At 48.5% G+C, this 72,089-nt stretch overlaps 1 protein-coding gene across 3 annotated transcripts; it reads right to left on the bottom strand.

Moving 5' to 3' along the window:
- Window positions 1-26,802: 26,802 nt before the first annotated feature.
- Window positions 26,803-59,404, bottom strand: LOC142472889 (uncharacterized). 3 transcript variants are annotated; one of them, XM_075580095.1, is made up of 4 exons: window positions 59,267-59,404; window positions 37,574-37,619; window positions 35,331-35,537; window positions 26,803-27,919 (listed from the first exon to the last, which is right to left on the bottom strand). In XM_075580095.1, exons 1-4 carry the CDS (start codon window positions 59,321-59,323, stop codon window positions 27,552-27,554), a joined length of 678 nt encoding a protein of 225 aa, XP_075436210.1. In that variant the 5' UTR covers window positions 59,324-59,404; the 3' UTR covers window positions 26,803-27,551. The 3 variants fall into 3 exon arrangements, with proteins under 3 accessions (XP_075436210.1, XP_075436209.1, XP_075436208.1); XM_075580094.1 differs by lacking the exon at window positions 59,267-59,404 and adding an exon at window positions 46,879-47,722; XM_075580093.1 differs by lacking the exons at window positions 37,574-37,619; window positions 59,267-59,404 and adding an exon at window positions 46,879-47,730.
- Between the last annotated feature and the right edge of the window lie 12,685 nt (window positions 59,405-72,089).

Here is a 72,089-nt window from a genome sequence, read left to right as displayed (position 1 = left end):
AGGCTTTATTGTGCCTTTTCCTTTTCATCAGGAAATCCATCCAAACACAAGGGGGGGGGGGACAAAGCTTCTATTCACTTGGGAGTATTTCTAGTGAAACACTATGCAATTAATTCACATCTCCCTTAGTCAAGCATTTCTCCCAGCCCCAAACACATAGCATGAAATAAGCAGATATAAGAAGTCTCTTAAGAATGAAAGTCTTATCTGTTTCTTGGAGGGAAAATCTTCTCAGTTCCTGGTTCAGCTCCCTTCCCTCAGGGTGTGTCAGCTTCAGGTTTAGTAGTTTTCCCTGTGTCTTGAAATCAGCTCTGCTGTGTCTTCTGGCAGAGCTCAAGACATGGTCAGCTCAGAGATCTGTGTTCTCTTGGTCAGTCTCTCCTGGGAGACTCAAGAACCCCTGCACTGTCTCCAAAGGTCAGCTCACAAGTGAGCTAAGGAGTCACTTCCTGTCTCAACAGACAGGCTTTTGTAAGCAATCTAAATCAGGCAGGTGGTGTTTATTAATTGACTACCAGCAGTTAACCACCACACTGCTAGATTAAAGGCACATTACTTGAACAGGGATTACTCCCCTGTTACAGATGTGTTTTTTTTATTTTTTTGGGGGAGGCACATTGACTGATAATATATTAATCTGTACCACTTTAGGGTACAGATTAATACATTATTATGACAATATTTGGTGGGGCATTTGTGGCTTGGTATTGTTGTTAGTTTTTTAATTTCAATTTCTTATGTGGATGTGATTGTTTGTTTTTTCCCTGCTTAATGGTAATAAAATGTTTGCGATTGGTGTTCGTTTATAGTTAATGTTGTATTATGTTACCTAATGCGTTTTACGGTTATTTCAGATATTGTTTGAATTTTTTTCTTTGTCTTTTAATGTTTACATTCATTAATGTTGTAGTAATTCATTGGTTTGATTGGTTAGTGTTACTATTCATTTTGAGTTGGTTTAGGAATTAATTGGTTTCATTGGTTAATGGTTTAATTAATTAATTGTTGATGTTGTTACTGCTTGTATTCATTGGATTAGCTGGCTACTGTTTTTATTTAGGTATGCTAATGCAGTGTTTAATAATGGGCAAATAATCTATTATCCATATCTGGATAATAGTTATATTGCACATTATTGTACTGTATGTGTTAGGGGGGTGTATTTAGTTAGAAATAATGTTTAGTATTTTTGTAGGCACAACATTGGTACCGCAGGCCCGCGGATACCCCGGGACTCCCGCGGGCACCCCGGGACGGCCGTGGGGTCAGCCGGGGACACCCGCGTGACCCCCGGCCACCCTCGGGGTCAGCCGGGGACACCCGCAGGCCTGTTGTATGGGTGTTGCGTATGCAAAAATGTAAAGCAAGAAATTTTTCAAAGTCCAGCTTTTTTGGCGTCTACCTTGAGCTGACGTGTTCTGTTGAACGCAAAAGTGGCTGTTTGCGTGGCTTAGTGCATCGTGTTCAGCGCAACATCACGTTCTAAGAGCACTTTGCGCTCTAAAAACGACTTAACGGAGCTTAGTGCATGACCCCCATAGCTCTCCTTTCTGTCAGCCATAGACACTCACCTGCTCTTCAGTGGAGGGTGCTGTGTAGACTGACAACGGGGTGTATTATACCGTTATGCTAATTAGAGAATGGGTAGGGGCTCTGTCCTGCAGGGAGGCGCCACACACCTCCAAGGAACTGCTCTGTAAAGCAGAAACCAGGTGAGCCAAAACTTTATAATTGCTGTAATTGTTTCCACAATGAATCCGTTTTTTTTGTTTGTTAGTCTAATCAGCAAGATGAGAAATATTATAGACATATCTACCAATGATGGCTTGATGCTGAGCGGAACAGGTACTGATGCAGCGGCCGTTATTAGAACACATCACGGCGCCGATTTTGAGTTCTCTGCCGTTCCCCACGCAGCATGAACGCGGCCATCCGCCCCGGGCACCCGCGCTTCTCGCGGATGTTTTGTTTGAATTTCATGGATTCTGTTTCTTCGTTTGCAATAAAATGGATGAATTGCAATGTGTACAGTACTGTGCTACTGTGTCACTGTGTCACTGTGTCACTGTGCTACTGTGTCACTGTGCTACTGTGTCACTGTGTCACTGTGCTACTGTGTCACTGTGCTACTGTGTCACTGTGTCACTGTGCTACTGTGTCACTGTGCTGCTGTGTCACTGTGTCACTGTGCTACTGTGTCACTGTGTCACTGTGTCACTGTGCTACTGTGTCACTGTGTCACTGTGCTACTGTGTCACTGTGCTGCTGTGTCACTGTGTCACTGTGCTACTGTGTCACTGTGTCACTGTGCTACTGTGTCACTGTGTGACTGTGCTACTCTGCTACTGTGCTGCTGTGTGACTGTGCTGCTGTGTCACTGTGCTACTGTGCTACTGTGCTACTGTGTCAATTTCATGTTTTTAAAAGCCAGAACGCTAAAATTTGTTTTTTTCTCCACTTGCCGCGCTCGCATCTTAGTGCGGGGAGGCCGGAATTCATCCCGCGGTTTCAAATCGGGATTCCGATGTACATGACAAATAACGGCTTCTGCATCAGTACCATGTTCCATTTCGATGTATACTTTGAGCAGCATACGAACGTTGGATTGGGGGGTGTAACCAAGCCACTCCCCGTTCTGAAAGCCGGCGGCTTCGTATCTACTATATATTTCTGAAAGTGTTCTATGTGTCCGTGTCTGTATGTGTCTCCCTGTGTCCCTCCCTGTGTCCCTCCCTGTGTCCCTAGCGGCAATCTCATTGGACCTTGGGCCTTGGGCCAGGCCAATGAGATTGCTGCCTTGGTCCGCCCGCCCGCCCCCCTCTCATTGGCCTGAGGCGGAGTGAAGGGGACACCACACACACCACACACACCACACACCCCACACACACCACACACACCACACACACCACACACACCACACACACCACCTCCTCCTCTCCCCGGGTCTCCCGCTTTCCCGCGCTTTTTCCTCCCCCCATTTCCCCCCCCCGGCGCCGCTACAGTCAGCGGGGGAGTGGAGCGAGCGCCCGGGACACAGCGGGGGACTCTCCCCCCCCCCACACACACACAGAGAGCACGCGGCTCTCCCCTCACACAGGCCGCTCTCTCACCCGGCGAGGCCGCTCTCTCACCCGGCATTCAGCCCCCCTCCCCCACCCCCTCCCCCACACACACAGAGAGCACGCGGCTCTCCCCTCACACAGGCCGCTCTCTCACCCGGCGCTCACACCCCCCCTACCCCCCCCCCCCACACACAGAGAGCACGCGGCTCTCCCCTCACACAGGCCGCTCTCTCACCCGGCGAGGCCGCTCTCTCACCCGGCGCTCATCCCCCCTCCCCCACACACACAGAGAGCTTGCGGCTCTCCCCTCACACAGGCCGCTCTCTCACCCGGCGCTCACCCCCCCTCCCCCACCCCCCCCTCCCCCACCCCACACACACACAGAGAGCACGCGGTTCTCCCCTCACACAGGCCGCTCTCTCACCCGGCGCTCCCCCCCCTCCACACACACAGAGAGCACACGGCTCTCCCCTCACACAGGCCGCTCCTCCGGCTGTCTCCGCCTCTCCGCGGAAGAGCCCGAGGTGGAGGAGGAGGGCGGTCGGGACCCGCATGCCGTGTGCAAGGTGAGTACATGCAGGGAAATGCCTTATTTACCGCGTCCCTGACTCCCCCTGCCCTCCCTCCCCCTGCCCCCCCTGCCCTCCGCCCCCCCTGCCCTCCCTCCCCCTGCCCTTTGCCCCCCCTGCCCTCCCTCCCCCTGCCCTTTGCCCCCCTGCCGTCCCTCCCCCTGCCCTTTGCCCCCCCTGCCCTCCCTCCCCCTGCCTCCTCACTCACTCCTCACCCACTCACCCACCCACCCAGTCACTAACGCACTCACCCACCCAGTCACTAACTCCCACCCAGTCACTAACTCCCACCCAGTCACTAACTCACCCACCCACCCACCCATTCACTAACGCACTCACCCACTCACCCATTCACTAACGCACTCACCCACCCACCCATTCACTAACGCACTCACCCACCCACCCAGTCATTAACGCACTCACCCACCCACCCAGTCACTAACGCACTCACCCACCCAGTCACTAACGCACTCACCCACCCAGTCACTAACTCCCACCCAGTCACTAACTCCCACCCAGTCACTAACTCACCCACCCAGTCACTAACTCACCCACCCACTCAATCACTACTCACCCAGTCACCAACCCAGTCACTAACTCACCCACCCACCCACCCAGTCACTAACTCACTCACTCACCCAGTCACTAACTCACTCATTCACCCAGTCAATAACTCACCCAGTCACTAACTCAGCCACCCAGTCACTAACTCACCCACCCAGTCACTAACTCACCCACCCAGTCACTAACACACCCACCCAGTAACTAACTCACCCACCCAGTCACTAACTCACCCACCCAGTCACTAACTCACCCACCCAGTCACTAACTCACCCACCCACCCAGTCAATAACTCACCAACCCAGTCAGTAACTGACCCACCCAGTCACTAACTCACCCACCCACCCAGTCACTAACTCATGTCACTAACTCACACACCCACCCAGTCACTAACTCAATCATCCCACCCAGTCACTAACTCACCCACCCAGTCACTAACTCACCCACCCATCCACCCAGTCACTAACTCACTCACTCGCCCACCCACCCAGTCACTAACTCACCCACCCCGCCACTAACTCACACACCCAGTCACTAACTCACTCACCCACCCACCCAGTCACTAACTCACCCACCCACTCACTAACTCACCCACCCACTCACTAACTCACCCACCCACTCACTAACTCACCCACCCAGTCACTAACTCACCCACCCAGTCACTAACTCACCCACCCAGTCACTAACTCAACCACCCAGTCACTAACTCACTCACCCACCCAGTCACTAACTCACTCACCCACCCAGTCACTAACTCACCCACCCACCGTCAATAACTCACCCCACTAACTCACCCACCCAGTCACTAACTCACCCACCCAGTCACTAACTCACCTACCCAGTAACTAACTCAACCACCCAGTCACTAACTCACTCACCCACCCAGTCACTAACTCACCCACCCACCGTCAATAACTCACCCACACACCCAGTCACTAACTCACCCACCCACCCAGTCCCTAACTCAATCATCCCACCCAGTCACTAACTCACCCACCCAGTCACTAACTCACCCACCCACCCAGTCACTAACTGAACCACCCAGTCAATAACTCACTTACCCACCCACCCAGTCACTAACTCACCCACCCACCCAGTCACTAACTCACCACCCACCCAGTCACTCGCCCACCCACCCAGACACTAACTCACTCACTCGCCCACCCACCCAGTCACTAACTCCTCCACCCAGCCACTAACTCACACACCCAGTCACTGACTCACCCACCCACCCACTCACTAACTCACCCACCGACTCACTATCTCACCCACCCAGTCACTAACTCATCCACCCACCCAGTCACTAACTCATGTCACTAACTCACCCACCCACCCAGTCACTAACTCACCCACCCACCCAGTCACTAACTCAACCACCCAGTCAATAACTCACTTACCCACCCACCCAGTCACTAACTCACCCACCCACTAACTCACCCGCCCACCCAGTCACTAACTCACCCACCCACCCAGTCACTAACTCACCCACCCACCCAGTCACTAACTCACCCACCCACCCAGTCACTAACTCACCACCCACCCAGTCACTAACTCACCCACCCAGACACTAACTCACTCACTCGCCCACCCACCCAGTCACTAACTCACATACCCAGTCACCAACTCACTCACCCACCCACCCAGTCACTAACTCACCCACCCACTCACTAACTCACCCACCCAGTCACTAACTCACCCACCGACTCACTAACTCACCCACCCAGTCACTAACTCACCCACCCAGTCACTAACTCATGTCACTAACTCACCCACCCACCCAGTCACTAACTCAAGTGTCACTAACTCAACCACCCAGTTTCTAACTCACTTACCCACCCACCCAGTCACTAACTCACTGACCCACCCAGTCACGAACTCACCCACCCACAGTCAATAACTCACCCACACACCCAGTCACTAACTCACCCACCCAGTCACTAACTCACCCACCCAGTCACTAACTCACCCACTCACTCACTAACTCACCCACTCACTCACTAACTCACCCACTCACTAACTAACCCACCCACCCACCCAGTCACTAACTCACCCACCCAGTCACTAACTCAATCACCCACCCACCCAGTCACTAACTCACTCACCCACCCAGTCACTAACTCACTCACCCACCCAGTCACTAACTCACTCACCCACCCAGTCACTAACTCACCCACTCACCCAGTCACTAACTCACTCACCCACCCAGTCACTAACTCACCAACTCACCCAGTCACTAACTCAAAGTCACTAACTCACCCACCCACCCAGTCACTAGCTGAGACCCCGCTCACTAACTCACTTAACCGCCCTCACTAACCCGCCCGCTCACAAACTCACCCACCCAATCACTAACTGACTAACTCACCCGCCCAGTCACTAACTCACCCAGTCACTAACTCACCCACCCACAGAGAGAGGGCAATGGGGAGCAGAGATAGGGGGTGAGTGGACAGAGAGGGGGAGCGGGACCATTCAATCCCGGGCAACGCCGGGTCTCTCAGCTAGTGTCTCTATATTCTCCTTGTGGACACTAGACACAAGACTCCGTATTATTTGCCACTATATTTCCAAACGTTAGCAGCTGGGTGGATTGAGAAATGTTTCTGAATCATTTTCTTGCATTTCTTTGACTCCATCTTCTACCCCGTGTCCAACCAAAGTGCCTGTGGCAGACAAGGTCAATACCACTATTACCTGGGTGGTTTCAGTGACATTGTCCTGGAACAGGATTGGCTAATTTCCTGTGTCATTTTGCAGCTCATAGGATTATGTCTCCCTAGTTTTGCTGGCTGTAATTTCCCCTGTCCCAGCAGCTAGCTGCATGTGTAAAAAGCAACATTATTGATACTTATGTTCTTACACCGCCCTAGTCAGTGTTGGTTGCCTTAGCAACCTCCTGTTCTCCTAAACTGAGAGTGGGCTATTCCACCCCCCCCCCCCCTTGTCTCTGTTCACAGTTAGGCCCGGGCCATAGAGGTGTGGGGAGAGCGGAGGCGCGCTAACGCTGAGGCTCGCCTGCTTCAGTCAGCTCGATTGCACGGACTTGCAGGCGAGCCAGCGTGCGCGAAGGGAGCCGGGGGGGGAGGTGGTTGGAGGCGGGGCAGTGACGTCGCTGGGCCAATCGCCCAAGACGCACTGACGTCAATGTCACAGCGCCGACGTCACGGCGCTGTGACGTTGACGCTGCTGTGCTGTGATTGGAGTTTTTCAGACGACAGCGCGCTGAAAAACAGCTTGGCGCTCGGCTGAAACCTCCAACTCGTCAGCACGCCTGCGGACGCTCGCGTGAGCCCCCTCTCAAGGCATCCTCATTGAGGATGCAGGGGCTCAGCGCGGAGCGTTCGCACGCCTCAGCACGGCCTGTCCGTCTATGGACTCGGCCTTAGTCTGATCCTGAGATTATTCCTGTTTCCCAGAAACCCTTACACTTCCTTTTCTACCTTAGCAGACTGAGTAAGTATATCTCATGCTATTACCGTTTTTTACCTTTCCCTACTATCAAGCACTCTCACTATAGAGAAGCTCTCTCTCACTACACCATCATCCCAAGTGCCTTTGTGTGTCTATGCTTTCCCCAATTAAGTGAAGAAAAGACAAATAACTTGTTGTGCTTGTAAAAGGAACGAGTTAAGCTATCTGGCCATACTTATACCCAGCGTACTGTACACCCTGTGGCTCCAGAATAGACATTATAAACTGGTGTATACCATTTTATATACATACCAAATATCCCCTCTCCTAACTCCGAGTTAAAGGATAAGTTTTTACACTTTGTGCACTTGCATGTTGTATCTGCCCCCTAATACACGTCTTAGAATGCAAGCTCTTCAGGGTAGGGGAATCTCTTCTTGTATTGTTTCATTTACATGCACTGCTGGTATTTTGAATGTGGAAATACTATTATAATCATGATTGATTTATAGGCATATTCTGCACCATAGCACAGTGGGTCTAAACAGCAATAACAACACAAGAAATACGACACTGTTAATAGCTTTCCAGGCATCCCTGGCAGTGAGGCGATTAAGGAAAACAGTCCTATCTGGATTTGTGTTTTCACAAGATGACAAAACATATGGTAGGAGTAGCTCCCAAGGTATAATTGTCTGAGGAATGCTGTTTTCCGCCCCAATCATGCTGACATCTCCACTTACTCCTCAAGGTGAACGTGACAAATGGAGAAAAACAATGGCATTTGTGCAGAATATCTGGAAAATCCAGCAATTTTGAGGCTGAGCCAAAGGAAGGAAGAAGATGCACGTCTTCCGGAAATTACCTGCTCCAGGTGAGCTCTGCTTATGGACAAGATGTTTAGCACAGGTTTGGGAGGAACGGGACAGTTAATGCCATGAGAATTAATCTAGTGTATGTACATGGTCAATCACTGAAAATGGTGATACGTACAATGCATATGTATTGACAATTATATCACATCAAGTCTATGCACAGCACTTTACAGAACACGTTAGAACATGGGGAGATATATTAATACAGGGTAGGTGTACCAAAGGTGAAAGAAAACATTAGGATAACTGTCATCTTACAGTCCGAGAAGTACTGTATGTTTGGAAACCTACGTTCATTAGAAGTAGGCTTGTAGTTTAGGGTCAAGAAGGTAAGGGCATTTTCAAAGGCAGTGACATCATCGTTTAAACAGCAATTCCACCCAAAAGGGGTATGGTTTTTCTACATATTAAGAACCGAGGGGTCACCAAAGATGGCGCCTGCGGCCATTCAGTAGGAAGCCTTAGGGCAGTGATTTCCAACCTTTTTTGTTTGGAGGAACCCTTGAAGTATTTTGAAAAATCTCGGGGAACCCCTATCTGGCTGACACATATTAGGTTCGACAGGGGTCAGTCACAACATTTCACACCTCACAAGCCACCTCTATTTCCCACCCTTTACCCATGTTTTTCTCTCCCATCCATCTCACTAACTCTCCCCCCTCCCGCCTCGCATGTATTTATCCCTTGCGTCTCCCTCTTACTCCCTCTTTTCCATACTCCCTCCCGCCCCCCTCTCTTCTCTCACTCGCCCCTACCTTCCGTCAATTACCCCACTCTCTCTCAATCCACCCTACAAAATACTGTACATACCAAAAAAACCTACCCCCGGGGGAGGGCTGTGGTCCATAGGAGCAACCCCTGAGACTGCTTCAAGGAGCCCCAGGGTTCCACGGAATCCTGGTTGGGAATCACTGTCTTAGCGTCATCCGTTGCTGCTTCCCATTGGCCCACAGTTTGTCTGACATACTCAATCGCCCAGGCTGGAGCACCTAAAATTGTAAGTATCTGGAGAACGCTTCATAAAGAGGGATGGAGCACTTGGTGGGTATCGGAGGCAAATGGATTGGAAAGGCAGGGGGCAGATATATGACCCACTGGTCCGGGACTGTTCTTTGCAGGTTCCTAGTAATATGTCTTACTTTTGTCACACAGGATGCTGGGCGTTGTAGTTTTGCTCTGGATAAGACTTTAGGATCACACACTATGTGTGTATGTTTGTGCTAATGTTTGTGTAGGACTTGGCACGAGGTCTTCAAGCCGTGGTTCAACCACACTCTGCTGGTGTTACCAAATGATCTCCGTCACAGGCAGTAAATGACCTCACAGGAGGTGACAGTTGGACAGCTAAGAGGCGCAGAACACTGAACATGGCGGCACACAGGGGAAAATCACAGAGTCCATTACGTAGGATGAGTTAGCTGAATGATGATATTGATATTTAGGGCCATGTTTACCAAGCAGTGCACTGACATAAGACAATTTCCAGCTGCAGAACACGTCACATGGCTGTAACAGGGAATTAACCCGGTCTCAATGATGCTTCACGAGAAAGCCTCAGTGGTCCGAGGAATTCAGCGAGGAGCTAGTTAATTGAAGCTAAAAACAATTAACCAGTCTCCACCTGGTTAATCAGACCAGTGTAAAAGCCTCCTGCTGTGAACTAACCGAGAGACTCTTGGGCACACAGGATTACTGTGTGCTGATTTCAAGACACCAAGGGAACAGACCTCTCTTCCAGGGTGCAGCAAACCCAGGAACCGACCAGAGGCTGGCCCCTCAATGAATACCCATCCAGACCCAGAGACTGACCTGAAGGGCCACCTGCTTTGAGGGTACCTCTTGAGACTTTGGGGTGATATGCTGGTAAGGGTCTTTTCCTCCCAGCCTTGCAGATAGGGACTGGGGAAGGGAATTAGCCCTTTGTAACAGGGGATGTGTCCCTGTTAAAAAAGGTACCTCTAATCCAGCAGTGTGGTGGTTAACTGCTGGTAGTCAATTAACCAACACCACCTGGCTGATTAGAGGTTGGTTAGAAAAGCCTGCCTTTGAGACAGGAAGAGAGATTCCTTAGTCCACAACTGGGCTGACCAAGGAAACAGACAGAGCAGAGGTTCCTGAGTCTCACAGATGAGACTGACAGATGAGACTGACAGAGGGATCACAGATGTCTGGAGCTCACAAGACTTCTACACTTGAATGCTGAGATAACCTGAGGAAAAGGCAGCAACCCAGGAAAGAGAGAAGCCTTCCCCCTACAACTACGAGACAGATAAGACTTTTCTTATAAGACTGATTATCTATGTCTGTCTATATATATATAAATGTCTCTATGATTTGGGCTGGTGAATCGCTGGACTACAAGTGTAAATATACTCCAACGTGGATTTTCACATGTTTGCTGTGTTTAAAGCAACAGGCGCAATAAAGCCTTATTTAATTTCACCTTAAAACCAGTCTCCATTGCGTACCTCTGCACACACCTCTTACACCCTTACACAGGGATTGGCCTTTTTGTTTATCGTTTTATTTTTTAATGCTGTGCATTGTTTAAAGGGACAGGCTAAATAAAGCCATGTTTTAAGTTCCCCAAAACTGTCTCCCTGTGTGTACCTCTACACACGTCTCTTACTGCACAACGGCCAGTTCCCATAAACCGTACAGAACATAACAACGTTCAGATTCACGTTTTCCTTAAAGGAGTGCAGCCTGCCTTCAAAGCTACAGTCTCTGTTTCTCAATATTTGACATACTCACTATCATCATATAGTGCAGGCTGCTTCATCTCCCCCCGTAAACACAGAACGGCAGCCTTGAGTTTTTTTACATTTGCAAATAAGTCAAGTCATCCAAGCCGTAAAACACATTTCAACCCAGACGTTCCTCTGACGCGGTACCGATGAGATCAGGGTTATGGAAAGTCGTGCAGTATTGTATTATTATTGTTTCTATTATTTATTTATTTTTAAAAATCCCTTTTTCTTTTTGTTGAACCAATAAAAAAAAAAAAACCCTCGGACAGGCGTCTCGCCAAGCAAACCACGCTAAGCGGTGGGTTCCATTTTAGGTGTTGACAGTTTCAAATAAATCCAGGGCCCTACCTAGCGTTTACAGGAAAGTTATAAAATCAGTGAAACAGCATGAGGGTGTTACCATGGGGGCCAGACACACACAATAAACAGTGAACTGTAACAAGCTCCACCATCCAGAAGACCTCAAATACATCACTTTACATAAGCATTATACTCTGCTGAAAGCTTCTTGTTAAAAAGCAGCTGGCTGTAAATAAGGTTATTCCTTCAGTGCCAAAGGGGGAATATCCCCTATGCAAGGCCCTGATTTTATATTTATGTTTCAAATCTGTATTCAAATTGAGCCTGGCTTTTGTGAAATATATCACGTTAAAAGAAATGGCGACTCTTTCTGTGACCCGGCAGCATTTAAACATGGCGTTCTACGCAGCCGACATATATTGCCGTGGGCTCCTGGGTGGCGCTGGCGACCATTTTCTTCTATCCCACGTTTTGGCTCCTTCGGGGAGTCCAAGCCATGCCGAAGGAATAGGATGAGTTAAGTAATATATACTTTATATGTGTGTGTATACTGTACAACTACATGTGTATGTGCCCGCCGCCCTTGGGGACTTGCCTGTGCCCGCCGCCCTGCTTCTCCTTCCCAATCCAGCGCCAAATGACGCCGCCGACGTCACCAACGTGACGGCGCATAGCGTCGCGTTACCATGGCAACAAGACACTGTGTGACGTCCGCGGCGTAATTTGACGCTCGATTTTGAAGCAGAATCAGGGCGTCAGAATGGAGGTCGGCCAGCACAGGTAAGTAAGTGCTTTCCCATTAAGTCCGATTGGCCCGGACATTTTTTGCCGCCCCCCAAATTTTGCCGGGAAATCTGGGTGTATGGTCGGAGTGTTCCAGATTAAATCCCAATGTCGGCTCTCCTTGTGGCCTTGGCAAGTCATCTCCCTGTGACTCAGGCACCAAATTATATTGTAAGCTCTATCAGCTCTAGTGCGCGTTGTCGCAGAGGAGGGTCACATGACACAACACACGTCCCCGTATGTTTTTTTTTTAAACATTCAAATCAATGCTTTATTGCTACGGACACATACACACACCTACACCATGTAGGAATTGAACATTAATATTAATACATTTTATATAATACACATGCAGGGAGCGAAATCAGGACCTTCCATATACTGGTACCAATACATTACCTCTACACCACAGGCTCGGTGTTTACAAGACTGACCCTATACTTCTGTGGCTAACTACATGCTTTTATTTGTGCCAGCTTCATGGTACAGTACAGATACCTCTACATATATATATACACAGTGGTTGAAAAATCACCAAAAAATCTACTCGCCACACAAAAAAATCTACTCGCCACCTAGTACCAAACGTGTGCTGCTTGGGCCAATATTTACTCGCCCGGGGGTTAAATCCACTCGCCCGGGGCGAGCAAATGTATAGGTTTGTCGAACACTGCATATACATATATATATATATATATATATATATATATATATATATATATATATATATATATATAGCAACTGTAAATATTCCTGTATATTCATTTGAATGTCTTAGATAGGTCTGCAACCCTGTCTTTCACCATTATCACCCAGCAAACAGCACTTCTACTGCAGCAAGGGATTCTGGGAAATGACATGCAAATGAGCACACAGTGCCACTTTTTATCTCATGCTCACATTACATGAGCAACCCTTAGCCAATGCATGCTGCTTTAAACACAGCTTTTAAGCAAGGACAGTTAACCCACTCACAGACATGTTTCAACCTTGATGGGTATCATCAGTGTGAGGTTGGCTTGCTGACTTGCTGATTAAATATATAATGAACATATAAAAAAATGTAAGGAAGATGAAGCAGCGATTTATGATTGAGAAGGAGCCAAATACTCAAACACGGTGGATCAACAATAAAAGACGATGCACTTACTGTATCATAAAGAGAGTTGAGGGCTTGTACAAGAACACAGATCACACTGGGAATAATCAAACAGAGGAGGAGGAGCCTACCACTGATGTACCAGTCGTTCTTCCAGAAGAAGTGGCCAAGGCAATAAAATTTATGAAGAATGAGTAGGCCCCCGGGGAAGATGGATTTACAACTGGAATATTGAAAGAAGCTGGGGAAGTAGAGAAAATCCTTGCAAAACTCTTTACATGCTGCCTGAAGAACAAGAACATTTCAAAACAATGGAGCAATGCCATCGTTGAACTCATCCATAAGGAAGGATACAAAAAAAAAGACCTCAAGAACTGCAGGCCAATAAGCAGGGCCGGCTGGGAATTTTGCGAGGCTCGTGCGTGGGGGGCGTTTGCGGGGCCTCTTACCTTGTCCGGCGTGGCACCTCCTCCTCGGCCGACTCAGCATTATGACATTGCCGCGTCACGTGACATCACGGCAACGCGACACCATGTGACATGACGTTAGCGTGGCAATGAGAAACCATGTGATGTTATGTGACGTCCCGTTGGCATGGCAATGCGACGCCATTTGACTTCGCAGCGCCATGATAACGGGGCACTGTAGGAAGAAATGCCACCGGGCTAGGTAAAAGACACTTACAGAGGCCCCACACTCTCCATCGGGAATCAGTTATATTGTTGTGGGGAAAAGTGTACGACCTCTGTAAGCACAGGGCTCGGTACAGTGACACCGATGGAACCGCCATCACGCCAGCCCTGCCAATAAGTCTGCTTCCAATCACTTACAAGATTCTTAAGAAGATACTCACTAAATCGGCTTCAACAGTCTTTGCCCAGCCTAGAGAACAAATAGGATTTCGTAGTGGATATAACAAAATGGACCACATCCAAGTTGTACAAGAAGTGATCCCCCAAAGTAATGAATACCGCTCTTCGTAGGATTCATAGATTACGAAAACGTATTTTATTCTGTCTACATCAGAGTCATTTTACATGCATTAAGAAGACAAAATATTGAAGAAGTGTACATTCATATTCTAAGGAACATTTTTTTTAAGAATACCACATTAACCGTTACATTACATAAAGATCCAAACAAGAGAAAGATCGGCAAGGGTGTGCGACAGGGAGACGTCGTGTCACCAAAACTCTACCTGAAGAATTGTTTAAGACATTGAATTGGGGACAAAGAGGAATAAAAATCAACGGTGAATATTTGAATTACCTACGATTTGCAGATTACATTGTTATTCTTGTAATCCAGGGGGAGCATATCGGCCGGAAGAGAATGGAAAAAAACAACTGCTAAGTGTAGATGGTCCAGCAATATAGAGATAAAGCGATAACTTGGCTCTGTGGATATCCTACTTACAGGATTCCAATGGAAAACCGGCACTGGAATGAGGTGAGGATATGTAGATTTGGTGGCCTTCTCAATGTGCCAGTCAGTGTAGCAGATGGTAGCACTCGAGAGGGAGAAAGAACTAATAGTGCAGATCAGTACGATAAACACAGCTTTATGACAATGGATAAAAATGAACACTTACAATAGTGCTATAAAAAAGCGCAATGGATATAATCAAAGGTCGCGGTGCATCAGATGTTCTCACCTGGCTTCGTCAGGAGTATAATGTCCCACTGCAAAGCCAGAGACCCTACAAGGTTGGCGAAACGCGTTGAGGAGGAGTTCCTGAGCCAGTTGGATTAATCCTATGTTCGTGGAGCACTGTGGAGCCACGGAGAGAAGCCGGGGGAAGTGGCGTCACGGAGTCAACGGAGCGACGAAGCGGAAGAGCAGAGCACACCGCGAGGCTGACCTGCTGCACACATCCCCCCTGTAGGGAGGTGGTGAGAAACCCTGATGCACCGCGACCTTTGATTATATCCATTGCGCTTTTTATAGCACTATTGCAAGTGTTCATTTTTATCCATTGTCATAAATCTGTGTTTATCGTACTGATCTGCACTATTAGTTCTTTCTCCCTCTCTCGAGTGCTACCATCTGCTACACTGACTGGCACATTGAGAAGGTCACCACATCTACATATCCTCACCTCATTCCAGTGCCTGTTTTCCATTGGAATCCTGTAAGTAGGATATCCACAGAGCCAAGTTATCGTGTTATCTCTATATTGCTGGACCATCTACACTTAGCAGTTGGTTTTTTTCCATTCTCTTCCGGCCGATATGCTCCCCCTGGATTACAAGAATATCATTCCAGTTTTTGGAGCCAGTGAAGACAGGATCCACCAGAGGGTTTGAGCTGGTTATCAGTATCATTTTTATTATTGCACGTGTACAGTATATCACAATATTTATTTTAGTAATTATACTGTAGTTAGCGCCATTTGTCACTATCACGCATACATTGTTATTTTTACCACGAGTCCAGAAGACCACTAGCAGCAAATCAGAGAATTCGCCGAAGCAAGTAAGGAGACGGGCCTCCATATGAATCTCAACAACTGTGTTAACTCTGCCATAGGCAGCATGTGTCAATGGATGGGAACCTTTGGAATGAAATCAATTGGAGAATGAAGATGGGAAGGAACATATTTGGAAGAAACAAGACATTTTTCAAGGGAACCTTCTCAAGTGGAAAGCGTTCGACGTGAACCCGATGTGAAGATAACTCAGATGCGTCACGCAACTCAAAGAAAAATGGAGAGATGCATGCTGGGTATTACCCAGAGACCAAAAAAAAGATTGAATGGGCCTCAGAAGCAAACTACAGTCTGGGACATCATCGCAAGGTTAAACAACTTAAAATGGCAGAGGGCCGAAACATATCGCAAGATAAAATGACCATGGGACTCGACTTGATTCCAAGTCATATCAAAAGAGACAAAACAAGAAGTAAGATGGTAGGAGTAAAATAGGAAATGTGTTGAAGCAACACGGAGAATAGAGACTTGCAACTGCAGTACTTAGAAGATCGTTGGGAGGCTCTCATCCAGCCGTGGGGAGACAATGGCTGAAGATGATAATGATGATCTATATATTTATATACACACACACTACATGTGTATGTTGGTACAGTATCTCACCAAACTCTTTATGCAGACTCCTAAGCCTAACACATGTACCAGACAGATTAGCATTAAATCTTTACAGATGGCACATCTTTTTTCCCTTTCTCCTCCACATACTCGCGCATGTTTTTATTTTACCAGTTTAACTTAAACGACATCAGATTTCAGCTGAAGAACCCACAGCGAGAAAAAAATGTAAATTGCAAAACTACAGGCGTCTGAATTGAGTTTCCCTCTGGACTAGTAAAAGGCTGTTATGCAGACAGGAAAGAAAATAAATCATAAAATTAATACCTTAGCTATATAATGCCTATATATACTTCATGTTAGAGCCGTCCCCCTACCTAGCAGTCCATAATATTCTCCTCTTTGCAGCATGGCTGTCTGTGAGCCCTGAAATCTAACATGGAATAACATTATCCCTACAGGTAGTAAAAGGGTGACTTTTTCCATACGTTATATGGTTAGTGGAACCTGCCTTCTATGCAATAAGAGGGGAGTTCTTCTAAGTGTGGTCAACCCGAGCAATAGTGAGGCAGCCCGTGCACGAGACACCCTATTATTAAACAAGACTTACTGTGCACTAACCCCATTGTGTTATGATACGCCATGGTCACAGTTAGAACATGTGGACAAGATGTATATTTTCAACATTCAAATGTAAGCTGGGATGGCCAACGAATGGTGGAGGAGTGAGGTCTTCCAAGAGATGTTTGGGCAGCAATACCCAGAATGCAATACTAGTGAGAAGATCATAGGCCCTGCGGGTACTTATCGGTCAGTGTTACAGCCCATCATAAAAAAAATGGTACTTGAACGTGGTTCCACTGAGGGGAAATCTCATAATTGGAACCCCATTTTATTCTCTTTGCCCCCCAAATCTGCCATGTAGCAAACAGTCTGTGTGTGCCCCCCCTCCCCCCCCCCCCCCCGAGCTGCTCTAGTACAACAGTTCTCATACTTCTTGGAACCACGTCAATGTTGATCATTGTTTGGAGGCTACAACATACTTACTTAGTTCTGTTTAACAATGTATTTCTACTTAGGAAGGGCCGTGTTTGTGGGTCTCGAAATCCAAACTCTGCAAATTCAGCATTTGCTTCACAAGCAACAAAATATGAATCAAAAGCCATCTAAAATGGCAAACTGATGGGAAAAGTTTGAATTCAGAAAAAGTTCTACCAAAAACCATTTTGCCATAATTAAAAAAAAATAAAATTAAATTCTGCAGCCGATACCCAAACCAATCACGTTTTAGCAAAACTAAAACACGGAAAAATGTTTAGAGCCAAAACATTGGACCTGTATGGATTTATATCTAAAAGGCAGCCGGCACAACTGACACGCTGCCAGTGATATCAGGGGCATTGACTAAAGTATATGGCTGGTTCATGTGAATTTTGAAGGGGCTCACAAACCACCAATGAGGATTCTGGTGACCACCAGCGGTTTGAGTGCCCTATTGAATTCTATAAACCCATAATTTCATTTTAATGTATTTATTGAGGTTTTTTTTTTTTTTATTGCATCTGTTATAGCACAAGCTTCAGTGTTACATAGTCCCATATTAGGTGGTGCTGTTTCATCACGTTACTTATAGCCCTTTCGAATGAATGGGCTTCGAGGTGTTTTATGGGATAGCAGCGCTTAGTAAATAGGGACCATGTTGTTAAACTGTGCAGGTCCCACTATAGATCATTGAGACTAGGGGTGGCCAACTTAAGTCCTCAAGGGCCCCCAACAGGTCAGGTTTTCAGGATATCTCTGCTTCAGCACAGGTGGCTCAGTCAAAGACCTGTGCTGAAGCAGGGATATCCTGAAAACCTTTCCTGTTGGTGGCCCTTGAGGACTGGAGTCGGCCGCCCCTGATTTAGACGATCTGATACATGTATGGTTGTCATACTACTGTACTTCCTCGTCCATTAACGATACCTCATCCCAGTGAATGTCAACGCACGATAACGAGATTATTCTCCCCAAATCCCGTGATTGGAGCTTTCACTTGTTAGCCAGGACGACTCGTGATTCCACCTGGCGGCCTCATTGCATTAGCTGTATTTGGGAAGGTCTGCACGGGGGCCATGTAATACATAGTTACATAGTTACATATAGTTACATAGTTACATAGTAGATGAGGTTGAAAAAAGACGTAGGTCCATCAAGTTCAACCTATGCTAAATTTAGACAACAGATACTTTATCCTATATCTATACTTACTTATTGATCCAGAGGAAGGCAAACAAAAAACCCCATTAAGGGGAAAAATTAATTCCTACCTGACGCCATGAATTGGCAATCGGATTAATCCCTGGATCAACATCCTTCCCATGTATACTTATTTGGTATATCCCTGTATACCTTTCCCATCTAAAAAGATGTCCAACCTTTTTTTGAACAAATCTATTGTATCTGCCATCACAGTCTCCATGGGTAATGAATTCCACAGTGTAACTGCCCTTACTGTAAAGAACCCTTTCCTTTGTTGCTGGGGAAATCTCCTTTCCTCCAACCTTAAGGGATGGCCCCGAGTCCTTTGTACTGCCCGTGGGATGAATAGTTCTTTTGAAAGTTCCTTGTATTGTCCCCGAATATATTTGTATATAGTTATCATATCCCCTCTTAGACGCCTCTTTTCTAATGTAAATAAATCTAATTTAGCTAGCCCCTCCTCATAAGTTAGAATGTCCATCCCCTTTATTAATTTGGTGGCTCTTCTCTGCACTCTCTCTAGTTCCATAATGTCTTTTCTTAGGATTGGTGCCCAAAATTGTACTCCATATTCAAGGTGTGGTCTTACTAGTGCTTTGTAAAGGGGCATAATTATGTTTACTTCCCTTCCATCCATCCAATACGAGAAAGCGTCATCCTTGCATCCTGTCACCAGGCAGGTCCTGGAGTATTTTGGTTTTTGGCCGGTTCCCAAAAAATCAATAATTATCTAGTCTGATTTCCTATGACCTGAGAGCCACATGTAGATGTAAGTCCAGTAAAGGCATTGCGATGTTCTATCCCCCAATGGGCAGTGATGGGAATACAAGCTAACACAGTGACTGCAGTACCCCTTCACTGCCAGAGGGAGCGGCAAAGAGTTGCTTTTAAAGTCGAGTCTTCGAATTCGCGCCGTGAATATTTTGGGGCGATTTTCACAGGTTAACTGGGAATGAGCGAAAATCTGGTGACGTACAACATTTTCACGAGGTTACCACAAAAATGGTGTAACTCACACAAAAATTGGATTATGTAAAGAGCCGGGTGACCTGATGAAATTTACTTACGTGTTGGAATTTGCCGTTTACATTGACTTTTAAAGCAGCAAGCCTGATTTCCTTTCTTTCTTTTTCCTAAAACAATTTTGAAGCAGGGTGTCTCCTGAGCTTAACGGTGTTAATTTCAACTCCGAGGACCCCCCTGCTTCCCGAGATACAGACCTCCGCAGGGAGCGCCGGTAACAGCTCCGGCTGAGCCGCGTGTGGGCTGACATTATGGCGGCTTCAATGTCACGCCGGCCAATAGGAAGCCGTGATGTCATCCCTTGCGGCTTCCTATTGGCCCACGTAACCTGGACCTTTTAAACCTGCAGAGCTGCTACCGGCACCCCCTACGGGGGTAATTATCTTGGGGGTCTCCAGAGCTGAAATTAATACGAGAACCCCTGCTCCTTTAATGCTTGGCGAACCTTTTGCAAACTCCACCATTCTCGCAAATTTTTTCTTGGGGGGGGGGGGCGAGGGAAGCCCGGAAAATATAGCGGAGTTCCGCGGGAAAAAAACCACACCTCTCTAATTGCTTTGCCAAGCGTTGTTTCCCTCCCCCACCCCGCGCCCCCCACGGCAGCGCAGAGGTTAAAAATGTCTGCAACCCCAGACTTCCATTGCACCGGGCTTCGGAGAACAGGTCTTTGCTTACATTTTTTGCCAGCCTGGGTTATCCAAATGGGTGTTCTGAAAGGAAATGTCTGAATATTTTTGCATTTCTGGCAGGATACAATTACACATTATAATTCCAGGAACCGTTCTCTTGCTCCTTAAGAGCAGAGAGACAAACGTCTTAACAAAACACCTCTAATGACATGCCTGACTGCGGGTGAAACCTATGAATCTATTAGCGACCATTTAGGTTAATAGCGAGTAGCTTGGCAAACGTGAGGCTGCTGCGAAGTGTAATTAAAGCCCCTTTGTTGATGGCGAGGAGGCTCCAGCGCAGGGACACGGTTAAACGAAAGCCAACCTGTATCACTGCTTTTTCCTCGCGCTGGAATCTCTCGGGAATCATTGGAGATCTGGTGACAAGACGCGCAATATTTTCACCCGATTACTTTCCATTTGGGACACATAAGCGGGACTCAACCAGATCCTTCGGTTAGAGATGTGGTTACCATTATGGAACCTTCATTAGATGAGATCGTAATATCCCATTCCAGGGGGTCTCAACCCCAGTCCTCAAGACCCCCGCCACCTCCCCGCCCCCAAACAGGTCAGGTTTTAAGGATATCCCAGCTTCTGCACAGGTGGCTCAATCAGTCAAAGAATGAGCCACTGATTTAGCCACCTGTACTGAAGCAGGGACTGATTGAGCCACCTGTCCATAAGCTGGGACTGATTGAGCCGCCTGTGCTGAAGCTGAGATATCCTCCAAACCTGGCCTGTTGGGGGTGGTCTTGAGGACTGGAGTTGAGCACCCCTGCCCTCTTCAATATGCTTTAAGGGCAATTTCCCCTTGCTTTGGAAGATTTGAGCCACGTTTATACTGTATCAATGGAGCTCAAATGTTCCCAAGTACGTGGAAGATGGCTTTGCAGCATTGAGTTGAGGTCTAAAGAGCCCACGTGCTGGGCACGGCGATTTTGAGTAATGAATCTGTGCGCCAAAAAAATTGTCCGCCAAATAGAACATGGCGTATATCCTAAAAATCTGATTATATTGTTAACCACGTAAAGCCATTCGTATTGTGAGCTATGTATCCGTGATACATTTTTTGGCACAGCGCGGGATATTCCATTATATAGTTTAACAAGATATATTATTATCCTAGGATGGCTATTATAAAATATATGAAAGTAATATTTTATATTTATTAATACAAGTAAACACATGAAAACATAATCGGTTGTATTTTTTTTTTTTTTATCTCAACTGTATTAATCAGGTATGCAACCCGACGCAAAGAGTTAACCGTGATTCCACTAACCAACTGCGCTTCGTATGTAAGAAATCGCGTAAGGGTTAGAGATGGGAGGAACGGTCACAAAATCCATTGCATGGAATATACCGAGCTTTCCATTCAAAGTCCGTTGCGCGGTGTAACATCCGCTGACACATCGTTACCGTGTCAATCCGTACGGATTAATCCAAGTCCTCCATTGGTTACTATCGTGGGGAAAAACTCAGTCCCACACGTAATCTTTTTAGGCAAAAACAATCTGTTGAAAACCTTTATTGCAGCGGCCGATTACAAGAGCGCATTAGATGCAAATCAAAACAGTGCTGTCTGACTTAACACTAAGGCACTGCACTATAGGCTCTAACTAAGTTATCTTATACCAGAACAAGGGGCGGCAAACATTATATCCGACTGGCACTCTCTCTATCCACCTCTAAGACCCACCTTAAAACACGCTTGCTTAAGGAAGCATATGAGTAGCTCCGTGGCTGATAATTAACACCTCTTACATTAACCTTGGCCCCTTGCAGAAGCACTTACCAGAACGCCCTCCTACTGTCTCTCTACGTTCTCCCTACCAACAAATTAGATTGTAAGCTTTTTGGGGCAGGGACTCCTTTTCCTAAATGTTACTTTTATGTCTGAAGCTTATTCCCGTTATGTGTTATTTTTTATTTATATGATTGTCACGTGTATTACTGCTGTGACGCGCTATGTACATTAATGGCGCTAGATACATAAATATACATACATCATTGTGCAATATCTATCTATATGACATCATCTGACTTTATTTTGTTTTTCTTGCAAGTTACTTGGTTATACATTTTGCTATATATTTGAGCAAATTAAGCAATATTATTCTTCCATACAGTAATACAATTCACTGGTGGATTGTAAGAATCCGCGTGCGGATTGTTAAAATTTAGGGATTGGATTGTCGGTCGTTTAAAATTTTTTTTTTTTTTTAAATCCAGAAAAGACGAATCGCCCTTTTTGAGACTGATTCGTGGAAATCCGTGAACCAAAGGAACCGTCTGATCCGAGGCAGATCCAAATCGGGAAAAAAATGTCACCCATCTCTAATAAGGACTTTCATACATAACGTGCACATTGTATTAAGTATACTTTTTAGCTCCACAATTTTGACACACAATAACATTTCGAAGGCCCTATTAATACAAAGGCACCCAAAGGTTTTCAGAGTCTGCAGACACCATCGCCTGTGAATACAGTAACATGTATCACAGCTTGGTAAGATTCCATTGTTTCCAGTATTAATACAGCTACATGGTTACTTGGCTCTAATCTACCTGGTATTTTTGCCACTTAGCAGGCAGATCACGGGGGGAAAACCTGTTTGGTTTGTGAAGCAAAAGACAAGGAAAGATTCCTTATTAAGGACCTTTTATCAGGTGCACACAAAAAGCATTCTGCTGATCGAGAAGGGATCTAAAAGCAAACCCTATAAACCAATAATTTTCAACAGGGGTTCCTATGATCATTGGGTTCCCTGGGCACCCCTTAAAGGGTTTCCTGCAATTTTCAGGTCTTTTGAAAATTGTACCAAATACAGAAGAATTTACAATGCATCTGATCTCAGACGCGCTATTAGAGAGGGTTGGGGTTCCTTACAATGCGTCACTCTGCTCCCAGCTCCACGACGTATGTTACGTGAAAAATAGAAGAGAAAGGGGAGGGCCACAATAAAAAACAACTCCAAGTTATACACACTTCTTATTTTTAGAGTGGGAAGGGAGGGGTGGTAGGGGAAAACAGGGGAAGAATGATATTGAGCACACTTTTATGGTAGAGACACACTCACATGGAATTTCTAATATCATGAGCTGGTATTCTCGCCTCAGCATGTAATAACATAGGTTGTAGATGAGGAAGTGCCCTCTGGTATCTTCCTTGACAAAAAATAAAAGGGAAAAACAAAATAGTGTAATACAATTTAATTAGACAATGGGTGCATGAGATTTAAAACTTACAAGCGACCGATATTTTCAAGCATAGAAAGGAGATGTCGCCGGGCTCCACAGTATATCCCTCTCTGGGTTGCAGTGTTGCTTCTCGGCTGATCTCTGCTGGCAGAAGGTCTTTGTATCTGTATATGGGGATAATTCTGGCTGCAGTATGGATACTTAAGGCCCGTGCACAGGCTATGTTCTCCTCCGGCCGCCTATCTCCTCCACAGATGTAGTCTTCAGCTTCGTTACTCCGTTGCGCGTGCGCATGCGCAGACGGCTAGATGCTGGGCCAGGATACAGGGAAAGAAAACTCCTCGCTACGGTGGCTTGGAAGGACCAAAAAACGTCAGACGCGTTTCGCCAATGCTTCCTCAGTGACGTTGGCAGAGTCAGGGTAGCTGCAGTCTTTTATATCTTGGGAGTTCTCCGGTTTAACCTTGAGTGTACTGGTTATTCTCTAGACACTTGGGATGTTCTATATGGCTAATCTACACTGATGCACATAATATTATACATACATTTAAATTATATTTCATTTATATAAAAACAGGTGGCATGTTGGAAAACCTTTATTAATTACATGCGCCCTGTAGGAGATTGAAAATAGAAACTAAGACGGAAGAAATATTGGGCAATTATAACTTTGTTGTGGGAGTCTGTTAATATTGATTAGAATGAACTACTTTGTGATAAAATACTATAAAAAATTGGATTAAAATTTTTGAGGGTTTAAGAACAAGGGTTTCTAAAAATGCCGTCTGTTGAACAAGGTATATCACATAAAAAACTAAACAAATTAACAAACGCTTTATTTCTAATGCTGTTTTTTCAACTAATGTGCAGGGGTGTTTTTATTCTTTCTTGCTTTGGTGTGTGTGTTTCACCCTTTAAGGGAGAAATGCAGTAATCTCCATATCCAGATTTAACCCCTTGGGTGCCAGGGTTTGGAGGGTGAAAATCCAAAAGGATTCTCTTTTGTTGATTTTCTTGATGTAATCTCCTCCCCTCCAATCCGGTTTAACTATTTCAATCCCAAAGAATTTAAGACAGGATGGATTCTTATTATGCTTGATCTTGTAATGGTTTGAGACACTATGCGTCTCTAAACCATTGCATATATTCCTAATATGTTCTCCCAATCTAGTTTTAAGTTTCCTTATTGTTCTGCCCACATATTGAAGGTTACAGCCACACTGCAATACATAAATTACCCCTTTACGCATGTAATTAATAAAGGTTTTCCAACATGCCACCTGTTTTTATATAAATGAAATATAATTTAAATGTATGTATAATATTATGTGCATCAGTGTAGATTAGCCATATAGAACATCCCAAGTGTCTAGAGAATAACCAGTACACTCAAGGTTAAACCGGAGAACTCCCAAGATATAAAAGACTGCAGCTACCCTGACTCTGCCAACGTCACTGAGGAAGCATTGGCGAAACGCGTCTGACGTTTTTTGGTCCTTCCAAGCCACCGTAGCGAGGAGTTTTCTTTCCCTGTATCCTGGCCCAGCATCTAGCCGTCTGCGCATGCGCACGCGCAACGGAGTAACGAAGCTGAAGACTACATCTGTAGAGGAGATAGGCGGCCGGAGGAGAACATAGCCTGTGCACGGGCCTTAAGTATCCATACTGCAGCCAGAATTATCCCCATATACAGATACAAAGACCTTCTGCCAGCAGGGATCAGCCGAGAAGCAACACTGCAACCCAGAGAGGGATATACTGTGGAGCCCGGCGACATCTCCTTTCTATGCTTGAAAATATCGGTCGCTTGTAAGTTTTAAATCTCATGCACCCATTGTCTAATTAAATTGTATTACACTATTTTGTTTTTCCCTTTTATTTTTTGTCAAGGAAGATACCAGAGGGCACTTCCTCATCTACAACCTATGTCATTACATGCTGAGGCGAGAATACCAGCTCATGATATTAGAAATTCCATGTGAGTGTGTCTCTACCCTAAAAGTGTGTTCAATATCATTCTTCCCCTGTTTTCCCCTACCACCCCTCCCTTCCCACTCTAAAAATAAGAAGTGTGTATAACTTGGAGTTGTTTTTTATTGTGGCCCTCCCCTTTCTCTTCTATTTTTCACGTAACATACGTCGTGGAGCTGGGAGCAGAGTGACGCGCCCGAGGACATTTCCCCTTTTCTACCCATACTCATACAGAGGTTGGTGAATAACCTCTGAAAGACTCAGGCAGCGGAATCATTCTGTGGAAAGGACTGAAGCCATACCTTGAATAGTAGGCAAAAAACTTTTTTGGCGCGAATTTTCTCTTTTTTTAATTTTCCTTACAATGCATCTGATCTCGGACGCGCTATTAGAAAGGGTTGGGGTTGCTTACAATGCATCTGTTCTTAGACGCGCTATTAGAGAGGGTTGGGGCTCCTTACAATGCATCTGATCTCAGACGCGCTACTAGAGAGGGTTGGGGTTCTGCAGGATTTCACAATATAATTACAGGATTCGTTAACCAAACAAAGGTTGAAAATAGCTGCTTTCATCACTACACAACACCTCCTTTAATTACATTCTCATATCCGTACTATCTACGTATACAGTATATACATATTCGTCAAGGGATGGCCCAACATCTCTTCCTCATGTCCACCAGGTTTCCAAAAAAATGTTGAGTAGAACATTACATTGAGGTGCATTTCCCAAGGAATTTGCCCACAGTCAAGAGACACATGGTCTGTAAAATAACGTTTGATTGATATTGCAAAAAAAAAAAAAAAGTTTGTCTGTTCCTCCAGATTCCAGACAGACAGCATGGAAAATCACAGTAAAAGTTACAGAAACTAACTATGAGATATGTACACTAACAAGATAAATTCTTCAGAAGCAAAATATACATACAGATGTCTGTGAAAGAACATCTGCACTTTTCACATCGGGACTCAAAATCCATTGGAATTCAATCCATCCGCAAAAATAATTCAGAGTTTACAATTTCTTATAGGCACTGAAAACATTTCCACATTTGTAAAAGCATTACGGTACATGTAGAGTGTTTTTGGATTAACTTACTCCCAACGTTGGTTCTCTGTCCGTTTCCATCTGCAGCCACTCCTTGGGCCTTTGGTACTGTATCTCTTATGTATCTGTATCTATGTTCCTTTAGCACTCTCCAAAAAAATCTGGATTAGCATAAATTACATGAAAGAGTAATTGATTGAAAATGGTCAGTTTTATGGTTAACAATGTCCAGGACCCATCTCAAATTCAGGTGATCTTTTATATACATACAAGTTAAACCTTATTACATTTCACAATTAAAATCACATTTGTGATTCTTTTCCGAAAACCTCAAATCCTGTTAAATAGGGTCTTTTTCATTTTTAAGATGTGTTCACGTCTTAATAATTTCACTGCCTGGAAGATCTGTGAGATCATTGTGTCATGAAAAGGCTACAGAACCTTATTTAGTTTGGTCAACGTGATGCTAGTAAACCACCCAACCTCATTGGAGTGTGCAGTACCTTTTACATCCTAATCAAGGCCCTATTAATAATTATGGTCATGGAGAGGGGCTCAGGGCAGGGAATATCTCCTGTATCATCGTCTGCTTTGACCTTGAACACATAATGCTCCTTTAGGAAGAGCATCTGGAGGACACCATGAGTGTTTAGATAGCCTGCGAGTGTCCCTAGGTAATCTTCTCTGCATTCCTTTAGGAAGAAACTCTTATGTTTTACAAAGTGTATATACGTACGTTACAACATATATTGAGAACTTTCAGGGTGGTCCAAAACAAGGTATTTCAGTGGATAAAGCAAGTTCACCTCCATCAACACGGCTTCTAGAACTTGGAACTAGTTCAATACAATATGTTTGTTCTACTTAATATCACCCCAACATTTAGCAGTGTTTGTGACAAACAGTACAGGTTTGTTGTTTGTTAAGAGGAGAAGATGACTTCACAGGCTGACTCCAGCAATCTCGGCTATGTTTCTGAGAACATTGTTGGCTCCCTCCGCATACTGCTTGGACAGCTGTTTAGCTTGGTCTATTTTCTGGATATTCTCTTCTAGGTTGTCTTGTAGACGTACCTGGTCCAGGTACCCAGGGTTGCCCTGCTTTATTCTGTCCGCCATCTGAGTCTTACTCTGTAGCATTGAGAAGATCATCTCTTGGAGCTTTGTTTGGTTTCCAATGATGCCTTTGGTTGCACGGCTCATGTTTTTCATATGTTCCTGGGCTTGCTTTAGGTTTTCAGGAACAGCTGCTGCATTCACAAGTAGGGAGAAGTTGTAGCCTTCTATTTTTACCTTAATATCACAGTCATCTGCAAGGCAAAAGTGAGCAATTTACTTGAGCAGAGGTGGCATAGTATGAAATTATATACAGTATATATATATATATATATCTCAGTATAATATATATATATATATATATATATATATATATATATATATACATATATATATATATATACACAGTGGTTGACATATCACAAAAAAATCTACTCGCCACCTAGTACCACACTTGTGCTGCTTGGTCCAATAGGAGCTCGCCACGATGTTAAATCCACTCGCCCGGGGCGTGCAAGTGTGTGTGTGTGTGTGTGTGTGTGTGTGTGTGTATATATATATTTATATATATATAATATATTATATATATATATATACTGATCCATACAACACCAGGTAGCCTGACGTTTCGGTCCACAAGGGGACCATCTCCAAGGTGGACCCAATACTTGCCCAAAAATAAAAAAGGTGTATGTACAGTACTTAAGGATCTCAAAATAAAATATGTAATTAGGAGGCGCGAGACACAAACGTAACTTTGCAAATATCATCTCAAAGCCTATTCCATGTTGTTGTACGTAGTCACCGGATGCTGTACTATCGAATAACGTATGTCCAGTTATCCATCAGATAATGACATATGGAAGCAGCTGCAAGCAGAAGGCTTCCCAATACATTTCTTGGAAGAATATCTGTAGGATTAGTTTTTGTTTGCAACACAACAGTAGCCAACAAGGGGGGGTAAAAAAGAAAGGGGGGGTGAAAACCTCCTGCTCTTCATCCTAACGTGTTTAATACATAATCCTCTGGCTTTCCCATCATTCTGTGTAATTAATCAGCAGGCCGGTCAGGCAGTTTCCCTCCGTGTATTAAAACCTAACCTAATGGAATTGCCTCATGATCCGTTTGGAGCAGCGCGAGATGATGTTTTGTTTTCTTTAATGCGGGTTTGTTTAAGAGTCGTATGTATTTTGGCCCCGTGAGCGCCTCTTTCTGTGACTGGTCGGACAGATTTACGGCCAGCGAGAAGGTTTTTGACTCTCAGCCACCACCAAAAAAAAGAGAAAAAAAAATGTAAACTGGACTGAGGGATGAGGAAAATTTGAGATGACTTGAAAGGGCCCTGGAGCCTCATATGGAAAAGATTCTTTGCTGCCATAATGTACAACTAGAAAGATAGATAGACACCCAGGTAGACATGCACATAGGTAGACAGACAGATGGACATAGATTGGTAGATGGACAGACAGATGGAGATAGATGATAGACAGACAGACAGATGGACACATATTGGTGTATTGGCACACAGCGAGATGGAGATAGATTGGCAGACGAACAGACAAACAGATGGACGTAGATTGGTGTACTGACATACAGACAGATGGATGGAGATAGATTGGCAGACGAACAGACAAACAGATGGACGTAGATTGGTGTACTGACATACAGACAGATGGACATAGATTGGTAGATGGACAGACAGATGGAGATAGATTGATAGACAGACAGATAGATAGGAGATAGATTGGTAAACAGACAGACTGATAGATTGGCAGACGGACAGACAGATGGACCAACGCACCGGCAGATAGATGGACAGACAGATGTCTTCAACAGTGATACATTTGCTAGCATAAGATTGTATCAAATAGTTACCACCCTGACACTTAATGTGGGAAGGTTTCAGAGGAAGTTATATGGCTGATAAGAACCCCTTGGGTGACATACTACCCAGCTTCACTCCTACTACAAGTCCGGTGACCCCTTATTCTATTGGTTCCTGACTTCATTCACTTGGGATGAATCCCTAGCAACACAGTATCTATCGCACCCTCCAAAATAAAAACATTGTGTTATTAGTGCCCAGTTACAGCTAGAGGCGGAAGGTACATGGACGTGAACCTGGAAGCTTTTTTGCCCCCCTCCTCATTTTTTTTTTAACGGGGTTGAAACCAGGGGTTTAAATCTCTCTCAAGGTAAACAAAATGGCTGCCAAATCTCAGGCCAATAGGAAGCTTAAACATCATCGGTTGAGGCTTCCTATTGGGCGGCCATTTAAAGTATCCAGAAAGTATCCCCTGTAACTTCACCAGTGAGTATCTCAGGAAACAGGGGTTGGGGGGGTCCCAGAGCTGCAAAATAGTGGGGTTCAGGCTTGAGGACCCCCCTGTCCCCTTCATGTAAATAAAACAGAGGTTAGTTATGGTGGATTCCTCTTCAACTTGGGTCATGTCACAAAGTTAGGAAGTATTAGCCGATAACACCAATGCACCATACGGGGGCATTAACAGGCCCAAGCTTTAATTACTATCTATATCTATATTTCTCAAACCGTTGTATGTGCACTCTCGCACTGTCCCTTTGGGCAATCTGATTGGCCAGAGGCTGGGACCAATCAGATTGCTCAGTCAGCCCACCCGCCCCCCCTTGGCTCTCATTGGGCAGTGGGGTCTAACAGTCTAACCCTTAAACACCGCGTGCGCCTCTCCAAGATGGCCTACCATACTATGTGCACCAGCCGCCACCTCCCGCCCAGGTAAGTTAGTACAAAATGCCGCCTCACTCCCCTGCCGCCTCACACCACTGTCGCCTCATACCACTGCCCCCTCACACCACTGCCCCGCTCTCTACGGTTCCCCCCGCCCCCCTACCAACCCACCCAGGCTGCTCCCCATCCCCGAGAGTGCTCCTCCGGCTCTCTCCGTCGCGCTCTCCCTTCCCCGACATTCTCCCACTCTTCCTCCCCCCCAGGCCACTCCCCCGGCTCCCTATCCCCGAGAGCGCTCCTCCGGCTCTCTCCGCCTCTCCCTTCACCGGCTCCTACCTGTAGCCAGAGTTGAGGGAGATGCGTGGCCGGGGGGTGACATGCTTGCGCCTCCACCGCGAGCACCGGCCGCCCAAGCTGCCCGAGGACTTTGCCTTCAATGTGACCCACGAGTGCTCGTGGGGCTGCCGGGGCAGCTTCGTCCCCGCCCCTTACAACCCGGAGGAGGGGCCGCGGCCTAGCTGCTCTGTGTCAGACTGGGAGAGGCCAGGAGGGAGGAGAGCCCCAGGGGCAGCCCGAGGAGAAGCGCGGCCGTGTGCGAGGTGAGGAACCGCAGGGGGAGGGATCTTACACCCCCCCCGGGCCCTACCTTTCACTCCCCCCGGCCCCTACCTTTCACCTCCCCCCCCGGCCCCTACCTTTCACCCCCCCCCGGACCCTACCTTTCACCCCTTCCCCCCGGGCCCTATCTTTCACCCCCTCCCCCCGGGCTCTACCTTTCACCCCCCCCGCCCTACCTTTCACCCCCCCCGGCCCAACCTTTCACCCCCCCGGCCCTACCTTTCACCCCCCCCTCCTGCCTTTCACCCCCCCCCAGTCCACTCAGTCACCCACTCAGTCACCCACCCACTGTCAAATCACTCAGTCACCCACTCAGTCACCCACCCACTGTCAAATCACTGTCACCCACCCTCTGTCAAATCACTGTCACCCACACACTGTCAAATCACTGTCACCCACCCACTGTCAAATCACTGTCACCCACCCACTGTCAAATCACTGTCAAATCACACTGTCACCTGTTTTTTGTGGAAAATATACAAAGAAACAGGTTGCATTGTAATCTTTTTTTCGTTGTGACAATAAGAAAACACTTACGTTAAAGTTGTGCGCTAAAAAATATTTTTCCCTGGTAGGTGCGCTATGGGTTGGGGGGGGGGGGGCGGCCGCCCTGCTCCTTTCATTTGTCCTGGGCCCCATGCTTTCTGTTGACGACCCTGCTCTCGCCCGCCACCGCAGCGGACACCCCGCCCCACAGTAAGCCAGCTGCCGCCACCCCCTCTGTCACACACCGCACCCAAAGTCAGCCACCGCAGATACCCCCAGCCCCCCCGGCCGCCCCCCTCAGTGACCCGCTGCCACCGAGCTATGAAGGCGGGGGAGGGGGGGAATTGGAGATGTGAAGGGGGGGAAATCAGAGCTGTGAAGGCGGGGGGAAATGGAGCTGTGAAAGGGGGGGGGGAATTCGGACATGTGGGAGGGGGGGGGGGGGGACCGGAGCAGTGAAGGGGGCAAATCCCGGGCAACGCTGGGTATATTAGCTAGTCTTACATAAATAAATACATACATACATACATACATACTTACATACATACTTACATACATACTTACATACATACACACATACATACATACATACATACATACATACATACTTACATACATACTTACATACATACATACATACATACATACATACATAGCAAATGCTTCATTTCAAGGAAGCCTATGTCGGGGAGTTTAAATGAGCCAGATTATTTTCACTAGAGAAAAGGATGCCTGGGAAGTTACTGGGTCACGTTCCACCAAGGTAGATGTGGAGCACGTAGACAAAGATGTCTTAATATAAAGCCTTTCGCTATGGGATGGGTGAGCAATGCATTCTGGGCCTTCTGGCAGCGAAGAGGCTACATTTGCGAACAACGCGGAGACCAGGTAACGCGAGGGGCCGGAATGGGCGCGGTTTTGATCCAAGCTACCCATAGACGAGAGGCTTGTGGCAGAGTTTTGCTGGTGGGCAGAGTGAGTTAGCAGGAAGCATGCCTGGGTAAACAAGAGCATTCTAATTGCAGACACAGCAGGACTTACTGCGCCCCCGGCACCGGGCAAGCTGCGTGGCAGCCGGCGTGGCTGCTCCGGTGCCAGAGGATTAGCGCTGGGGGGTGTCCGATCAGGAAGCATGGACCCCCCCGTAGTGCGACTGCAGCGGACACTGTCTCCAGAGGCGCGGCTTTTTGCTCTGCGGTGAGTCTGGCCACTTCTGTTGTTGATAAAGCGGATGCTGATTTTGCACCATTACTGCAACGCAGTCTGGCCCGATGACTTAATATTTAGGATGCTACCCACTTAATTACCCCCCTCTAATTCAATCCCCTGCACCACACACTGTAAATTATTAACACAGCACAAAATTAAAGCACCAAGAGACCTATATACAGTACCCCAACCATGTCCTGCTCTTTAAAAGATGTATTGATTTCCCTGATCTGAGGTTACCATGGTAACGTTTAGACTGCGCTGGGCTCTGGGGAGAGCTCCATTTTAACCTCCCGGACACTCCATGTTTCTAACGCTTCTATCCCCTGAATAGCGCGTCAGATTAAACAAATAAAAACAGCGTTGGAAAGGGCGAGAAGAGATCTTGAAGTACGTTAAAAAAAATTTATAAAGTGCTATGAAAAATGAGAACGGACTGTTGCATTAACAAGTACAGTGCAATCCAGCATGGTCCCCAATGCACCAAAAAGTGCAATCCGATGAGGAACGGCAAAGGCGTAATATTTGCAATGAATTCCAGTGTTTGATGCCATGTTGAGGGTCATTATGGGCGATGCTACCAGAATTTTGTGGGAAGAAGCCTTTTACACTGGTCTACAGCAGGGGTGCTCAACTCCGGTCCTCAAGCCCCCCAACAGGTCAGGTTTTCAGGATATTGCTGCTTCAGCACAGGTGGCTCAATCAGTCCCTGCTTCAGCACAGGTGGCTCAATGAGAGGCTCAGTCGAAGACTGCGCCTCTGATTGAGCCACCTGTGCTGAAGCTGGAGTATCCTGAAAACCTGACCTGTTGGGGGGAGTGGGGGAGCTTGAAGACTGGAGTTGAATGATTCTTACATTCCCACTTCCCACCGAAGCACAAAAATCCTGCGGATGCCATTACAGTGATAACGCGATTGGAAAAAATATAGATCTATACTAGTGTAAAAAAAAATGTTTTTAAAACACAGCCTGGGCTATTACCTGTCTGTCCTTTGGTTAGTTCATTTGTTAGTTCTCGGGGTAAAAATTATCAGAAAGAACACTGGAATTTGGGGGGGGAAAGGGCAGGGGGGAGGAGGGGAGAGTCTGAAACCACCCTCCCAAGAACAGTGACTCATTCACAGCACGCAACAGAGACACCGTTACAAAAGATAATTAACCTGCTGGCTGTTATTAAGCCAAAGATGCTATATCAATCACTCACACACAGCGCTGCTATGTTCTCGCGCAGACTGAAACGCTGTTCGGGGAGCACTATAATATAATGTACCCTGCAGTGCGATTTTCTGGGATAAAAAAAAAAAAAGACATTTCATAATTGTACAATGGCCAAAGTCAATTTTGGGATTTTGACTACCAATTTTATGTTCCCCCCGCGCCCCCCCCTGTTTAACCCCGTCGGTGCTGGAGGGGCGAGCCACGCAGTTTTTCGATGCAGAACAAAATGTAGGTGAAGGAACACACAGAACTGCTCTTACTCCCTCACCTGCTGTCTCTGTAACTCTCCCACTTAGAGTGTAAGCTCTGCGGGGCAGGGGTTTCCTTTCCTGTTGTCTGACTGTGTTTGTTGCACTTGTTGTATTATAATTCCCCGCCCTGTGTTGTCTCGCTTGTAAAGTACACACCGCGAATCCAACTGTATAATCAAAGCCTTGCTTTGCCTCTGACGGCTTTGGGCGACGCATCACCATGGCAACTAGACGTCACATGACCCCGCTGCATCATTTGATGCCGGAGACAAGGTAAGGGGGCGTGAGCAGGGGGGGGGGGGAGAGCAGGCAGGTGGGTGCAGACTGAAAAGTTTACACACCCCTGCCCTAAACTGTGGAACTCCCTCACACTCAGTATACACCAAGCACCTTCTCTCCCACCCACCCCTCCCTTTAAGTCAACCCTTAAATGACGCATCCCAATAGCCTGGGCTCATGGCTACTGTCCCACACCCACAGTCACTCCTACCCAACCATTGTGGCCAAGCACTACCACCTACTGCACTTACCCACCATCAAGGCCAGGCACGGCCATCTACTGCACTTACCCACCATCAAGGCCAGGCACGGCCATCTACTGCACTTACCCACCATCAAGGCCAGACACTGCCATCTACTGCAACTACCCACCACCAAGGCCAGGCACTGCCATCTACTGCACTTACCCACCATCAAGGCGAAGCGCTGCCATGCACTGCCATCTACTGCACTTACCCACCATCAGTGCCAGGCACTGCCACCTACTGCACGTACCCACCATCAAGGCCAGGCACTGCCATCTACTGCACTTATTCCCTCACCTGCTCTCTCTGTAACTCTCCCAACATTCCACTTAGACCAGTGGTCCCACCTCCAATCCTCAAGGACCGATAACAGTGAAGGTTTTAAGGGTATCCTCTCATTAGCACAGGTGGTCCAATCATTTTGACCGGGTCATCTGTGCTGAAGCAGGGGTATCCTTCAAACCTGCACTGTTAGTGGACCTTGAGGACTGGAGTTGGAAACCTCTGATTAGATTGCAAGCTCTATGGGGCAGAGATTTCCTTTCCCGCTGTCTGCACTTACTGTATTGAAACTGTCTGTGCTGTAGACGTAGAGTGTGGAGTACACTGGGCACTATATAATGAATGATATATACGTGCACACACACTCACCGTGCTCTTTCTTCAACACCTCAATGTAGGCGCCGGGGAGGCAACTGGGCGGAGAATGACTGGTATCTGCCAACTTGGTGATGGCGTCTTCCATGCCCTGGTGAAGCTCCAGCTGCTTATTGTACGTATCCGTGATATCCGCAAACATTTGGTCGATCTCGGTCACATTTACATTCTTCAGAACGAGCTTCTCGTGTTTGTTCAGATCTGGGGGGGGGGGGGAATGGGGGAACAGGGGGTCATGTTGGGTCGTGCATAAAAGCAAATAGCACACCCCGACATACTCGGGGATCTGGAGTGAGTGTTACTCACCGGAAGGAAGATGGGACCATTGGATTTCTCAGGTTGGGCGCTATCACGGAACATATTCCATGCTACCAAGTGCAGGGGTGGCCAACTCTAGTCCTCGAGGGCCACCAACAGGCCAGGTATTAGGGATATCCCTGCTTCAGCACAGGGGGCTCAATCAGTCCCTGCTTCAGCACATGTGGCTCAGTCGAAGCCACTGATTGAGCCACCTCTGCTGAAGCAGGAATACCCTTAAAAGCTGACCTGTTTGGTGGCCCTTGAGGACTGGAGTTACATAGTTACATAGTTACATAGTTACATAGTAGACGAGGTTGAAAAAAGACGTACGTCCATCAAGTTCAACCTGTGCTAAATTTAGACAACAGATTCTTTATCCTATATCTATACTTACTTATTGATCCAGAGGAAGGCAAACAAAAAACCCCATTAAGGGGAAAAATAAATTCCTTCCTGACTCCAAGAATTGGCAATCGGATTAATCCCTGGATCAACATCCTTCCCATGTATACTTATTTGGTATATCCCTGTATACCTTTCCCATCTAAAAAGATGTCCAACCTTTTTTGGAACAAATCTATTGTATCTGCCATCACAGTCTCCATGGGTAATGAATTCCACATTTTAACTGCCCTTACTGTAAAGAACCCTTTCCTTTGTTGCTGGTGAAATTTCCTTTCCTCCAACCTTCAGGGATGGCCCAGAGTCCTTAGTACTGCCCGTGGGATGAACAGCTCTTTTGAAAGCTCCTTGTAGTGTCCCTGAATATATTTGTATATAGTTATCATATCCCCCCTTAGACGCCTCTTTTCTAATGTAAATAAATCTAATTTAGCTAGCCTCTCCTCATAAGTTACAATGTCCATCCCCTTTATTAATTTGGTGGCTCTTCTCTGCACTCTCTCTAGTTCTATAATGTCTTTTCTTAGGATTGGTGCCCAAAATTGTACTCCATATTCAAGGTGTGGTCTTACTAATGCTTTGTAAAGGGGCATAATTATGTTTACTTCCCTTCCATCCATTGCCCGTTTGATGCAAGATAAGATCTTGTTTGCCTTTGCAGCTACTGCATGACATTGGGCACTATTGCTTAGCCTGCTGTCTACAAGCACTCCTAAATCCTTCTCCATCAAGGATTCCCCCAATATATCTCCATTTAATTTGTAAGTCGCCTTTTTATTCTTGCATCCCAAATGCATAACCTTACATTTATCTGTATTAAACCTCATCTGCCATTTACCTGCCCACGTTTCCAGTCTCTCCAAGTCCTTCTGAAGAGAAATTACATCCTGCTCTGATTCTATTACCTTACACAATTTAGTATCATCAGCAAAGATGGAGACTTTGCTCTCGATCCCAACCTCAAGGTCATTAATAAACAAGTTAAAAAGCAGGGGTCCCAGTACCAATCCCTGAGGTACTCCACTCACGACTTTAGCCCAACCTGAAAAAGTTCCATTTATGACAACCCTCTGTTGTCTGTCCTTTAACCAGTTTTCAATCCAGGTGCATATATTATTACTGAGTCCAATTTTCTGTATTTTGTACACCAACCTCTTGTGTGAAACCGTATCAAAAGCCTTTGAAAAATCTAAGTAGACCACATCAACTGCATTACCCTGGTCTAAATTCCTACTTACCTCCTCAAAGAAACAAATAAGGTTAGTTTGGCAAGATGTATCCTTCATAAATCCATGCTGACTATTACTAATAATTTTGTTTTCCATTAGGTATTCCTGAATATTATCCCGTATTAAACCTTCAAGTAGTTTCCCTACTATTGAAGTCAGGCTTACAGGTCTGTAATTCCCCATTGGTCTCCCCCTGCACTAAGCGTATTACCCCCTTGGGTGCCAGACACGGATTGCCCCTCCTGGGACTCCAGGGGTTCAGGCTGCTGGAACGACGTAGAAGAGTTCATGTTACAAGTCTCTTACCCTTGACTGGATTTTGGCCCTTGGGTAGACGTGCAAAAGGTGTGTTCTGTAAAAGGAAAACATATCTTAGGATCGGACTGCATACTACCAAAGTAATCTCCTTAAGTTAAAAATCGCACAGGTACGTTTTTTGTACTGTAAACAGAGGCGCTGGGTGTCTTTTTTACAATCTTTATCTAGTATATTTAGGTGATAAGACTGCGGAGTCACAGATGAATATACTGTAAGTAGCTGAATATCCAGGGTCCCCGAAAATATGCAAGACAGATTTACTTCTCACAAGATACAAAAAAGTGAGATTAGTTACTTTAAAGGAGCAATCCAAGCCAGCACATTTTTGGGTGTTTTATATATATATATATATATATATTAAGCTTGGGGGTCTCAGGAGCTGAACCCCGTTAATTTCAGCTCTGGGGACCCCTTACTTCCGGAGATTCTTACCTCCGCAGTAGGTGCCGGTAGCTGCTCCGGCTAAGCAAGCAGGGTTTTAAAGTTTAAAGCTCCCGCGTCACATGGGCCAATAGGAAGCCGTGTGTATTTCTGTCATGTTGGATGTAGCATTGGGCTTCTCTGTCGTCTGTTCAATAGGAAGCCGCACTGATGACATCACGGCTTCCTATTGGCCCGCGGGGCGCAAAATCGTTGAACAGCAGACATACTGTATTGTCATGGAACAGGAATACTCCTGTCTGCACTTCTGTTTCACCCCCCCCCCCTTTCCTCGCAGCACTGCTTGCCAGCTTATTAGTGCCAGCTGTATGTGTTTGGTTCTGCACACAAACACAGTGCTTGTGTGATAAATACAGTGCCATTTCCCCTCTCCCAGCAGCTTGCTGTATTAGAGATGCAACATTATTGCTACATGTTGTAGCTCCCCCAGACACTCCTGTGAGTTGCCATAGCAGCCCCAGCCTTTCTCTCAAATGGGCTAGTCTGCTTTCTCCCCCTCTGCTCTGCCCACAGATGACCTGTCCCCAGACTATCTTACTACCCAGCATACATTGCCATTTCCTTTCCACCACACCACTGGACGAGTGAGTACCTTGCTGTAACCCCTGTAATGGTGCTGCAGGATTATCTTTTCACCTCCCTTTACTACTAAGCACACACAGAGATATTTAGACCTACACCTCTACACAAGAGACTGTTTTTTCCCTGCTTTCTCCAAAATAAAGTAAGAAAAGAAACGGACCTTGTCGTGCTTAGAAAAGAGGGCGAGTTGACACTATCTGAGCTAAGTCATCACCACGTGACCCTCTGGCTTCCAGAATAGTGAAAAGATATTGTGTGCCTTACAGACACTTACAGGAGCTGCTACTCCAGACTCCAGACTCCATGATAAATAGGGCAGTCTCTGCAGACAAAGGAAGCACCAAGTAGCTCAAACTGCACACAGCCTGCAGCCTTAACAGACAAGCAGCAGCCTACACTGCACAGCAGCTTTGCAACAAACAGTGCTTCTCACAAAAAACCTAACTGCCTTTTCTCTGTCTGAGTTCACCCTCTGCACAGCCTCATAGTGAGGAGCCACCATCTCACCTACCCCTGCGCACGTCCCCATGGCTAGCGCCATCAAGGGCCACGCTACCGGACACCCGCCAGGACACGGGTCAGAGCCACCGGACACCTGTGAGTACAGCTACCCCTACGCTGCACGCTGCAGGACACCACTCGGCATCATCTGAGACAGACGCCCATCGCTGACAAGGTAAAAGACCGCACGCCACACGCACTGGCAAAAGGCCTACACACACCTACAGCATGGCAGAACTCAGAGCCTCACCAGACATCACGCAGGAAAGCGATCACTCAGACACAGAGACCGCTGCGCAACTGCAACAGGCGCGGGCAGGCGCAAGGCCCAAACGGACAGTCACACTGACACAAAAGGCCCGCGAAAAATATGAGACTGACATTGAAGCACACCACGAAAAGTTAGAGAAGGCCTGGGAGGACACTGGTCGTGAAATGTGTAACGTTGCAAGTACTAGTGATCAGGAGAAACAAATTAGGCAAGCTATAGCCCAATTGAGGTCAAGTCACAAACGTTACCAAATGCTGTCACAAACATATCTCGCCTACCTAAAAAGAATTAACACGGAGGAAAGCCTCAGCGAACGTGACCAGCAGGAGGCAACTGACCTGGAGCGTGACGGCTTCGTGCAGACCACTATCACTGAGGCCGAAGACCAGAGAAAAGACATTTTGCTGGAAACAGCATCACAGCGCTCCAGCGCATCCAGACACTCATCAAGGTCAGCAAGATCAGCGCAATCTCACGTGTCTAGCGCCAGCGCAAACGCAACCAAGGCGCGAGCCACCGCAGAGGCCGCACGTGCCAGGGCCGCATACGCTCAGAAAGAGGCAACCATGAAACTAGAAAGGGCCCGCTTAGAAGAGGAGGAACAGACCGCCACTGCCACCGCCGCTGCAGCCGCTGCCACCGCTGCACGGAAAAAGGCAGAGGTGGACGCCAACCTAGAGGCCCTAAATCAAGAGAAGGAAGCCGCACACGCCATAGCCCAAGCCGAAGTCTTAGAAGCAGCTGCGAGACAGGACGGCGGGGAGCTACCGTACAAACGGATAGCCTCAGAGGATCCAATCCAACGCACTGAAGACTACGTAAGGAGCCTCTCCAGTGTAAACACCAGCGCACCATCTCAATACGGATGGAGTGACTCCACAGACACCGAAGACTTGCTAGGCCCACGAGGAGAAGATGCTGTTCCTGCAATGGTACATGCTGCCTGGGATAGCCACAGCCACAATAGTGATCCACACGCCAGCGCGCACACGGATGCACTACAACGGGCTCGCCATCCAGGTACACCCACACGGGAGAACACAGCCCCTCACACCGACCAGCAGTCATCACGAGTCCACGCCAAGGAAGAGACGACCCCACGGACCCTCCCAGCAATTACCTCAGAACGGGACAAACACGCTGATGCCTCAGGTCTGACAGACATAGCCAAGTACATGATCCGGCGTGACCTAGTGCACGCAGGGCTCATCTGCTTCGACGACCGCCCTGAGAACTACCGGACGTGGAAGTTCACGTTCAAAGACGCAATCAACAGCTTGGACTTCTCAGCAAGGGAAGAGCTCAACCTGCTATTCAAGTTCCTGGGAAACGAATCCAGAGAGTACGCGAATAGACTGCGGGCGGCAAACGCGCACCAACCCCAAGTAGGTCTTGACCTAGTGTGGGAAAGGCTAGAAGAGTCCTACGGCAGCCCCGAAGCAGTCGAGGATTCGCTCTTCAAAAGAGTCGACAGCTTCCCCAAGATCACAACTAAAGACTACTCGAAGTTACGAGAGCTTGGGGACCTGCTGCAAGAACTGGAGTTCGCAAGGAAAGACCATTCCATAATAGGTATCAACGTCCTAGACTCAGCTCGTGGAGTTAGACCCATCCTGGAGAAGCTACCCTTCAACCTCCAAGAAAAATGGATCTCACAAGGCTCCAAATACAAAAGGGAGAAGCAAGTCGTCTACCCCCCATTCTCAGTTTTCTTGAGCTTCATTCGCGAAGCAGCAAGGACGAGGAACGACCCCAGCTTCTTCTTAGGTGCGCAAACCACATACAGTGCAAGCAGCCTGAGGAACGAGAGACCAGCGACGAGATATGGTAACCCCCAAACACCCATCTCGACCCGCAGGACGGACGTGCCTCCCACGACCCAAACTACTCCCGATCAGTCGGTCGCCGGAGACAAGGAACCAAGGGACCCAAACAGGGAATGTCTCATACACAAGAAGCCACACCCACTCAACAAGTGCTTTGGGTTCAGGATGAAGTCCTTAGAGGAACGCAAGAGGTTACTTGGAGAATTCGGGGTTTGCTTCAAGTGCTGCGGTTCCACGACTCACCTAGCCAGGGACTGTAAAGAAGAGATCAAATGCACAGTGTGCGAAAGTGACAAGCACGGGACAGCGTTACACCCAGAGGCGCTGACACTCCACCAACTCAAGAACCCATCCTCCGTAGCGGAGCATGGCGGGGAGAAAGAAGAAGGAGAGTCAACATCCGTCACATCTCAGCGCACTGAGGTTTGCGGAAAAGGAGGTGACAAAATGTCCTGCTCCAAAATATGCCTTGTCGCAGTGCACCCCCAGGGACAACATGAAAAGGCTATTCGGATGTACGCAATCCTCGACGACCAGAGCAACCGATCGCTGGTCAGGTCAGAGTTCTTCGACATGTTTAACATACAAGACGGTGCTTCTCCTTACATTCTCAGAACGTGCGCAGGGCGAATGGAGACCACAGGGAGAAGAGTGAATGGCTACACCATATGCTCAATAGACGGCAAAGTGAACATGCCCCTTCCCACACTCATCGAGTGCAACCACATGGCCACAAACAGGAACGAGATTCCCACACCAGACGTGGCACTCCATTACCCCCACCTCAAAGGAATAGCCAACCACATCCGGCCGGTAGAACAAGGCGCCAAGATCCTGCTGCTGCTCGGTAGGGACATCATGAGGGTACATAAAGTCCGTAAACAGCATAACGGACCCCACAACGCGCCATACGCCCAAAGACTTGACCTAGGATGGGTGATAGTGGGCAACGCGTGCACCAACAAAGAGCACGGGCAAGACTACGTTGATGCCCGCAGAACGGTAGTAACAGAATGTGGACACACATCTCTCTCTGAACCATGTCTTGGCCATCTCCAAGTGACCGAAGGGCCAAGTGAAGAGCAGAGACAAGGTCATACCCCTGAGACCAACAAAAACATCCTCACATCAGGGGTTGTGACAATGGCCTGGGATGCTCAGCAGTCCAGACAGCTAAGGATGATGAGTCGATTCCACCGAAAGAAGAAAGTAACCTCCCAAAGGTGACCGACAAAGGGATCGTCCAAAAGGCAATGAACGATCAAACAGTCCTCTCACGAGCAGTGGCACGACTAAGGTGTACAGTTGTTCCTCTCCACAGAGTATCAAGCGACAAAGCAACCAACTGCCACGGCTGGCATAGCCGCAAAAGATTGCGCCCCACAGGTGAAGCCAGTGTCAAAAGGACTGTCCTCTCACACATCTAAAAAGAGACAGCCACAGAGACATTTCATAAAGGGTTTTACTAGGGCAAAAGAGACTGTTCTTCGTTACGTCCAGGGAGACAATAACCTCCCGATGGCAGTCAACAAAGAGACACAAAAGCGTTTCACCAAACTACGTGGAGATGTTCTCGTGCAAGAGAAATGCACCGTTGACCTACAGTGCACAGCGTTCCAGACAACAAGGGACGACAAACAAACACCATTGAGTGAAGATAGAGGATTCCCGAGGTTAACAGTCAAGGAGCTCGTTAAAGACGGACCGGGCAGCTGGGTGAACCGCCACCATTCCGTTCACCAAAAAGACGCCTCCTGAACAACAGAGAACCTGCCATCTCTAGGCTCACTTCGCTCCGCCGCAACCCACAAAGGGAGCCGGAGACCAAAAGCAACTTTGTGGCCTCCATCCAGAAGAGACTCCTTACCAGCCACGCAAAGCCAGCACCTCTAATGAAGGAAGGTGAAGAATGCCGGTACCTCCAATCATCTGGGGCCTACCACCCTCAGGAACCCGATCAAATCCGTATAGTGTTCAGCCCCAGCACTCAGCTTCAGGGAGACTCCCTGAACGACGCCCTCTTTACTGGACTAGGTTCGACAACCAGTCTTCCAGGAGTGTTGTTCCGCTTCCGCAAGGAGCCAAAAGCCATCTCCTTCTGCCAAACGCCAGGTGATAGAGCGACAGGCTACCATGACTGGCATACCTACAAGGGGATGCGTTCTGTGGGTAAAACTACAGAGACAAAAGGACTGTTTTCTCACAAGGCTAAAAGGAAACAGTGCCAGAGACTCTTACAAAAGACATTGTGGTGCATCAAGCTAACCAAGAGCTGTGCATCCACCTGGCTTCCCTTACTGGAAGGTTGGCCAAAGGACTTTGATGCCAGTGGTACCGGCCGGTATCACCTTGCTATGGGAATATGGACCTTTGCATTGTTATGTTATGTTTGCATTGCACATATGTTCCACATAGCCTGTTATATAGTGGTATCTACAGATACCAGACGGGGAGTGTCATGGAACAGGAATACTCCTGTCTGCACTTCTGTTTCACCCCCCCCCCTTTCCTCGCAGCCCTGCTTGCCAGCTTATTAGTGCCAGCTGTATGTGTTTGGTTCTGCACACAAACACAGTGCTTGTGTGATAAATACAGTGCCATTTCCCCTCTCCCAGCAGCTTGCTGTATTAGAGATGCAACATTATTGCTACATGTTGTAGCTCCCCCAGACACTCCTGTGAGTTGCCATAGCAGCCCCAGCCTCTCTCTCAAATGGGCTAGTCTGCTTTCTCCCCCTCTGCTCTGCCCACAGATGGTCTGTTCCCAGACTATCTTACTACCCAGCATACATTGCCATTTCCTTTTCCACCACACCACTGGACGAGTGAGTACCTTGCTGTAACCCCTGTAATGGTGCTGCAGGATTATCTTTTCACCTCCCTTTACTACTAAGCACACACAGAGATATTTAGACCTACACCTCTACACAAGAGACTGTTTTTTCCCTGCTTTCTCCAAAATAAAGTAAGAAAAGAAACAGACCTTGTCGTGCTTGGAAAAGAGGGCCGAGTTGACACTATCTGAGCTAAGTCATCACCACGTGAACCTCTGGCTTCCAGAATATGTATTGTGAACCCTGGTAGCCCAGGAGAGCAGCTGCTGGCACCTACTTTAGAGGTTGGACATATTTTTAGAAAGGAAAGGTATACAGGGATATGCCAAATAAGTATACATGGGAAGGATGTTGATCCAGGGATTAATCCGATTGCCAATTCTTGGAGTCAGGAAGGAATTTATTTTTCCCCTTACGAGATATCATTAGATGATATGACTATGGAGTTTTTTGTTTGCCTTCCTCTGGATCAATAAATATCTGTTGTCTAAATTTAGCACAGGTTGAACTTGATGAACCCTACGTCTTTTTTCAACCTCGTCTACTATGTAACTATATGTAACTATGTAACTATCTCGGGAAGCAGGGTGACACCGGAGCTGAAATTAACGGGGCTCTGCAATGGAGACCCCCTGCGTCAATTGATATATAAAACAATTCGCAAAAAAATCTGCTGCCATGGATTGCTGTTTTAATGGTAACACCCCGGTTCTACAGATTTTTTGGGAGCGGTCAGGGAGTGAAGGGGGGGAAGGTGGAGGGTTTGAGCCAGCGTTGACACAAAAAAAACCCCCAAATATAGTGGATAGCCAGGGTCACCGTAAGAAAGCCGCTTTTCTATTGGCTGACGGACTGAGCCATGAACTCAGCGGCCATGCTGTTTGCTCAGCAAACTCTTTGCGTGACCACGGCTCCTCCTAAGAGGGGGCGTTAGTGGATGTGACTATACACTTACAGTGGCAATGCTGCGTGTCACCTATGCACGTGGCAGAACCAGTGGCGGGGGGCGGTGATGTATACATTCGCTTAGCTTTTTTGGGGAGGGGGGCGTTGGAATTTTCAGGAAGGTGGAATCAAACAGTCGCCAATATTTTCCGGGTAATTTTAGGACGAAAAACGTGAGTGAAATTGTCTTATTTTGCGGATTTACTTTCCTCTGCCCAAGTCTTTAATATTTACATACGTTTGAGTTTAAAAAAGGTTTTTGAGGCAAAAAGACAATTTGAGTGGCGGCTATTTTCAAACTGCAGTGATTTCGTGAATATTTTTACATTGCAAAAATGTGCCGTTTTTTTTTTAAAATAACAAATTCAATTTTTTTAAAATTATTTTTAAGAAAACCTTAAAACATTTTTTAAATACAGTCCAGAAAAACATTGCCACAATGTTTAATAAATCAAGCACAGTCCCACTACTTTCATGTAATAGCACTGGGCATACCAGCCAGCTGCACCTGGCAACGCAAGGCCAGGCTTAATCATGTTTATATACCCTTCCTCCCCCGTGCATACCCTTAATGCAGCAGTCTGCGCTGAACACCCATATTTTTTCCAGCATTTTGTTTAAAGAGACCTTCTCGTCCCCTTTCCAACGCTGCTTTTATTTCTAAAATCCGCGGCTCCGTTCAGGAGATATAAGTGTTTGAAATATTAAGTGCCCGGGAACTTAAAATGGAGCTCTCCCCGGCGCAGTCTAAAGGTTATTACCATGATCCCTTCAGAAGTTAGAGATGATGAAAATCAGGCTACCACTAAAAAAAAACCCATTTGAAAGAAATAAAGACCAGGCACACTCAGGGGACACAAAAACCTGGTTTCAGCTACATATTTACAGCCTTGCGGGGGAAATGGCTGCTTTAAAAGGCGACTTCGCTAACTGGTACAGAACATAATAGCAGCCGGCCCAACCCCTCCCCAGCAGCCCGAGATCAGCTGATGACCCTAAACCTATTTCCTTGAAGGACTGTAATTACCCCACAGGGCCAAACCCTGTTATCCGTGTCTGTGTCACTTGGCACAGATATGGGCTCCGATAGTTACTTCCTATTAACTCCTTGACTGCCTGCGGATGCTGCAAAGCGGTGCACTTTCCTCTGGCGACAAAGGCGTTAAGACAAGGGGGTTCTCCACTCCAGGGCCACCAACAGGTCAGGTATTCAGGATATCCCTCCTTAAGCACAGGTGGCTCAATCAGTGGCTTGGTCTTTCTCGACTGAGCCGCTGATTGAGCCACATGTGCTGAAGCAGGGACTGGCTGAGCCACCTGTGCTGAAGCAGGGATATCCTGAAAACCTGACCTGTTGGTGGCCCTTGAGGACTCGAGTTGGCCCACCCATGACATAGTAGAAGTGGTAAAAAAAAAAAAAAAAGGAATTGTGCATGGAGTATAACCTGTGTTACATATAATCAGCTGCTATCCTATATTTGCATTGATATCGATCCAGACCAGGGGTCTCAAACTCAGTCCTCAAGGGCCACCAACAGGTTTTATGGATATCCCTGCTTCAGCACAGGTGGTTCAATCAATCAGTTGCTCAGTCTAAGACTGCGCCACTGATTGAGCCACCTGTGCTGACGCAGGGACTGATTGAGCCACCTGTGCTGAAGCAGGGACCGATTGAGCCACCTGTGCTGAAGCATGGACTGATTGAGCCACTTGTGCTGAAGCAGGGACCGATTGAGCCACCTGTGCTGAAGCATGGACTGATTGAGCCACCTGTGCTGAAGCATGGACTGATTGAGCCACCTGTTAACATCTGTTGTAGGTGTGTAATGTTTGACTCAGCACCGAGACTTGTTCCCCACCTCCGTATTTTTATTTACTCCTTAATTGTTCCTACCTCGTCCTCGTCCTCCTCGCTGGGTGTGAAACAGCAACTGAGGCATGAACAGGCAGACATGGCCCCTGACCTTGGGGGGGTACAAAGTGGCAGCGGGCCTCACTGTCCCATCCTGCAGCGGGACGACGGGAGGAGGCAAAGTGAAAGCAGCTCCTGCAGGACGCTGCTGTAACCCTTCCCTGTGACTCGTCTGTGTGACTGCTCCCAACCTGTCACTTCTGGAATGTACCATTCTTTCGCTCGGGCGGGTGTGGGGGAAACGCGCCCCTAGCACACCTTTAACCCTTTGAGCGCCTCAGGGACATCATGGGTTCAGGCCCCCTGGTAGCTACGTTAACCCACCCCCCAAAAAACGTTGCATTTTTCTTAGGGGCGATGGTGTTCTCGGCGCACTCTGAAACTGTGACGGGTTGGAGGGGGGAGGTGGGGCGACTCCTCATCTTACGTTCTGCCATCGGTGATGGACGATCACATGACCGCTTGGGCCCCCACGGGCACTCAAGGGGTTAAAAAGGTGCGGACCTGCTTATCAGTTTTTTTTTTAATAGGGTGGGAGCCGGGGTTCCCCCCAAAGTCACATCCCGCCATTTTCAGCTCCGGGACCCCTCTGTATCTGTGCAGTTACCGGATTTAAATCTCTGTCAGGGGAAACAAAATGGCTGCCAAATCCAGGGTCAAAGGGAAGCGGCAACATCATCGGTGGGGGCTTCCTGTTGGGCGGCTATTTAAATCCCCATGTAAAAACCAGGCTGTAAACCCCCGGTAACTTCACCAGTAAGTATCTCGGTAACAGGGGGTCCCCCGGAGCGGGAAATAGTGCGGTTCAGCGCTGGAGGAGCCCCGGGTCCAATCCTGTAAACAGACAATGAAGGTTAGTTACTATGGGGGACCGCTTTAACCGTACGCTGCTCGATGGGACTGCAGGGGGCTGTGCTGCAATGTGTTGCAGACCTCTGGCAGTGAAAGGGTTTAGAGCAGGGGAGGCCAACTCCAGTCCTCAAGGGCCACTAACAGGTCAGGTTTTCAGGATATCCCTGCTTCAGCACAAGTGGCTCGATCAACGATACACAGTGAGAGACAGAAACAGACAGACAGGGGGAGAGAGACGCAGACAGAGAGAGTGACAGAGACAGAAAAGGAGAGAGACAGAGCGAGAGACACAGATAAAGAGAGAGGGAGATACAGAGAAATACACACAGAGAGAGAGAGAGAGAGAGAGACGCACAGAGAGAGAGAGAGAGACGCACAGAGGTACACACAGAGAGAGAGAGACGCACAGAGGTACACACACACACACAGAGAGAGAGATACACAGAGAGAGAGAGAGACGCACAGAGGTACACACACACAGAGAGAGAGAGACGCACAGAGGTACACACACACAGAGAGAGAGAGATACACACACACACAGGTGTAGCCAAACGTACTGTCCCCAGAACAGAAAACTCAGTGGGTAATCTGCTCTTCCGAATGAGATCCCAACTCACAGATTTCCTGCTAGCACGAACAGTTACTCCGGCTACATCTGTGTGTGTGTGTGTGTGTGTGTGTGTGTGTGTGTGTGTGTGTGTGTATATATATGTATATACACATGTAATATTATATATATATATATATATATATATATATATATATATATATATATATATATATATATATATATATATATATACACATAATTGTATATACACATGTAATATTATTATTATATATATTATGTTATACATGTGTGTATGTGTTCTGTATGTGAATATTTCTCCCTTTCTGTCCCGAGTGACAGAATGCAGAAAGTCTCCGCTTGGCTTCCCAAGCCCCCGCTGCCTGCCACGGGGGAACTAGACAATAATCACCAGCCCCCGCTGCATGCCACGGGGGAACTAGACAATAATCACAAGCCCCCGCTGCATGCCACGGGGGAACTAGACAATAATTATCTGGAAGGTGGGTGGCTGTTGATAACTGTGGCCACTTCTTGGTTGTTTTGGGAGCCTGCCAGATTGTGCATGCGTGTAAAAAAAATACAGGCAGACGTGTTTCAAACAATATAGTCTTTACAATGCTATAAAACGCTCCACTAAGTTGGGGTTAGTGAATTTTGGACTGGCTCTGAGCCAGCGTTCCAGCTATCTGTAACCAGGGATCAAACATCCCTGGGTTTTCTCAGTGCTGTTCTTTTGGAGCTCCATCAACGTCTTTGGTATCTGTGCCTTTTACTTACTTAAAGCCGCAGTCCAAGCCGCCGGGTTTTTTTTTTCTCTTTAATTTTATTTGTTTTCCCTTTTAATATGCGCATCGATAAAATCCACACAGTGATAAGCAATTAGCGAAGTTGCCGATCGATCTGTTCTCCTGTGATCGATTGGCGAAGATTCGGCTCGGGGGTTCACTAAATGGCTGTCAGTGCAGCAGAAGAGGACCAAAGATGCAAAAGTTCTGTGGGGAAGATAATGTGACCAGGCAGTCACTAGATACAATTAGTGCACTGCTAGAGAGAGGGCAGGGCTCAAAAAGGGGTGTGCCAGAGCCTGTTTCAGAAGAGGAAGGGGATGACATGTAGAAACAAAAAAATGCATGTTACATTATAATACATTAAAAATGTCATTCAGAGTTGTGAAAGAAAAAAAATGCTATAAGTATTTTCTCATAGTACAGAACTGATTTATTAAAAAAACCACATATGTAGGATATTGCTTGGTCTGCAGTTTTAAAAAGATCTCTTCTCACCCCTCTCCGACACTGTTTTCTTTTTAAAATCTGCCACTCCATTCAGGAGACAGAAGCGTTCGAAGTATGCAGTGTCCGGGAGGTTAAAATGGAACCCAGTGTAAAGGTTACCATGGTAACCGCAGGCGCTAGAGATAAAGAAAAATCCTGATTTTTTTAATGCTGAGAAAAACATTTAGGAAGCAGCAGGACATGCTCAGGGGGCACGATACCAGATTGCTAGCTCCTTGGTGCAGGGAACCCAAACTGAGACCTTCCTATGGTGTCACTTTGCCTTGAGATATATAGAGCAGAACAGTAAAGAAGTGCTCCCAGTGGGAAGTGCGATGAAATAAACAAATTAGTAAGTGAATAACAGTAAAAATACATTTTGCAGCTCCAACCTTCATAGTCTCCAGCAGCAGATGGTGATACGGTCAGACCTTGAAGCTTAGGGTTGCTACAAGTGTCCAGAATTGAACCAGACTGTCCTGTATTTGGACACTCTGCCCAGTAATAAATGAGATAATACTGGACGTGTATGTGTATACCGGTATTACCTCTCTGGGCGTGTATGTGTATACCGGTATTACCTCTCTGAGCGTGTGTGTGAATACCGGTATTACCTCTCTGGACATGTATGTGTATACCGGTATTACCTCTCTGGGCGTGTATGTGTATAGCGGTATTACCTCTCTGGGCGTGTATGTGTATACCGGTATTACCTCTCTGTGCGTGTATGTGTATACCGGTATTACCTCTCTGGGCGTGTTTGTGTATACCGGTATTACCTCTCTGGGGGTGTATGTGTATAGCGGTATTACCTCTCTGGGCGTGTATGTGTATACCGGTATTACCTCTCTGGGCGTGTATGTGTATACCGGTGTAACCCTTGTTCCCCCCCCCCCCCCCTAGACTCAACTGATGTATCTAGGGTGCGTGAGGGCCGATTACATGGTGTTGGGTGGTGCATACCTGTTTGGAACAGGAGGGTCTGAGCTTCCCGCGATGTTATTGGGGGAGACAGGACCAGGCTTCTGAGGTATTGGCCTCCATGGTGTCTTAGTGGTGCAGCGCCTCCATCTCCTTTAATTCCCAGAGATATGAGAAGAGACCCTTATAGAAGAACCCCCTTGGTCCCGGGGTGAATGCTCCAGAATCACGGCACAAGTGATGAAAGTAACAGAGTCTTTTATTGTACTCACTCTCGGCAGGGCAGTAATAGCAGCACGGTAATACCAGTACACGATATGCCTCCTCCTCCTCTCCACCAGATCGTTCTCCTCAGGATGGTCTGAAGGGTATCTTTCTCCCTGCCACCACCCGCAACCGAGGGCGCTACGGTGGGGCTAGCTCTTCCCTCACCCCCTAAGCAGGGTGAGAGGCATGGATCCACCTATAACTCACTAGGCCCTACTCCTCCGGAACCTAGCTAACTCTCTCTGTCTGACTGTCCAGTCAGACACTCCTGCACCCACGAACTCCAGAGCTAGACTGACTCACTCTCTCGCCAGAGCATGACTCATCACTCCTCTGTCGCCCGAGCATGAACTAGCACTCAGAGCACACAGGAACCGCACTAAGTTTGGTCAGCCCCGCCCCTCATGACATCAACAAGACCTCCCCTCTGCCCAGGCTGGCAGCAGAGACAGGCTTGTATTAATCAAGCAGGCAGGGCTTTGCAAGAGGGAAAACCCATGATTACTACTGGGGCCTGTCTTTAACAGGGCTTACCACAGTAGTAGGAAGATTTAGTAGCCCATGCTGTTTACAGGGGGCTACACTCTCCCTATGGTGGAATCCAATGGTCCCCACTTGGACCTAGCTTTGGCAGTACCATCCTGCAGTGAACAACCAGGGGAACAAACACAGGTTATACACACAGGGTCATAACATCTTGAGGTAGTAATTATCACACACTGAATCCAGTTACTCCTAACATGGAGAACCTAATAATAATGCTTAGGATCCGGCTTCCTTATCTTCCTGCCGTTGTGATCAGTGACCGTTACAGCAAATGACTGAACTGACCCATGTTCTGGTCGATAACTCACATTATGCATGTAAATACATCTCCCTATGCTCCATATGCGCACCAGTTCGCTAATTATGTCTTCGTTGTGATAACCGGCCTTACCAAACTTGGTTCGTAAGTACTCTTGGACCGCCTCTCTTAACCAACTGTCTCTATTCGCTTCAATCTCCTGCATGATAGGCTCAGGCACATAAGGGTAGTCATAACCGTGTGACTGTCGGTATCTAGCCACTATGGCTCTGTCAGCCCTACTCAATTTGATGAGCGTTCTGTTACCCGTCCTGCTTGGCAGTACCCAAACCACAGGCTCTTCCGGCGCTACCTCATCATACAGAATACTAGGGCCTCTCGGCACAATGAGCTTTTGTTCTATCTCCCTGTACCTATGGTCTAGCTCATCCTCCACCTCCTGTTGAGTGAAAGAACCCGCCACCCACCAATGATCAACAACATTATTCTTTATGAGCAGGAACCAGGTATGGTCCATCCCCTCGTGGTAACCGGTGAATAAGGGTGCCCACCACTTGTCACGGTGCTCGTACTCTGTGGAATGACTTGTGCGCTCTACCTCTGACTCGACCTGAGACGATACACCGGACGTACCCGCATCAGTAGATCGCGAGCAATCTCTCCTCCCTTTGGCATTTATGTACCTGGTGGGGTTCATCTTATGCACCACTGTTCTGGAAGGCCCAGCCTCTGCTGGAGTGTGTGACCCATGGGCTCTCCCTCTAGCTGTAGGACAAAACGGTACAGGGTTAGGCACAGGTATTACGCTTGAATACGGTATCTCCCCATCAGACCCCTCATCACTTAGTTCCCAATCCCGCAAGTCGTTGGAGTATTTGGGAAATTTACACAACTTATCCCTGGTAGGTCCCGGTGGCACCACTCGTGACGGGGCAGGGGTAGTGGAGCTAGGGGCTGGGGCAACGTCCAAATCAATGTCCAGCAAGCGGGTAATCCCGCGACCAACGGATGCTTTCTTTGACTCGCGCTCCGCCATGCTTTGCGCCTCTCGTGATGGACCTCGGCCCCGTAGGGTATACCAGGCAAGGACCTGCTCTATGCGCCGTGATGAGAACAGCACTTCCGGCCTCCTCTTTCCGGTGGAACCGGAAATGACGTCATCAGGTGTGCCTGCAGAATCGCCATCCGCTCCGTGGTCATGCACTGGAAGTACGTCGAAGACCGGCATGGGCGTTGTCGGAGCATCCGGTTCACGGCCGAACAAGTAGGCCTCAAGCCTCTCTTTCTCGTCTGCCATGGTTGCGGGCTCCTTTTGGAGGGAATAAGGAGGGGGTGGAGTCTCCTTACCGCTACGCTGCTTTTTGATGAGATCAGGCTCCTCGAGGGTCGCATCGATCGCCATCTCCTCCGCACTGGGAGTCACCACGGTCGTGGGACTGCTTCGGGCCTCCGGCCGCACCAGCCCTCGCTGTCGAACGGGGTCCGCGCTCGGCTGCTCCTCCTTGATGCCGCTGGGGTGGTTTGCCGGTAGGCGCATCGCCACCGATGGTACACCAACCTCCTCTTCGGATGAAATTATGATCGGCTCCTCCGCTCGGGAGTCACCAGAATCTTCGGCGATACAGCCAGTGGGTATAGGTACGAAGCTGGCGTGCTCCGGTACCTCCACTGCGGTCGCGCTCTTCTCCTTGGACGGTTCTTTCGGCTCCACAGCCTGTAGGGCCTGAGTTCTTCCCGCTCGCTTGTAATGGGGAACCAGGGCCGTTCTCTCGCTGCTCTCCGCCACCTCCGATATCGTTCCTGGAGAGGCACCCCGTGGGGTATTGGTCATCTGTTCCGACTCCGTAGGCCACAAATAGTATGTGCCACACAAGGAGCACCGTGCTTTAGTGCTGGGTACCTCGCCGGGTACCCCGCAATGGGCGCACAGGCACCGCAGGTATTCTTGATCCGCGATCTGGATTACCAGCAGGCCGCCTGGTACTTGGACCACGGTAGTATTCATCTCGGACATAGTTCTCGCAGGATTGGAACAGTTCAATTGCACAGCTCCGCTCTCTGTGACTGTCAAGCAGAAATGAAGCTCCTCGCTCTCACTTCCTGTCCCTCCCTTCGCTGGGGAGGACTCTCCTGATTGGCTATCCTTGGGCCTCCTCCCTCTGGTGGAATCCAGAGGCGGGGCTTTCTCTCCTTCAATGTGACGTAGCCTGGCTTTCTGACCAGTCACAGCACAGGTGGGTGGGCTTTCACGCCGCTCCTCTTGCAAGGAATCTGGGTTTGGCGCCAGACTCTTGAACATTTCCCGCCACAACTGTCTCACAGTCTTTTTGCAATTCTCACGTGCTCACTCCAGGCTTGGCGGGAACCGCCATTGTAGCTCGCCTCTCCTGCTCCGCGGAGCACATGTAGGGATGGCCGCCATCTTGGATACTCCCTCCAAATGTGCCTGTGCCCTATTCTCCATGTCTAATGGGTATCTCGTACCTAGACAATGATCTCCCTCCAACTGTAAACTCTGCATCCTCATACTGTCTGTTGCCCACTAAAATGAGGTGGCTTCTACCCTAGGCTTAGCAGAACTCCTCTCCTCCTATGTACTGTACTCTCGATGTCTACGTGCAAGTGCTCTGTGGTGCGTCTGTCTGGGTGATAGCTAGGTACCGGCAATTACACCCTTCTCTCTCCAGCACCTGCACGGAGAGTGCATCTCACTCTGCCCGTTCCGCTTTGCTATAAGCCTGACCTGTCCTGGCATCCATATCTCAGCAGCGCCACCAAATGTAACCCTTGTCCCCCCCCCCTAGACTCAACTGATGTATCTAGGGTGCGTGAGGGCCGATTACATGGTGATGGGTGGTGCATACCTGTTTGGAACAGGAGGGCCTGAGCTTCCCGCGATGTTATTGGGGGAGACAGGACCAGGCTTCTGAGGTATTGGCCTCCATGGTGTCTTAGTGGTGCAGCGCCTCCATCTCCTTTAATTCCCAGAGATATGGGAAGAGACCCTTATAGAAGAACCCCCTTGGTCCCGGGGTGAATGCTCCAGAATCACACGGCACAAGTGATGAAAGTAACAGAGTCTTTATTGTACTCACTCTCGGCAGGGCAGTAATAGCAGCACGGTAATACCAGTACACGATATGCCTCCTCCTCTCCACCAGATCGTTCTCCTCAGGATGGTCTGAAGGGTATCTTTCTCCCTGCCTCCACCCGCAACCGAGGGCGCTACGGTGGGGCTAGCTCTTCCCTCACCCCCTAAGCAGGGTGAGAGGCATGGATCCACCTATAACTCACTAGGCCCTACTCCTCCGGAACCTAGCTAACTCTCTCTGTCTGACTGTCCAGTCAGACACTCCTGCACCCACGAACTCCAGAGCTAGACTGACTCACTCTCTCGCCAGAGCATGACTCCTCACTCCTCTGTCGCCCGAGCATGAACTAGCACTCAGAGCACACAGGAACCGCACTAAGTTTGGTCAGCCCCGCCCCTCATGACATCAACAAGACCTCCCCTCTGCCCAGGCTGGCAGCAGAGACAGGCTTGTATTAATCAAGCAGGCAGGGCTTTGCAAGAGGGAAAACCCATGATTACTACTGGGGCCTGTCTTTAACAGGGCTTACCACAGTAGTAGGAAGCTTTAGTAGCCCATGCTGTTTACAGGGGGCTACACCGGTATTACCTCTCTGGGTGTGTATGTGTATACCGGTATTATCTCTCTGTGCGTGTATGTGTATACCGGTATTATCTCTCTGGGCGTGTATGTGTATACCGGTATTACCTCTCTGGGCGTGTATGTGTATAGCGGTATTACCTCTCTGGGCGTGTATGTGTATACCGGTATTACCTCTCTGGGTGTGTATGTGTATACCGGTATTACCTCTATGGGCGTGTATGTGTATACCGGTATTACCTCTCTGGGCGTTTATGTGTATACCGGTATTACCTCTCTGGGCGTGTATCTGTATACCGGTATTACCTCTCTGGACGTGTATGCCGGTATTACCTCTCTGGACATAGTCACCTGACCGGCTTGGGGGGCCGTGGGAGCAGGGAGAGAGCAGGGCCGCTGCTAGAGGGCTGGGCAGCTTCCTCCATCCTGATTGGCAGCTGCTGGTACTATTGGCCAACTGTGTGTGCTGGTACTATTAAACTGGGGAACCAACTGATTCCAGGCTCTTGTCTGATTCAAACATCCCCAAGCCCCTCCCTCTTCTTCAACCAGGTCATCAACTGACACTCCGGGAGGCGAGAGGGTAAGAAGGGGACAGAGAAACAGCTCCCGGCCAGCCTCGCGACCTGCAGGTACCTTGATGTTGGAACTCACTACTATGCTACTGTAGGCCTTGCAACCAAGGCAGCTAAAGAAACCGAAGAAAAGAAACTTCGTACCAGGAGAACCCAGAGGAAAGAAAGAAAAGAAACCTTGATGTGACAGCATTTACACAAGGCCGTGTAAGTGTTTTTGTTATCACACACTCTACTGTCCCCACGTTCATTAGATCGGGAACTTACAATCCCAAGCTAAACAATTCGTTATCATTTAGTATACCTCAACCTATGCTCCCCCTTTTTCTCTTTTGTCTCCATCTGATCCCCGTGCTCCAGTGTTCTAACTCTGATCCCCGTGCACCAGTGTTCTAACTCTGATCCCTGTGCACCAGTGTTGTAACTCTGATCCCCGTGCTCCAGTGTTCTAACTCTGATCCCTGTGCACCAGTGTTCTAACTCTGATCTCCGTGCACCAGTGTTCTAACTCTGATCCCCGTGCACCAGTGTTCTAACTCTGATCCCTGTGCACCAGTGTTCTATCTATGATCCTCATTTACCAGTGTTCTAACTCTGATCCCCGTGCTCCAGTGTTCTAACTCTGATCCCCGTGCTCCAGTGTTCTAACTCTGATCCCCGTGCTCCAGTGTTCTAACTCTGATCCCCGTGCTCCAGTGTTCTAACTCTGATCCCCGTGCTCCAGTGTTCTAACTCTGATCCCCGTGCTCCAGTGTTCTAACTCTGATCCCCGTGCTCCAGTGTTCTAACTCTGATCCCCGTGCTCCAGTGTTCTAACTCTGATCCCCGTGCTCCAGTGTTCTAACTCTGATCCCCGTGCTCCAGTGTTCTAACTCTGATCCCCGTGCTCCAGTGTTCTAACTCTGATCCCCGTGCTCCAGTGTTCTAACTCTGATCCCCGTGCTCCAGTGTTCTAACTCTGATCCCCGTGCTCCAGTGTTCTAACTCTGATCCCCGTGCTCCAGTGTTCTAACTCTGATCCCTGTGCTCCAGTGTTCTAACTCTGATCCCTGTGCTCCAGTGTTCTAACTCTGATCCTCGTGCTCCAGTGTTCTAACTCTGATCCCCGTGCACCAGTGTTCTAACTCTGATCCCCGTGCTCCAGTGTTCTAACTCTGATCCCTGTGCACCAGTGTTCTAACTCTGATCCCTGTGCACCAGTGTTCTAACTCTGATCCCCGTGCTCCAGTGTTCTAACTCTGATCCCTGTGCACCAGTGTTCTAACTCTGATCCCCGTGCTCCAGTGTTCTAACTCTGATCCCCGTGCTCCAGTGTTCTAACTCTGATCCCCGTGCTCCAGTGTTCTAATTCTGATCCCGTGCTCCAGTGTTCTAACTCTGATCCCTGTGCACCACTGTTGTAACTCTGATTCCCGTGCACCAGTGTTCTAACTCTGATCCCCGTGGACCAGTGTTCTAAGTTGCATAGCCCTGTCTCTCCCTATGGACAACAGAGACTTGAAAACCCAGAACTGTATTCCAGTCTCACTATGACACGCAGCCAGGGTGCCAAAACTGCATTACCACTAACCTCTTTTTCCCATCCATCCTATAATGTTGAGGTTCAAATTTCCAGCCCGCCTTGTATAATATTCAGGCACCCAACCCAATGCCAGGTAATCATAATATACGTGCTGTTTGAAGATTGGATGACTTGAAGGTATATATACACGAAAGTGATGCAGGCACATATGAAACTAATAGCAGCAGCGTAGTGGAAAGCCAAAATCAAATCCCCCTACGAAAACTATGCCAGGGAACCTCAAGCCTGACCTGTAATATCAACCCAATTCCAGCAATTGGGTTCCACTTGGTGGAAGCTGCCAGTACCACATTACATCTTATGTGTATGTGTGACATTAAGCACTCACCGGGGACTATGTTTAAGCCACTAAACTCATTTGTTTCATCTTGCTCTAATAGGCAAGAGGCTCCACAATGAACCTTTAACTCTGAAATCCCACAGAAAATGGCAGCGCAGAAATAAGTCAGTCCTCCCCTTAATAAAACTCGGCTTGGCATGCGTCAGCGTCCTTCTGATCGCCGGAATGAGTGATGGTCATTACTGATGTGTCTCTCCTAGTACTCCTGTGGTTTTCTAGATCTCAGGCCCATGAAGGCTCCCTAATGGAAAGTAACTGGATCCGAATGTTTCCTTACAAAGTTATTATTGTTGCTTGAATCTATAACATTGCCGTTACTTTTTTGGCAATCGTTGCTAATCCATTATTTAATCCCACTTATTTTTGGCTTTGCCGGCCATAAACTGTCAAGTTAAACTAGAGGCTCTCAAATGCCTATTTTTTTTTTAAATGACTTCTAGCTGCTTCGGTGTTTGCAAAGTCTCTGACCAGTGAGACATTCAGCAAAATAGGCACGCTGTAAGAATTGGGGCAAGCCATTATGAACACACTGGTAATGCGCTTCAAGTAATGTCCTGAGCCATCTTATAATATATACCTACAATCCAGCGGGTATCAATGGGGAACAATGACCAAAATGACCAAGAAACCCCAGTAAAGTCAAAGATCATTTTACGGCATACTGCATATCCCTACCCAGAATCCTTTGCGGAAGTGGAAGCACTGTTTGCCACACGATGATAGGGAAAGACAGGGTTGCAGACCTGTCTGAGACGTGCACATGCGCCCACGAGTAGAATTTGTATTTGCTGTACACTGTATAGTGCAGGGTTTCTGGCACTTTTTTTTTTACTCACCATAACTTTTTTAATGTCTAATCTAGTACATCAACTCTGTCCCTATTCGCCCCGTACACCTGGCTCCTCCTTTATCTAACACTAGCTGGTATACCCGGCGTTGCCCGTGATGTAATGTTCTGGCTCCCCCATCCTCCCTCTCAACTCCCTTCCCCTCCTCTTCACAGCTGTTCAGGCTTCCCCCCCTTCTCTCATGACTCCCTCCCACCCCTCTCTCTTGACTCCCTCCCCCTCCTCTTTCCTGACTCAATCTTTCCTGACTCCCTCTCTCCCCCCCCCTTTCTCCTGACTCCCTCTCTCCCCCTCTCTCCTGACTCTCCCCCACCCTCTCTCCTGACTCCCTCTCTACCACCCCTCTCTCCTGACTCCCTCTCTCTCCCCTCTCTCCTGACTCCCTCTCTCGACTCCCTCTCTCCCCCCCTCTCTCCTGACTCCCTCTCTCCCACTCTCTCCCCCACCCTCTCCTGACTCCCTTCCCCCCTCTCCTGACTCCCTCCCCCCCTCTCCCCTGAGTCCCTCCCCCCCCTCTCTCCTGACTGACTCCCCCCTCTCTCCTGACTGACTCCTCCCCCCTCTCTCCTGACTGACCCCCCCCCCTCTCTCCTGACTGACTCCCCCCCCCTCTCTCCTGACTGAATACCACCCCCCGTCTGTCCGCTGTGCGTTGCCATCTTACCGGGGGGCAGCTGCAGGAGGTCCTTCCGGAGGCTGCTCGCCCACTTGGTGCCGCCATCTTACCGGAGGCGGCTACAGGAGGAAGGGGGTCCTTCCGGAGGCTGCCTGCCCACCCGCCTGTGAGGGAGGGAAGTGAGCGGCGGGGGAGGGAGGGAGGGAAGTGAGCGGCGGGGGAGGGAGGGAGGGAAGTGAGCGGCGGGGAGGGAGGGAGGGAAGTGAGCGGCGGTGAGGGAGGGAAGTGAGCGGTGGGGAGGGAAGTGAGCGGCGGGGAGGGAAGTGAGCGGCGGGGAGGGAGGGAAGTGAGCGGCGGTGAGGGAGGGAAGTGAGCGCGGGGAGGGAGGGAAGTGAGCGGCGGTGAGGGAGGGAAGTGAGCGGCGGGGAGGGAAGTGAGCGGCGGGGAGGGAGGGAAGTGAGCGGCGGGGAGGGAGGGAAGTGAGCGGCGGGGAGGGAGGGAAGTGAGCGGCGGGGAGGGAGGGAAGTGAGCGGCAGGTAGGGATGGAAGTGAGCGGCGGGGAGGGAGGGAAGTGAGCGGCGGTGGGGGAGGAAAGTGAGCGGCGGGGAGGGAGGGAAGTGAGCGGCGGGGAGGGAGGGAAGTGAGCGGCGGGGAGGGAGGGAAGTGAGCGGCGGGGAGGGAGGGAAGTGAGCGGCGGGTAGGGATGGAAGTGAGCGGTGGGTAGGGATGGAAGTGAGCGGCGGGTAGGGATGGAAGTGAGCGGCGGGGAGGGAGGGAAGTGAGCGGCGGGGAGGGAGGGAAGTGAGCGGCGGGGAGGGAGGGAAGTGAGCGGCGGGTAGGGATGGAAGTGAGCGACGGCGGCTGGGGCAGGAGGGCCGCGCTTCCCCTCCGTCCGGGAGCCGGTGCAGGGCACCGCACGTGAGGGTGAGTATGATGAGAGAGAGAGAGAGACACAGACACACAGACACACAGACACACAGTTGGGTGATGTCATAGAGCCACCAATCTGTAGGGTGATGTCATAGCCACCAATCTGATTGGCCAGAGGCTGAGGACCAATCAGATTCACCGCAGCTAGTACCAACCTTTCGATTTTATATATTACGATGATGGGTTCCGCTGTCCCAGGACCTTCGGGTATCTGAACCTACACCCATCCTGAGATGTAACCCACTAGGACAGGGGTGGCCAATTCCGGACCTCAAGGGTCACCAACAGCCCAGGTATTAGAGATGTCCCTGCTTCAGCACAGGTGGCTCAATCAGCAAGGACTGACTGAGCCACCTGTGCTGAAGGAAGGACTGGTTGAACCACCTGTGCTGAAGCAAGGACTGACTGAGCCACCTGTGCTGAAGGAAGGACTGGTTGAGCACCTGTGCTGAAGCAAGGACTGATTGAGCCACCTGTGCTGAAGCAGGGACTGACTAAGCCACCTGTGCTGAAGCAGGGATATCCTTAAAACCTGACCTGTTGGTGGCCCTTAACGACTGGAGTTGGCCGCTCCTTTCCTAGATTGTGAAGACCCATTGGCACATTATAACTCTGGCAGGGACAAGGGGGGGAGGGGGGGCAGAACACATTTCACAAACATCATTATTGGGGTCGTGAAAGAAACTGCATTTTCTTTCTATCTACCTGCGGAAATAAAGACAAGCACATGTAAAAGCACTGGTCTTTGAATTAGGAGACCGTGCCTGTCGAGATGTTGAGCGTGGCACTAGATCTCATTGATGTGGCAAACTGCTTGAGCCGGGCTGTACCTTCTACGGTGTCTCGTGTCCTAGAAAATCCATCGGACGTTCCCTCGGGGGACTGGCGGAAACGAAAGAAGGGCCGTTGCATTGTGTTTTGCGAATGAGAACTTGGGGTGAGGTGGCTCTCGTGCTTCTCTCTCGTGGAGTCTGCGGTTTTCCATGGCTGCCACGCCAGCCTAATGAATAAATGCTATTATCAGTTCTCAATAAATTAGCAAATATGTACCTCAGTTGCTTGGCCGCCCGATGAATCGGCCAACGGTTTGTCACACGGGGGCCTGCGATCGTTCAGTTCACGGCTGGGTACGGGGTGTGAGTGAGCTGACAGCTTGCATGGGTGTTTGTGGTCTAGTCTGAAACCACCGGGCCCAAAGCATATAGCTCAGATTCCCCATATTTTCATTGGGTTCACACACAACATTTACAGGAGGATCACTGTGTGTGTGTGTGTGTGTGTGTGTGTGTGTACGTATGTATAGCTTTATTTCTGTACAACACACACACGGCATTCGCCACTTTACAAGGGACAACACAGTGCAGGGAATTATAATACAATAAGCGCCACAAAGAAGAACAGACTCTAGGAAAAGGAAATCCCTGCCCCGGAGAGCTTGCAATCTACGTGGTATGATGGGAAACTTGCAGAGGCAGCAGGTGAGGGGATAAGTGCAGTAGGTGGCAGGTATTGGTAGGAGTGACTGTGGGTGTGGGACAGTAGTCCAGCCCGGGGATGGGCAACTCCAGTCTTCAAGGGCCACCAACAGGTCAGGGTTTCAGGATATCGCTGCTTCAGCACAGGTGGCTCAATCAGTGGCTCAGTCTTCAACCTGCGCTGAAGCAGGGATATCCTGAAACCCTGACCTGCTGGGGGCCCTTGGTGGCTGGAGTTGTCCACCTTTGGTCTAGGTGATACTGGAACACTTCATATACATAAATCAGGCAGCAACATCGTTACCCCAGGGGCAAAGTGGCTGAAATGAATGCTTCTGTGTCCGATTTAAACCAGATCTACATGTGTTCGATATTGGGGATAAGCTCTGCGGCCTGTATTTGAGACAGATTTAGGCAACATTTGCGCTGTCAAATAGTGAGAGGGTTTCCAAAAGAAATCCCTTCTGTAAAAAAAAAAAGGGGGGGGGGAGGGGGGGGGAAAGGAAAAGAAGTGGAATTATATGTAAAGAAGACAGGTAAGTGGTATGCTGCAGCCCTCTGGCAGGTCATGCAGTCCCCCTCCAGCGTTCACTTCAATCCCGTTTCGGACTTTATTCAATCTCCCACCCTAAAGGTCACACTGAGAAGTGTGATTCATTAAAGGAGCACTCCCCGAAGTAACCTCCATTCTTTTTCATTCCAGGATTGGAACTGGGGGTCCTTAAGAATATTTTCCGCTCCCCCCTCCCTCCCGATCCAGAGATATTTACTGGTGAAGTTATAGGTATCACTTCCTGGTTTTTGAAAGGGGATTTAAATATCCAGGGAACAGGAAGCCCGCAACTGATGGTGTGGCGGCCATTTTGTTTCCCCTGAAGGAGATTTAAACCCGGTAACCTGCGGAGGTTCCGGAGCAAAAAATAGTGATGTTTGGCTCAGGGGGGAGCTCTTGTGCTAAAAAAAACCCGAATAGCAGGAACTGGAGAACTTGTGGCCCTTCTCACGTGAATGGATCACGAAGGACCACGTTTACGAAGCAGTGTTACTCCATAAGACACCTGACAACATATTCAAAAATGGCTGTTACTAAGCCACACAGGAAGCTGTTTTATGAAGTACTGTAGCACTGTTTATCAAACATGGCCCTAAGAGTCTTATATCTGATACCGGGAGTAAATCAGTCAGAGGACTTTACTCCAGATCAGACTGGGGGGGGGGGGCGGAGATGATCACAGACACAGAATTAAATATACAAACAAATATACAAACAAAAACAGAGAGGCCAGCGCAACATACAAAATAACACAAATATAGTGCAATACCTCAGTGCCTATCTGCTCAGAATTAGATATATTCCATGTCGGGTTAACTCATAAACGTGCCGCACGCATCAATTTCACAGCCTTTTACAACAAAAAACTGTAAACTCATTAAGTTCTAGAGTCGTCTCAAAGGTGTTTCAGCAGAATACTCTGTCGGGCTTGCTCTTTTGCAGTTTCACGGACGTCTTTGGCCCTTGCAAACCCTGCGCCCCCATCTCTGCTATCAAACTTGCTTTAAATTGACCTGGGGGCCTTACATTTATTAAGGGGGGCACACAGACTGCGAGACAGGTTTAATAAGACTTTTTTTTTTCCATAGGAAACCAGACTAAAAAGGCCTCATTTAGGTACATAATTGAGGGAAAAGCCTCGCTACTTCCATTTAATCTCCAGAGGGGTGTTAAAGGTGATAGGACGCTTTTTCTTGAGCGTTCCATCAAAACGTTCTTTGCCTGTCACTCCAGGAACTTGCCCGGGGGGAGGGGGGGGCATTTAACCCTACCTGGGTAGGTGCATTCGCCATGTTTAACCCCTTCAATGCCAGGGGGCCTGCAATGTATCGCACGGCGATGGGCTGGCCACAAAAAGAGTTGATATTTCCGAGGTGCGCCCAAAACCTCCCATACAGCCTGCTGATTCGTTTAGGGGTGCTCAACTCCAGTCCTCCAGGGCTACCAACAGGTCAGGTTTTCTGGATATCCTTGCTTCAGAACAGGTGGCTTAATCAGTGGCTCAGTCTTGGACAGAGCTACTGATTGAGCCACCTGTGCTGAAGCAGAGACTGATTGAGCCCCCTGTGCTGCACCAGGGATATCCTGAAAACCTGACCTGCTGGGGGGAGGGGAGGTCTTGAGAACTGGAGTTGAGCCCCCTGGATTAAATGCATCTGACGCAGACAGAATGCTTCTGTATGTCAACGCAGGTTTCATTTCGCTACACTATTATATTCTTATTATTGTATGTGGATGGCGCCAACATATTCCAAAGCGCAGTACCAAGTGGGATGGAGGACAATGATATTGTATTGCAAAACAGTAGCGCACGGGGAGTTAGAACACTGGAGAACGGGGATCAGAGTTAGAACACTGGGGCACGGGGATCAGAGTTAGAACACTGGGGCACGGGGATCAGAGTTAGAACACTGGAGCACGGGGATCAGAGTTAGAACACTGGAGCACGGGGATCAGAGTTAGAACACTTGTGCACGGGGATCAGAGTTAGAACACTTGTGCACGGGGATCAGAGTTAGAACACTGGAGCATGGGGATCAGAGTTAGAACACTTGTGCACGGGTTGTTAGAACACTGGAGCACGGGGATCAGAGTTAGAACACTGAGCACGGGGATCAGCGTTAGAACACTGGGGCACGGGGATCAGAGTTAGAACACTGGAGCACGGGGATCAGAGTTAGAACACTGGAGCACGGGGATCAGAGTTAGAACACTGGAGCACGGGGATCAGAGTTAGAACACTTGTGCACGGGGATCAGAGTTAGAACACTGAGCACGGGGATCAGAGTTAGAACACTGGGGCACGGGGATCAGAATTAGAACACTGGAGCACGGGGATCAGAGTTGAGAACACTTGTGCACGGGGATCAGAGTTAGAACACTTGTGCACGGGGATCAGAGTTAGAACACTGGAGCATGGGGATCAGAGTTAGAACACTTGTGCACGGGTTGTTAGAACACTGGAGCACGGGGATCAGAGTTAGAACACTGAGCACGGGGATCAGCGTTAGAACACTGGGGCACGGGGATCAGAGTTAGAACACTGGAGCACGGGGATCAGAGTTAGAACACTGGAGCACGGGGATCAGAGTTAGAACACTGGAGCACGGGGATCAGAGTTAGAACACTTGTGCACGGGGATCAGAGTTAGAACACTGAGCACGGGGATCAGAGTTAGAACACTGGGGCACGGGGATCAGAATTAGAACACTGGAGCACGGGGATCAGAGTTAGAACACTGGAGCACGGGGATCAGAGTTAGAACACTTGTGCATGGGGATCAGAGTTAGAACACTTGTGCACGGGGATCAGAGTTAGAACACTGGAGCATGGGGATCAGAGTTAGAACACTTGTGCACGGGTTCAGAGTTAGAACACTGGAGCACGGGGATCAGAGTTAGAACACTGGGGCACGGGGATCAGAGTTAGAACACTGGAGCACGGGGATCAGAGTTAGAACACTGGAGCACAGGGATCAGAGTTAGAACACTGGAGCACGGGGATCAGAGTTAGAACACTGTAGCACGAGGATCAGAGTTAGAACACTTGTGCACTGGGATCAGAGTTAGAACACTGGAGCACGGGGATCAGAGTTAGAACACTTGTGCACGGGGATCAGAGTTAGAACACTGGAGCACGGGGATCAAAGTTAGAACACTGGAGCACGGGGATCAGAGTTAGAACACTGGAGCACGGGGATCAGAGTTAGAACGCTTGTGCACGGGGATCAGAGTTAGAACACTTGTGCACGGGGATCAGAGTTAGAACACTGGAGCACGGGGATCAGAGTTAGAACGCTTGTGCACGGGGATCAGAGTTAGAACACTGGAGCACGGGGATCAGAGTTAGAACACTTGTGCACGGGGATCAGAGTTGGAACACTTGTGCACGGGGATCAGAGTTAGAACACTTGTGCACGGGGATCAGAGTTAGAACACTGGAGCACGGGGATCAGAGTTAGAACACTGGTGCACGGGGATCAGAGTTAGAACACTTGTGCACGGGGATCAGAGTTAGAACACTTGTGCACGGGGATCAGAGTTAGAACACTTGTGCACGGGGATCAGAGTTAGAACACTTGTGCACGGGGATCAGAGTTAGAACACTTGTGCACGGGGATCAGAGTTAGAACACTGGAGCACGGGGATCAGAGTTAGAACACTGGAGCACGGGGATCAGAGTTAGAACACTGGAGCACGGGGATCAGAGTTAGAACACTGGAGCACGGGGATCAGAGTTAGAACACTGGAGCACGGGGATCAGAGTTAGAACACTGGAGCACGGGTATCAGAGTTAGAACACTGGAGCACGGGGATCAGAGTTAGAACACTGGAGCTCGAGGATCAGAGTTAGAACACTGGAGCACAGGGATCAGAGTTAGAACACTGGAGCACGAGGATCAGAGTTAGAACACTGGAGCACGAGGATAAGAGTTAGAACACTGGAGCACGGGGATCAGAGTTAGAACACTGGAGCACGGGGATCAGAGTTAGAACACTGGAGCACGGGGATCAGAGTTAGAACACTTGTGCACAGGGATCAGAGTTAGAACACTGGAGCACGGGGATCAGATTTAGAGCACTGGTGCACGGGGATCAGAGTTAGAACACTGGAGCACGGGGATCAGAGTTAGAACACTGGAGCACGAGGATCAGAGTTAGAACACTGGTGCATGGGGATCAGTTAGAACAGTAACAATACACGGTGTAACAATGCTACATACTATATCGAGATGTTTGAAAGCAGCATAGTGAGACTCTGCAATTCGCTCAATAACTTGTCCCTGTTGCTTATAGGAATGTTACTTTCCCCTGTTACTTATAGGAATATCACTAGTTCACGTTACTTATAGAAATGTTACCGGATACTGTCAGGGTTCTGCTCGCCACAAACCAGGACCGGACCGCGAGGCTGAGGTGGGGTTGTAAAAGCACCGACCTGAGACCGCGCAGGCTGATCCGGATTGCGCAGTTCGTAGTCATATGTCGCAGGATCAGGATTGGAGAAGACAGCGTCGTCGTTGTAGAAGCCAGGGTCAGGACAGGAGACATCAGGATAAACATTGTTCAGGCAAGAGTTCGGCAACATGTAGTCAGGAGAACCCCGCTTCAGCTTAGGAGCGCGGGGTTGGGCTCTGCGCGAGCGACGGCCATGGCCCATGGTGCTGGTCACAGGAGATGGTAAGCAGACCAGAGTAGCACACCGCTTTGCTGCACGGGTGCACCAGTGCTACAGCGCAAGAGTCCTGAGCGGGCTAGGGAATCCTCTGTCTCAGCGCAGGAACCAGGACACGGCCTCTCTAGATTAGGGAAAGAGTAGGCCCCAGGAACCAGGAAGCTGAAGATACACAGGGAAACCTCCGCTACTGTGCAGGAATCCAGGAGGCTGAAGGACGCAGGGACGAAACCTCTGCTTCAGCACAGGAGAACAGGAGTGGACCGCTGCGTGAATATAGCAGCCGGTCCCAGGAACAAGGAGCTGAAGTGAACAAGAAGAGTACTCAGCTACAACACAGGAGACTGGAGCAGACCGCTGCGTGAATATAGCAGCCGGCCTTAGGAAACCTGGAGCTGCAGACAACAAGGAGAATACTCCGCTTCAGCATGAGGGACAGGAACAAGCGAGGGCTTGTGGCAGAACAGATAGTGACATCCAGGAAGGACTATGCTCGGCAGGGAGCATTATGGGAAGACAATACTTAAAGGCCAGCGGGCCAATCCCCGGAGGGGGGTGTGAAGGTACTGCTCCAATGAATGAATGCAAGTCTAGGTTGCAGTGATAGGCTGCACAGCTGCAGTAGATACCAGAGGGAGTGTGTATTGCTTTGGTGAGTGAATCCAGGCTGCAGCAAACATCAGGAGAGGTGCTCCAGGACTGCACAGGTCTGCAAGGTAAGGCAACCAGTAAACCACGGAGCGGATTCCTTACAGATACGCGGCTTCGGCCCACAGACACTTTACCGCGGAGTTTCTGCGCAGTTTCGCCTCAATGTCTTCAGGGTCGAACCAAAGCGTAATAGTGAAATATTTTGCTTTCCAGACTACATGGCCTCTCCGCGTTCTGTGGCTTCTCTCCCCCGATCGCCAAACCCCCCTGAAGAGAAAATAGAGATTATTTTACTACACCTTAAAGGCCTCTTTGTATGTTTTCCCTTTTATCAAATAACCACCGGATTATTAAATATTCAACAGACAGCGCTAATTAAAATGAAACAGAACAAGCGAACAAGGATTTTTTTTATTTGAGGTATGATGCTTGTATTGCACGGAGGAACCTTTTCGGGCCTGTGCTTGAAGTATAGTGGTGCTGAGTGTCTCTTCTTTTTATGGGGTGAAAGATAATGTAAACAAATTTAATAGATTAACATTATTTTCCGCATCCTAACGCAATAGGATCAGGAGGTCCCCTGGTCCCAAGAGGTTACAATCTAAAGGGCAGATCCATAGAAAGCTGTCATTTTTGAGATAATAACGCTCGTTACCGAAATTGGGAGCGGGTTACTTTTCTTCGTATAAACGGTGATCCTCAAAGTTAATCAGATGCCAAGGTAACGTCCGTTCACCACAGTAGCCATTAACGGGGATTTTCGTGTCTCGCACTCACAAATGGACATGCGCATTGGCCAAACTTGAACACGCGTTACTAACGCACGCGATAAAGACGCTTTACTCATGTACGTTATCAAAAGCTAATGCAAATCTTGTTATGATATTGAGAAATTAAACATGTTAACAGTAATTACATTTTTTATTAAAAAAAACACAATTCCAGCAAGCTCTAACACCAGAACCCACCACATCATATATATAATTGTGTCAAAAGGAGTGCTACTGATCAACAAAAGCTAAAGATACCCAATGCTACATCCAATGTGACAAAATACATAGTTAAATAATTAAATGTTAGTATTCTCGCTCACTAACACTACTTTTGATATATATATATATATATATATATATATATATATATATATATATATATATATATATAAAAATATATATATACAGTATATATATATGGTGTTTTCTGGTGTTAGAGCTTCCTGGAATTGTGTTTTTATTAATTTTTAACTGGTATCAGTAGTTTGGAGGTTAGTGGCCCCTCCCCCCAGGGTTTAAGCTCACCCCTCCCCACTTTTTAAGGTTTTTCCATGTGCCTGTGCAGGACAGGTGTATTAAGGCCATTCCCCCTCCACTGCAGAGGTAAATGAGAATGTTCACAGGTAGTGTTAGGACCTGCATACTGGTCATGCCGTGACGTGGCTGCATACTGGTCGTGACGTGGCTGCATACTGGTCGTGCCGTGACGTGGCTGCACACTGGTTGTGCCGTGATGTGGCTGCATACTGGTCATGCCGTGACGTGGCTGCATACTGGTCGTGCCGTGGCTGCATACTGGTCGTGCCGTGACGTGGCTGCATACTGGTCGTGCCATGACGTGGCTGCATACTGGTCATGCCGTGACGCGGCTGCATACTGGTCGTGCCGTGACGTGGCTGCATACTGGTCGTGCCGTGACGTGGCTGCATACTGGTCGTGACGTGGCTGCATACTGGTCGTGCCGTGACGTGGCTGCATACTGGTCGTGCCGTGACGTGGCTACATACTGGTCGTGCCGTGACGTGGCTGCATACTGGTCGTGACGTGGCTGCATACTGGTCGTGCCGTGACGTGGCTGCATACTGGTCATGCCGTGACGCGGCTGCATACTGGTCGTGCCGTGACGTGGCTACATACTGGTCGTGCCGTGACGTGGCTTCATACTGGTCATGCCGTGACGCGGTTGCATACTGGTCATGCCGTGACGTGGCTGCATACTGGTCGTGCCGTGACTGCATACTGGTCATGCCATGACGCGGCTGCATACTGGTCATGCCGTGACGTGGCTGCATACTGGTCGTGCCGTGACGCGGCTGCTTAATGGTCATGCCGTGACGTGGCTGCATACTGGTCGTGCCGTGACGTGGCTGCATACTGGTCGTGCCGTGACGTGGCTACATACTGGTCGTGCTGTGACGTGGCTGCATACTGGTCGTGCCGTGACGTGGCTGCATACTGGTCGTGCCGTGACGCGGCTGCTTAATGGTCATGCCGTGACGTGACTGCATACTGGTCATGCCATGACGTGGCTGCATACTGGTCGTGCCGTGACGTGGCTACATACTGGTCGTGCTGTGACGTGGCTGCATACTGGTCGTGCCGTGACGTGGCTGCATACTGGTCGTGCCGTGACGTGGCTGCATACTGGTCATGTCGTGACGTGGCTGCATACTGGTCGTGCCGTGACGTGGCTGCATACTGGTCGTGCCCTGACGTGGCTGCATACTGGTCGTGCCGTGACGCGGCTGCTTAATGGTCATGCCGTGACGTGACTGCATACTGGTCATGCCATGACGTGGCTGCATACTGGTCGTGCCGTGACGTGGCTACATACTGGTCGTGCTGTGACGTGGCTGCATACTGGTCGTGCCGTGACGTGGCTGCATACTGGTCGTGCCGTGACGTGGCTGCATACTGGTCATGTCGTGACGTGGCTGCATACTGGTCGTGCCGTGACGTGGCTGCATACTGGTCGTGCCCTGACGTGGCTGCATACTGGTCGTGCCGTGGCGTGGCTGCATACTGGTCATGCCGTGACGTGGCTACATACTGGTCGTGCCGTGACGTGGCTGCATACTGGTCGTGCCGTGACGTGGCTGCATACTGGTCGTGACGTGGCTGCATACTGGTCGTGCCGTGACGTGGCTGCATACTGGTCGTGCCGTGACGTGGCTGCATACTGGTCGTGCCGTGACGTGGCTGCATACTGGTCGTGACGTGGCTGCATACTGGTCGTGCCGTGACGTGGCTGCATACTGGTCGTGCCGTGACGTGGCTACATACTGGTCGTGCCGTGACGTGGCTGCATACTGGTCGTGACGTGGCTGCATACTGGTCGTGCCGTGACGTGGCTGCATACTGGTCATGCCGTGACGCGGCTGCATACTGGTCGTGCCGTGACGTGGCTACATACTGGTCGTGCCGTGACGTGGCTTCATACTGGTCATGCCGTGACGCGGTTGCATACTGGTCATGCCGTGACGTGGCTGCATACTGGTCGTGCCGTGACTGCATACTGGTCATGCCATGACGCGGCTGCATACTGGTCATGCCGTGACGTGGCTGCATACTGGTCGTGCCGTGACGCGGCTGCTTAATGGTCATGCCGTGACGTGGCTGCATACTGGTCGTGCCGTGACGTGGCTGCATACTGGTCGTGCCGTGACGTGGCTACATACTGGTCGTGCTGTGACGTGGCTGCATACTGGTCGTGCCGTGACGTGGCTGCATACTGGTCGTGCCGTGACGCGGCTGCTTAATGGTCATGCCGTGACGTGACTGCATACTGGTCATGCCATGACGTGGCTGCATACTGGTCGTGCCGTGACGTGGCTACATACTGGTCGTGCTGTGACGTGGCTGCATACTGGTCGTGCCGTGACGTGGCTGCATACTGGTCGTGCCGTGACGTGGCTGCATACTGGTCATGTCGTGACGTGGCTGCATACTGGTCGTGCCGTGACGTGGCTGCATACTGGTCGTGCCCTGACGTGGCTGCATACTGGTCGTGCCGTGGCGTGGCTGCATACTGGTCATGCCGTGACGTGGCTGCATACTGGTCGTGCCCTGACGTGGCTGCATACTGGTTGTGCCCTGACGTGGCTGCAGGCTTATAGCGCTTTGGCCAAAGGGATTAACTAAATGACCTGTATTCATGAGAATACTAACATTGAAGTATTTAGCTATGTATTTTGTCATATTGGATGTAGCATTGGGTATCTTTGTCCTTAATTTTTTTTATTATTTATAGTGTTTTTCCTTCATTTATTTTAATTGTACATTAATAAAAAATAAATACTAATTTTTATTGTTGAGGTATGAATGTTAATACATTACATTATTGTACACATACTTAATACAGTCATTATTACATTATATACCATATTAGTTCACACTAACATCACTTTAATCACTACAAACCATAATACAGTATATAATATGTTTGAGACATTGATATGATCCATAATATATATCTTGGCAAGGCTCTCCTCATCTGTTCATTCCTACATATCCGCTCTGATCTCTCGTTATGCCCCTGCTCGTCTGCTGCACTCTGCCCATAACTGTCTCCTCTCCGCCTCTTTCACCTCTGCTGCTGTCTCTCATGTTAAATCCCTTTTCCCTCGCTGCCCCTTACCTGTGGGACTCCCTCACACTCAGTATACACCAAGCACCCTCTCTCCCTACCTTTAAGACTAATCTTAAAACTCGCCTCTTAAATGAAGCATCCCAACAGCCTGGACTCCTGGCTATTGTCCCACAGTCACTCCTACCAACCATTGTGCCCAAGCACTGCCATCTACACTACCGACACA

The sequence above is a fragment of the Ascaphus truei genome, chromosome 22, assembly GCF_040206685.1.
Source record: "Ascaphus truei isolate aAscTru1 chromosome 22, aAscTru1.hap1, whole genome shotgun sequence".
Taxonomy (NCBI): domain Eukaryota; kingdom Metazoa; phylum Chordata; class Amphibia; order Anura; family Ascaphidae; genus Ascaphus; species Ascaphus truei.
This window is presented reverse-complemented; position numbering and strand designations above follow the sequence as displayed.

Bases quoted from the DNA above. Each gene is read 5' to 3' on its own strand.
- LOC142472889 (XM_075580093.1), bottom strand. From the start codon at position 47,110: ATGGTACATTCCAGAAGTGACAGGTTGGGAGCAGTCACACAGACGAGT. The intron at 35,538-46,878 runs GTAGGAACAATT...CCCCCCCCCCAG, and splicing joins GCGAGGAGGACGAGGACGAG to ATCTGAACAAACACGAGAAG. The intron at 27,920-35,330 runs GTGAGTGTGTGT...TTTGCCTTGCAG, and splicing joins GGTGTTGAAGAAAGAGCACG to ATGACTGTGATATTAAGGTA.